Genomic DNA, 71041 nt, shown 5'->3' with positions numbered 1-71041 from the left:
ACCTTTCTAAATATAGTGCACACTTAAACTGATATTGATTTTTTTTTAGGTGGCTAAAATACGTTTTGCCGCTGGCCTTGCTCCCGTCATACTCTGACTATGGATAAGTACCTCATACAACCTCACATGAAAACAGCCGAACTATCCCTTTAATTAAAAAAAACAACAACAACTAGCCAACAAATTTGTGAACACCCAGTTTTATGATCACACACATGCATTTCTTAGATATATAATAAAAAACAAGTTTTAGGCCTGCATTGCTTTAGATTGCAAGAGGAAAAACAACATAGCTGAGTATCAACAATTTATTTCTCTACCTGGATATGAAGGGTAAGGGGGTCAGAGGTCAGGAAAGATAAAAAGAAATGGATAGCAGTGTGTTTGTGTGTGTGCATGAGAGAGAGACATGTCCATACCTGCCGCTGACCTGCAGGCCAGCCAGGAGGAACTCACTTTGCCAGATGTTCAAACGGCACACTGACCTGAGAGCGGAGGGAAAGATGAGAAGCTTGAAGCAGATCAAAAGAAGAAACCTGAAGAATACACTGAATTTATAATGTGAGCTCTCCCATTCCCAAATCCTCGAAGCTTTCCTAGTTCTTGATTTACCTCCTAAGGATAGCTCTTTGGTAATATTTGTGATCTGTTAGCAGTTTCACAGCTCTAACAAAGGTAGCTACTAGTATAGAAAAATATCCAGATGACAGGTAGACCTACATAGAAACACAACCACAGAAGCACACAAACTGACTAAAGGTTTGGACCAGGAAGAGCAGGCTTTGTGTCACAACAGTGATATAGGATAATATGCAATTGCGCAAATTCTGTCTACTTTATAATTAATTGAGGCAAATTCAGACTGTACAGTGTAAATTGAGATTGTATCGATTTGAATTTGGAAAATCTTCTCCACAAATGTGAGATTATTTAGTGATGTAAAGACAGTCTGGATATTTAGAATGGCTGCTGACATTCCTGGAGGATGCAGACGTGATCCGTAATAAATGAAGAAGCATTGGAGAGAGTCCAATTACAAATTATAAAGAGGCTTTGGGACACGAGGAGCCTGCCTCGGTGGATTAGTCTCCTCTGTGTTTGTATCATGTCACACTTAAACTGCGCAGTAACAAAAACTCTTCACATCCATATACTGGTGGTGGTAATTATGAGTAGATTATGTTTGAATATTTTACCCAGCTCCAATATTTGCAATTTGGCATCATGAATTATGAATTTGTATCAACAAGCTTAACGGAGAATAATGCATTGATGTCTGCTTTCCAAGGTAATGAGAATCCTTTGGATCCAGTTTATTCACAAAAAAGCAATTAATACTACACAAGAAAAGAGAGCAATATCTGCTGTTTATTTATGGTTGAGTTTTGTAAAGTCTAAAATTAAGTCTACAGAAATGCTATTAGCTCTGTGAGGCACGGTGAAGTTTTCAGTTAAATGCTAATACAGTTTACCAAAATGCTCACAATGAAGATGCTAACGTAATGATGCTGAGCAAGTATAATGTTTACAATGCTCACCGCCTTAGTTTAGCGTGTTAGCATACCATTACAGCTGACGATGATGGGAATGTCATTGGTTTTTGCAGATATTTGGTTATAAACCAAAATATTGGAACATTTTTTGAAAAACATGAAAAGTCAGATGATCACTAAAGTCAGTAGGATATAGCGCCATGGGGACCATGAATGTCTGTTCACAACTTTGTGCCAATCCATCCAGTAGTAAGTGAAAACTTTGACATGCTGATGGTGCAACACGAAAAGTAAGATGGTCACCAAATTCAGTAGGATTCATCCTCAGGGGACCATGAATGTCTGTAGAAAATGTCATGGCAATCGGCCCAACAGTTATTGAGATATTTGGACTAAAGTGGTAGGCCGACCGATAGACTGACTGACTAGCATGGCTGCTAGCATGGCTAAAAATGATTCAGGAAACACACAAACTCTTTGACCAGATGGTTTGTTACACAGAACCAACTGAGAAGCGGTCATTGGAAACCATTGGGAAAAGGGCAGGCACGATCAATAATTACTTGGCAGGTGATTGGATGAACCATCTGTCAATCAAACTCTTGCCGAAGCCAGTCGGGAGAAGAGCGAAAACATCTTTTCCATCGAGAAAAGTCTTCAGTGCCGTTCTTTTGCTCTTCTTTCAATGAAGAAACACTCTCCAGTTCTGATACAACTGATGCTATTGCAGCATCTACGCTAACCTCTTCAGGAGCTGCCATTGTCGTGTAAAACAAACAGTCGTCACTATGTGTCGTAACACACACCTAAGCCACGCCCATAGCTGCCAGTAGCTCCTCACAGGACGCCGATTGGTCCGTGGTCTGGCTTGCCGAACACAAACACAAACTTGAAGCCTGACGAAATGGATTTTTGTGTGATATGTGATCCAGCGATTCACATGTGATCTCTAATGTGACATTATGAGAATCCAGCTGCCGTGCAAGTTAACTATGAATCGCCATCATAATATGAATGCATTTCCCAACGAATAAGACGAGGATACTCTCAGCTGAAGCGACTGATGCACATGAAACGTGCAGCAGCTCCCTTCACAACAAAGCCTCGCTGAACCTGTGAAGCCGTAATCTTCCTACCTGCGATGCAGCGATGCGTGATTGGTCGAGGCGTGCGGTGAGGTCGGAAGAGGAGACGTTGGCGGGGGCCCCGCGGTGAAGCCTCATGGCCACCTTCCTCTCTCGCTCGGCTCGCTCTGCTCTTCCCGCCTGAGGAGAGCGGTTACCTGCACACACACACAGACACACACACACACACACGCTTGAATTGAAAGTCTTCATTGTGTTACATATGTATCTCCAAAAAAAACACAAACAACATCCTGACCTGACGGCTGGACCCCACGCGTGGCCGGGTTTGAAGGAGCGGCGTCCGCCTCGTTCCTGACTCTGTTGGCTGCTGAAGGGTTCGGAGCAGGCGGCAGAGCTCGACCTCCAGCTCCTCTTTGGCCTCCTCCTCCTCCTCCTCCTCCTGCTCGCTCCTCTCCCTCTTTTCCCTCCCTCCTCTCCCTCTCTCCGTCCTCTGCGGTCCTCCCGGCCCCCTGAAACACAGAGGAACAGTACAGATGTGAACGTACGCTGGAGAGGGAGAGAAAAGGGACAAAAAATATAACCAAAAATGCTTTTGAACATCCAAGCTGGAACTAGTTTGCAGAAGCACGATGCTCACAGTGTTCTACTAACTATAAAGAAGTCTGAATTCTGGACTCACAAACTTCAGCATGTTCCAGTCAAAGACGTAATCGTATGAGAAGCCCTGTCTGTGGAAAAGGTTCCTGAAGAGCTGCCTCAGGTACGAGTAGTCCGGCTTGTCGTCGAACCGCAGGGAGCGACACAAGTTCAGGTAAGTGGAGAACTCAGCTGGGAAACACAAGAGAGAAATCACAATCAGCTTTATTGGCCAAGTATGTGTGCACATTAGGGGTGTAAGAAAATATCGGTACACATGAGTATCGCGATATTATGTTCTGCGACACTGTATTGATTCTCCAAAACAGTGTATCGATTTTTAATTCACCTCTTAAAAAGCCGCTTTTCGATCTTTCGGAGGTTGTAGCGGGCACAGTTAAAACTAGAGTGAAGTTACTGGCATCATATGAAACTAGAAAAACCTAAAGAATCCATTGGTATCAAGCATGTCATACTAGCTTGTTGAGAAGGAGGCTAAATAACGCTCCAAATTTAGGCTCAATTTTGGCAAGGAAAAACTGGCATGGCGATTTTCACAGGGGTCCCCTTGACCTCTGACCTCCAGATATGTGAATGAAAATGGGTTCTATGCATACCCACAAGTCTCCCCTTTACAGACATGCCCACTTTATGATAATCACATGCAGTTTGGGGCAAAAACCATGCAGTATAATGTGTAATTTTTGCCTATTCTAAAATGGTTTATTTCTGGTGTGTTCTTTATTCTATGATAGTTTTCCTAACATTCAATTAAAAAAAATCACAATATATCGCCTTGCTTACAGTATCGCAATATATCGCAATATATCGAATCATTACCCCTGTATCATGATACGTATCGTATCGCCAGATTCTTGCCAATACACAGCCCTAGTGCACATACAGTAAAAGAACACCTTTTGGCTCAAAGGTGTCAAGTTGTAAAGAATAACGCCCTCTTTAAATTGTCCGTTCTACTGTTTCTGTTTCTCTTCACTCACAGGGGTATCCCTTGCAGAGCACCTCGATGGGGGTGGACATTTTCTTCTCACTGATGCGTTCGTATTTCTGCCTCTTGGTGGCAGCCTTCAGCCCCTGCCAGGGCAGAGAGCCCAGGTTGAAGTACATGAGAACGTAGCCCAGAGACTCCAGGTCGTCTCTCCTCGACTGCTCTGTGGAGAAAAAGACAGAGCGGAGAGACAGAGAGAGAGAAGACAGGAGAAAAGAGCGTGAAATGGCAAAAACATAGTTTGAGGGGAAGAGGAAGAGATGAAGAGAGAGGTAGAAGATAAAAGGAGAAGGAAAGGAAACAAAAGGAGGCCGCAGTTCTGAGAATCTGATCAATGAACGTGCATATTGCAACATATTCTGCTGTGAACACACACACAGAAACCACAGTGGAGTTAGCAGAACACACACATTCACACCTGCACAGACATCAAGGCCAACCTCCGCTACGTGCATGCTGTCTTACCGATGCCCAGATGGGTGTTGATGGAGGCGTAGCGGGCGGTGCCGGTGAGGTTCTTATTCTCACGGTAAGGGATGTGCTGGTGCGTTCGGGCGTCGCGGTACTTCTTGGCCAGGCCGAAGTCGATGATGTAGACCAGGTTGCCCTTCTTGCCGAGCCCCATCAGGAAGTTGTCGGGCTTCACGTCTCTGTGGATGAAGTTCTTGGAGTGGATGTATTCAATCCTGCTGATCTGGATTGGAGAGATGGGAACAGGATTTAGTTGGGATTAAAGGAGGGTATTAGTGGTGTTGCATGTTGTAGCCCCATGAATAAAAATGCATGACTATACTGAGTTTTTAGGTTTACACCTTCCAGGAATCATGTCAGTATTCTATGACCTACAAAGACTTGAACCTGGTTTAAACCACAAAATGAATCACTGTCAACATTTCTTTGCCTTAAAGGGACTGTTTGTAACTTCTTACACGTATAATTCACCCGGGTCGGTGTGCCAAGGCGCGCTCGCATGTGGCTACGCTGTTCAGACAAGACTCCAACACAAACTACACAGAAGCACCAAAACCGCAAAGTTATATCTAGTGAAGCCCGTCTTGCAAAACAGTGTTGGCCGCGGTCGTAGTACGCGGGGGAGACTGTAGCTTTGGTCTCCAGGGCCGGAGTCTCTGCTGTACTCTGCTCCTCTGCTCCTCTGCCTGCTTGCCTTCACTCAGCTTGCTCCACCTCACATGCATATGCGCACACTACACACTGCAGAAGAGTTAGTTTAGCTCTGAGAATATCTAGTGAATGTACAGTGGACGTTTGTGCAGAAATAAATGCTGCAGCTCCTCCAGACCAACAGAAGTTTCCCGTGTCTTGTGAAGTGACGGAGCTCCGCAGTGAGTTACGTTATCATCTCTGACCAAAACTCCGGTGTCTCCCTCCGGCCATGGTCGGGAGGCTGAGGCAGGAAAAGCCAACACTAGGATCAGCATTGATTCATGGAGAGACCTTCGTCTGGTCAGCTAACATTACTGCCAAGCAGGTGAAATATAGAGTGATATTGTGGTTTTAGCTGACGTGTGTCGCCTCACTGTTTTGAGCGATGCTCGTTCATGTCTATTTAGAGCCAGCGCAAGCACGCGCCCGATGCTGACTTTCGTTGACTTAACGGCCACAGTTGTTGCTGTTAACAAGCAATTCTGATTCTTACCAACAGTCCCTTTAAAGGGGTACACCAGCAATTTCGCACTGCACTTTCATAAAGTTGGAAGAGTCACAACAGACAGATTTAAAAAAGAAATGGTCAAAATCGAAGCAGCAGAGTTTGACTTTTAGTTCTGAGTGTGGGTTGGGCTCTAAAAACACTGGATCCTACAATTCCCATAATACAACTCAATAGGGTCTTTTGTTTGTGTGTTTGTTGATTTTCATAGTATATTAAACAAAGTGGAGGCCGGTAGGATATTAATGATTAGTATATGTAATAGTGGGGTAATGTCCTTTAAGTTATGTATTTGGTGAGAGATCTATCCTTTCTGCATCGCTCCAAAACATGCAGGTGCTGGTCAAATCCATTTTTTTTTTTAAACCTACTGTGGAATAACTGACTGATCGGATGTTTGAAAATATATAAATTAGAATCTATCTTTCTTCACATTTTCAGATTAGTGAGTACTTTGGTCTGAGCATCTGGCAAACAGTTACTCCTTTTCAGACAATCCATTCCTTTTACTGGTCATGATTGGTAGAGTTGCGATGGCTCTTTATATTGCCATAGTTATATATAGAGTGTTGGGTCTAAAACTGAAAGTGAGTTTTAAAGGCCACAAGTCTCATTGCCCAGTGAAATAATAGTTGAGTCATTGGTATTGATCAATAACCCTGTCAGCCCTGTCTGCAGATATATAGAGGTCATTTCATGTTATAGGACAGTTAAAATCGTAGTTATTGCCCCTTTAGGGGAGAGGAGAGGAGAGGAGAGGAGAGGAGAGGAGAGGAGAGATGTTACAACGGCAGCAGAGAGAGCGATTCGGAAAAGTGGCCAAAGAGAAAACGGGACGAAAAGAACAAATGTGCTAGTTGTGGACTAAAGAATGACATATGAGGGATTAAAGAGGCTCATAAAAGACACCACGGGCTGACCCCTGCGACGAGGATTAGGCCGTCTCGCTGAGCTTCCGTGTCCTCGATTGCAATTGACTTTTATGGCGGAGCTGAACGGTCGAAGATAGTGAGGGGATAAGCTTTGTCTCGAGCCAGGAAACGAGCTTCGGAGGTTTAGATGTGAATTATTCTCCGATTTCAAATGATCCATTTAGTTCCAGGCTAAAAATAGCCACATCCTTTTATTGAAATCGGTGTAACTTCCCAGCCAGAGGTTGACTTCAGTGCATTATGTGCAAGCAAAGGTGCAAGTTCAGACAACTAGTCTTTTTAAATAGACATTGGCATTGCGTAATTTAATGTGTACCTTTCCGTTATCTATAGCTCTTACTGTTTATGTATTGTTTTTCCTCGAGTGCTTTGAGGGAGCTCTACGTAAAGATTCAATGAACCCTGATGGAGCCTCCGTGAAACATAACAGCGAGCTCTTAAAGTAATTAGTTACTTCCGGTGGACTGTGTGGCAATTACTGGCTCTGGATCTCAGGACAAACCCTGATGAACTATTAGGTTTTACAGCGTGGACTGCAGTCAGGCAGTCTGTCTCACCATCTGGTCGGCCAGCAGCAGGACGGTTTTCAGACTGAACTTGCGGGAGCAGAAGTTAAACAGGTCCTCCAGACTGGGGCCCAGCAGCTCCATGACCATAACGTTGTAGTCGCCTTCCGCTCCGCACCACTTAATAGACGGGATTCCCACTGTGGCAGGAAGGGAGGGGGAATCAGAGGGTTAGCAAACAGAATAGTACTATTATGTGTGCTATGTATTAATTGTTTGTTGTTTTGCTTCACTTTTGATTTGTAATAATGTCATTTTTAATTTATTTTTTATAGGGGTGGACTCTGAATAAGCCTTTCAGGCTTCCTACCTCTCCTGCTGTGAAATTACTGTTTTTCCTATTGCATGTATTTTGTATCCAAAGATTTGTGCAAATAAAAAATGTTTTCACTTATTTGACTGCACTTGTAGTTTGCATTTATATTACTACCTCTACTTTAGCCAAACATGGACGTTTACATTTCTTTTAGGTTTTTCAACAATCTATTTATTCATTTTTACCAACTATTTCAACCATCTATCCATTACTTTAAAAAGGTACAGTGTGTGGGATTTGGTGGCATCTAGTGGTGTGGTTGCAGATTGCAACCAACTGAGTGCCCCTCCGCTCACTCCTCCCTTTCCAAGACTGCGGAAAAGTGAGCCGCAGAGTGCAAAACCGTGCTAACGTCGTTCGCCTCAGAGGCCATCCTTACCATAATAACACTACTTTAGGAGCAATGGAAGTCAGACGGCGGCTGGCGGTACCCCGGTTTTGCACTCTGCGGCTCAAGTTACCGCAGTTTCACAAGCGTGTCGGAGAACTACGGTGGCCTTTAAGTAACGTAAAAACTCTCCCCAGAGCCAGTGTTTGGTTTGTCCGTTCTGGGCTACTGTAGAAACACGGCGGAGCAACATGGTGGACTCCGGGAAGAGGACCCGCTCTCTATATAGGTATGAAGGGCTCCTTCTAAGCTAACGAAAACACAACCATTCTTAGTTTCAGGTGATTATACACGAATGAAAACATAGTTATGAATATTATATTCCATTTCTGCAAATAGATCCCCCCACACTGTTCCTTTAAGCTGACTATTTCAACCACTTATTCATCATTTTAAAATAACTACTTCAACTGTTTATCCATTACTTTTAGCATAGATCTATTTTGACCATTTATCCATTTTCTACTACTTTTCACGCACTCTTAGTCACAACTTAAAGTGCTCTGGTGTTATAAATGACTCAATATGCAGACTTTTTTTCAAGTCAAATAGAAGTTTCTATTTCATTAAATGACTTGAGCTCCTCAACAATCTTTCTACGTTTCTCCAGGTAGCTATAGAAGTACCCCGTGTACCCAAGTACCTCTGGTTGCTGGTTTAAAAATGGCAAACCAAATTTCGCCTTATATTATCTTGACTAGGTAAACCAGACAATACTTAATAAATGAGTCCAAATAAATGCATTTAGGTGGAGCTAACAGGCTCTCGTTTTTTTTCCTCTCATCAGTAAAACAAACAGAATGTACGCTAGCCTTTCATATTACATCAAATGTTATAAGTAGGCTACAATTATTAGAACAATACGAACATTCAGGCTCCCTCTTGTGGCTCAAGGGGTTACTGCAGATATACATTTTTAATAAAAGACTATGGAAATACTGCAAATTTATTTGCCGACCCTCATAAAAGCTCCTGCGACCCACCTGTGGAAATCACTGCTCTAGAGCACCAACACACCTGCACCATGTCTTTATTATATATGACTATTTTTATTATCACTGTGGAGGCAGTAGGAACATAGCTAACACAATATATATATATATATATTACATTGCTTTATTACTTATATCACTATATAATAATGCTATATTACTACTATATTTTTATATATATTTCATAGATGTAACATATACTATACATATATTATATATACCTCTATATACTTAAATATGTAATTAATATTGTATTTATCATTCATACTTATATACTGTACCTACTACTACTGCGTGGATTTCTTTGGAACAAATATTTGTAAAATTTTCTTATATAATTATATTATATATTATATAATGTATATATAGTATATAGCTTTTTAACTTAATATATGTAATTACCCTGATTTATTTTACTTATTTATTTGTTTAATTAAAATATGCTACTGTGACATGAATTCCCCCCCTCCAGGATCAATATAGTCTTATCTTATCTCATATTTGTAAATCAAATACATTAATATTGCATTAAAATGCAAGGGTTCAACACCTCTCAACAGCCATGGCTACACCTCAATGCTAGTGAATGACCATTCATATCTCTCAACAACCCTAAACTGACATAAACGCTCCTTAATTCCAGTCAAAGATGCCTCTCAGTGTCCCCGAATGACCCTGAATGACCCTGAATGCACCTCAAATGCCCTTAAATGTCCTGAAATGCCCTTTAAAGTCTCTAAATGCACTGCAGTGCCTCCTAAATAACTGTAATCACTGTTCATCCCCCTCACCAGCTCTAAATACCCCCTTAGTGCCCCTTAAACTCTTCACGGCCTCTCAGTGCCCCCTAGTAAAGCTTCCAAAAAAAACCTGAAACACTTCCTTGTGCATCTTACCTCCGCCCTGCATCATCTTGTAAAATTTGCTCTCGATGTGGAGCTGTGGGTGTTTGGTTTTCACACATTCCAGTTTTATGGCTACTTCCTCTCCTGTAGCGATGTTAGAACCTGATGGGAGAAATGCCAGAGATGTAGTTACAACATCGACACATAAAGGGTCTTTCGGACCTGTGAAGAATGAGGTCTTATTTAACACAGTTCACAAGAAATGGAGTATGTGTAATATCTGCTTTTTGCATTTAAGAAGGAACAATATGGGGTTAACACAAACAGTCTCACCGAGGTAAATATCTCCAAAGGATCCGCTCCCTATCTTCCTCCCGAGGCGGTACTTGTTCCCCACCCTCAACTCCATGGCTCCTGAGCTTTTCAACTCACTGAAGGGGGACACAGACACAAACACACACACACACACACAAAGCTGTCATCAATCAGTGGTGATCAATAGAGTAAAAGGACAGTGGTGCAAAGCTGCAGACTCTAAACTGGAAGCTATGAGCCCTGGGGCGGATGTATCATGAAAGAAAATGAAACTGGAAGCCTGGGAAAAAAGAATGAAAAGTGCAAATGACTGAGGCGAAGCAGTGTGGCGTATAGTTGAAGCACTGGAACTAGGAGGGAAAATGTTGCTCACTTCCAGCTGTAAAGTGACTTTATGTGGCTAACAAACCGCTGTGGAAGCAAAGCATTTTTCAATACACAGGCTCTGAATGCTGGGCTGTCCAAAGCGGGGCCCGCGGGCCAAAGTTGGCCCGCCATCAGGTTTGATTTGGCCCGCCAGATGTTAGCAAATTATTTTTTTTTATTAAAAGACCCAACCGACTTTACTGTCTTTTGGAGGCCGTACCAGGCTTGGCTTTATGGTTAGAATATACTGGCATCATATGAAACTAGAAAACCTAAGGACTCATTTATACCAATCATGTCATGTTAGCTTGTCAGGAAGGAGGCCAACACTCTAAAGTTAGGCAAAACTTTGGTGAGGAAAAACTGGCAGTTTGTGTCAAGGGGTCCGTTGACCTCTGACCTCAAGATATGTGAATGAAAATGGGTTCTATGGGTACCCACAAGTCTCCCCTTTACAGACATTCCCACTTTATGATAATCACATGCAGTCTTGGGGAAAACATGCAGTTCTTTGAATGCAGTATACATGTGTTATTTTTGCCTATTCTAAAAATGGTGTATTTTAATATTTCTACATACTGGGGTTCCTAAACTGTCTTGGAATTACATAAATTGCACAAATGACCCCAATTGTATTCAGCAGGTGGGTTATAAGGGGCTAACTATCTAAAACATATTAAATTAAGGGAACTTGGGATCCTAGTACCATTTTGCATCTTAATAATACAATACAATAGGTGTTTAATTTTGGCCCGTGGCTCTCCATTGAGTTCCAATTTTGCCCCCCCAAGGGAAAAGTTTGGGCAGCCCTGATCTAATGTAACCAACCCCTGCTGCCCCTGTGCTCTTGTTAGCCATGTTTTGTTGACACCTTCAGAGGACGAGATAATAAATTCTGGTATCTCAGAGGACAACAATGAAGTGTCTATAAAGTGCAATGGGGGAAAAGATGCGAGCAAAGAGCGTGTAGTTGTGTAACATGATTTATTCAGAGCTGCAGGAGGGGTGGTGGTGGTGGTGGTGGTGGGGGGGGGGTGTTGGTGGAGCTGGATCAGCATCTCACACACTCTTCCCAAAGCACTCCAAGGGAGTCTGGTCCTGTGTATAGAAACGATTTGCAAAAAACTCCCAATTTCTGACTGGAGTCCCCTGATGAAATTCGTATGAGTCATGTTTTCCTCACCTAAGCCCAATCTGTCTGAAACAGGGACTTAAAAGTGGGGGCTTTTTCTTCGACAGAGCCAGTTTGACATTGCACTAAACGCTGACTAAGTTATTTTTATTTGGGGAGGGGGGGCGGGGGAGGGGGCTGCATTGTAAACCTACATATATATATACATAAACATATATATGAATAAGGCAGAGCCACTGCTGCACATTACCAAACCCTTTACCTCAGGTCTCCCCATGCAGCTCATCTCTCTCTCTCTCTCTCTCTCTCTCTCTCTCTCTCAGCCTCCTATAAGAGCTGCTATATACTGTCAGTGTTGCAAAACCTGAGAGCACACTATTGCTGCAAAAGGACCGCAAAAACAGGCAAGACGTTGTGTTTTCAGAGAGGATACTTCATGCAGTTGCTCCAGATACCACAGGAGGGTAGATGGAGGAAGGTGCTGAATGTAAAAACACACAGATCATCATCCACTGACCATCACATCTGATCATAATACCCATAACCGCACCCTCTATATATACAGGTAGGACCCCCCACCACCCACCACCACCACCACCCACCACAACACGACTCTATTTGTCTAACCTCACACACACCATCACAAGCCTCAAGACACCTTGACAAGCCAACATACACCCAGCCTCCACCTCCTCCTCACCGGGTGATGTCAGGCTCCGTGGTGGCACTGCTGGCTCCCCGTCTCACTCAGGACTCAGGACCCCGGACAGCGACGCACCGACGCGGCTTCGGACGGCTCATAACCTCGGGAGATCTGTGACCCCCCACACTCCTGAAAAAAAGACCCCAAAAAATATACAGCTGATCCGACTGGAGCCACCGAGACTCTGACAGATTCTCAGTCACGATTTTATTTATTTTATTTTTTTTTGGGAGGAAAAGACGCCGAAACCAGACAGTGAGGTCCTTCTCTGGCTGCTCTCTCTCTCCTCTCTCTCTCTCACACACCCCCACCCACCCAGCCCTCTCTCTCTCAGTTTACACCATTGACAATATCAATGATGTCATCCGCAGACTGGAAGAGATGCCCGGATTGTCTTAAAGCCGCCGCGGAGCTGCTGCTGCTCTCTGCGGGCATTGAATGAAGCGCAGCCAGCAGCACTCACACCCCGCACTTAAAGCTGCTATTTACACCAACACACCCCTCTCTAATTCATTATTAAACATGTAGAACAATAAGATCATCATAGCAGGGCTGCACTAATTGTGTTGTGTCTAGGAGAAGTGTCAACCCCCTCTAGTGGTGCCACCTAGACATGTCTCACTTAATACCCAACATACAGAGGCCTGTTTCAAGTGGTTATTTATTCAGTATACAGAATCCCATTACAAACACTATTAATAAAGGTTACGAGGAATAAATAAGAAAAGTATGCCAAAAATATGAAGCTACGAAAACTCATATAAAACTCAGCTCAAAGTGGAGCCTCCATTAGCTAAACTAGCCTCCATTAACTAAACTAGCCTCCATTAACTAAACTAGCCTCCATTAGCTAAACTAGCCTCCATTAGCTAAACTAGCCTCCATTAGCTAAACTAGCCTCCATTAACTAAACTAGCCTCCATTAGCTAAACTAGCCTCCATTAGCTAAACTAGCCTCCATTAACTAAACTAGCCTCCATTAGCTAAACTAGCCTCCATTAGCTAAACTAGCCTCCATTAGCTAGCTAAACTAGCCTCCATTAGCTAAACTAGCCTCCATTAGCTAAACTAGCCTCCAATAGCTAAACTAGCCTCCATTACCTAGCTAAACTAGCCTTCATTAGCTAAACTAGCCTCCATTAGCTAGCTAAACTAGTCTCCATTACCTAACCTTTCTCCATTAGCTAGCTAAGCTAGCCTCCAATAGCTAAACTAGCCTCCATTACCTAGCTAAACTAGCCTCGATTAGCTAGCTGAACTAACCTCCATTAGCTGAACTAGCCTCCAATAGCTAAACTAGCCTCCATTACCTAGCTAAACTAGCCTCCATTAGCTAGCTGAACTAACCTCCAATAGCTAAACTAGCCTCCATTAGTTAAACTAGCCTCCATTAACTAAACTAGCCTCCATTAGCTAAACTAGCCTCCATTAGCTAGCTAAACTAGCCTCCATTAGCTAAACTAGCCTCCATTAGCTAGCTAAACTAGCCTCCATTAGCTAAACTAGCCTCCAATAGCTAAACTAGCCTCCAATAGCTAAACTAGCCTCCATTAGCGAGCTAAACTAGCCTCCATTAGCTAAACTAGCCTACATTAGCTAGCTAAACTAGTCTCCATTACCTAACCTTTCTCCATTAGCTAGCTAAGCTAGCCTCCAATAGCTAAACTAGCCTCCATTACCTAGCTAAACTAGCCTCCATTAGCTAGCTGAACTAACCTCCATTAGCTGAACTAGCCTCCAATAGCTAAACTAGCCTCCATTACCTAGCTAAACTAGCCTCCATTAGCTAGCTAAACTAGCCTCCAATAGCTAAACTAGCCTCCATTAGCTAGCTGAACTAACCTCCAATAGCTAAACTAGCCTCCATTACCTAGCTAAACTAGCCTCCATTAGCTAGCTGAACTAGCCTCCATTAGCTAGCTAAACTAACCTCCATTAGCTGAACTAGCCTCTATTAGCTAAGCTAGCCTCCATTAGCTAAACTAGCACAAACGTCCGTTAGTCTAATTCATTTTGCCTTTGTTGGACTAGAAAGTAGCTGCTATCACTAACTGTATCACTCAAAGACAGTTTTTTGTCATCATACATTAGTGTTTTGCAAAGCGGTGTCCAAAATAACACATTAACAGAGCGGCACTACGAGGTGAGAGCAAGCCAACGACTTTCAATAACACGAACTAAGGAAACAGCTTTGCTAGCATAGCAGCTAACAGCTACAGCCAACATGTGTATGTGGGACCCATGTGGGTAATATGGGATTGTCCGTGGGTTCCATAATGACCCAATGTCAATTGCCCTTGTGGGGTTCATGCAGCATTACAATGGGTGTTATATGGGCCAAATCTGGGCAACATAAACCAAACCCCATCTCAGCCCCAGATTTAAATTCTATGTGGGAACTACATGGGGACTACATGGGATGAAATATGGGTTGTAAGTGGGTTTGTCCACAGATTCCATGTTAGCCCCATGCACTAATTTACCAGTAGTGACCCAACTAGGACCCACATGGGTAGCCCACATGGGGAGCCCATGAGGGACCAACTTAGTTGATCCAAGTGGGCGCCAGATAAGATGCCCATTTTGGGCCCGTACCCACTTGGTACCCAGGTACCCCCAGCATAACCCATGTGGGGCCCACATAACCATGTTGGCTGGGTAGGTAGCATAGCAGCTAACAGCTAGCTAGCTTAATTTGTCATGAAACATTCACCAGGAAAACAATATTTTCATTGTAATCTTTTAAACCCAAAAGTTTCATTTTCTTCTGCAGGTACATCACCAGTTGAGTAGTTACGTTGGTTCTCTTGTTGCCAGCTGGGAGAGAAAATGTAGCCAAATAGTATATATAGAAGCAAATAGGCGGAACATTGCTGCTTTTTTTGAAAGTGCTTATTACATTTATAATATTTTACTGTTCAACACAGGCCATTTCGCTATTAGTTTAGCTTTTCTACGACACTTTGTTAGGCGGACGTTTTACTGGCGTACTGTCGTCACTTTCAGTCCAAAATGGCGGAAGCGTAGGTCTGCTGCAGGGCGCTTGACTTTCACTTCTTGGCAATAACACTATAACAATATACAATCTTTGATGTTGCTACAGAAAAGATGCTGCGCATGCACCACAGGAATTCCTAGAAATTAACAATAAATCATAAAATATAATAAATGACAGTATATGATTTATTTATAGTTAGCGTCACTTGGACTTTATTTTTATATGGACATTTTTATTCATTCAGAATAATGAACGATTCCCAGAGAAACCGCAAAATGAGCCTTTCAACAGAAATGTGTGTTCCACCAGCCTGACTGTGGTTGGCTAAGGTTATGGGCTTGTATCACAGTTGATGGGGCTGAAAATCCTCTCTAAACCCAGGTCAATTACTCTTTTCTTAAGATGTAAATCAGAGGGGATACCTTAACTTGAGATCTTCTGTGATGCATTATAATTACTTCATTAAAACTTTAAAAATGCAAAAGTTAAAAACAGAATAAAACATGACAGTGGGATGGAGATGGGATCAAAAGAATCCGGGACTGCTCCAGAATTTATGCAGCGTTCACCCCAACATGAACTTTTCCAGCACTGCTAAAGAGATTAACTGTTTCAAGGCAAGAGATTTTTAATCTCTTTATTTGGGTGCAAATAATTCACTTTAGTCAACCAAGTCACTGCTCCATTCACTATGTATTGAACAATGATGCATTGGCAGACAGTCCTATTGACTTCACAGTCCCATGGCACAGGAATAACACGTGAATTAATAAGATGGTTGGCATTTAACGTGAAACAGCAAGGGGGAAAATGTGCCCGACAACGACTCGCCGCACAGATCAAACAACAAACCACTACAGACTTCAATTCAACCTTTATTATCTTGTTCTTTTCTGCTTTAAATTAATTTCCTCTCCTTTTTTTTGTAACATCTGAAATAAATGAAAACATCCCGAACAGGAGTGATAATAAAGACTGACTTAATTTAAATTGATACATAATAACAAAAACAAAACAAACAGTAAAACATAACAGGTAATGTCTTTAACGTGTCTGTAAAACACTGTTCCAGCTCAGCTTGGTATGGTAGGATTTTGGCATCTTAATAGAAAATGCCTTCAGTTGGTTGCTTCGTCTTAAAAACTAAATATTCTCTTATTGCATTTGGCAGAAAAAAAAAACACAAACAGGAACAAAATGCTGCTAAAAAAAAACAAAAAACACAACTTAAGAGACGTAATGCAATAGTGCCAATGTTTTTGAACTTTTTAGCTATTACAATATCCAGACAGTCGAGCACGCAAACATGTACACGCATCCACAAACGCACCCTTTCTCTCAAAATGTAAGCTGTCAGATTAACATCTATTCACTTCCCTGACTGGAGCAGATAAGTGTTCAAAAGCAAGCACACACACACGCACACACACACACACACACATCTCATGAATCTCATGGACAAGAAAGAAAAAAAAAAAACATTCAACATTGTAGCAATAACACAGACACTCCCGATATCATTATTATCTTCATCACATCCTCCTCCATTCGGTCATACTGTCATCACTCCTTTCATGCACACACAGGCAGGCAGGAGGGCACCTTGTACAGCGAGTAAATAAGTGATCATCATTAACATCATGACAATATATAATAACCAACTTGATTTCTCGAGTAAGAAAAAATACAATAGCGAGGTCAGTGTTTTGAAGGGCAAAAAAAAAAAAAAAAAAGGACATCTCTGAATTTCCACAAAGTTTCACACATTTCTTTTTTTCTTTTAAAACAGAAAAAAAAATGATAAACAACTGACGTACATCAACAAGGAGATACAATTTTGCTTGTCAAATATAAGAGCAGTGTGTAACTGATGGTGTGAAGGCTGCTGACATGGCGGGCGGGCGGCCGCTGGTTGTTAGCCAAGGCCACTGCTGTTGTAACATTTAGTCGTCCTGTGTAGTTGTTGTGTTGTAGCTCTGTTTCAAAAAAATGGAGGGATTTGTGGAGGATGTTTCAACAACAAACCCAGAGGCATATAGTGCAAGTTTGGCTAATGTTGTTTCTGTTTAGATTTTTTTTTTTTTTTTTTTACCCTGGGTCCCATGTTGATGGCATATTTCCACCAAGGTAGAGGTGTTGGTAGGTACCTACTAAAAACGCTCTCCTTTTCCAGATCTCAAAAAGGTTGCTGATCGTCCATTTGACTCAGTAGTGTGGCGCCATCCACAATTTTCTACAAACTCCAGATATCCTTCCCCCACTCTCAAGCTTTCCGAACATGAGAACTTAGAAGTACGCCAGCCAGGTCTACGAGGGCTCAGTCTGCAAGTCAGAATTTTTGAGATTCGACCATTAAATAGTTATACAAAAAAAGAAAAAGAAATCGTGGCACACTAAAAACAGCAATAGCTAAACTTGTTGACGTGTACGACTCTGGCTGAGCCTGTCTACAGTGCATGCCTGAGCGATCGGGTCTCTGAATGCAGATGGTGGGATTTTGGAGTAAAAAGACAAAGAGCTATCCAGTTGAGTCCTAAAGAGTTTAATGGATTTCACCTTTTTTCCCCCGGTTCAAGTTTTACTGTTGTCTTCATTTAAAGTTAAGCGGTTTTTGATGTGTGGATATAATGTGTGCATGTACTGCATGTAGCCTGTGTGTAGTATGAGTGTTGGGTAATTCATGTCATCTCTATGTGTAAATAAATACAGAGCGTGACATGTGTATTACAACTTGGGTGTAAAATGTGTGTGTTTGTCAGTCGGCCCCTTAGATGGAGTCAGCCCCCCCGCCCAGCAGGTCCCCTGGCAGCAGTGAGGCGGGGCTGCCCATCTGGTGACGGTCGTCGAGTGCCGGGGAACCCCATAGGCTACTGCTGGAGTACCCCGCCCCGCCCATCCCTCCCCACAGACCCTGCCTTCCGGCCTCCACGCCCCCGGCCCCTCCGCCCACCCCGGTCCCGTTGCTGCTCCACTGGGCGAAGATGCCCAGCCCGGGCCCCTGGGTGGCGGACTGGTCCGATGAGCTGCCTGTGCTGTCCAGACTCTGCCACCCGGAGCTGGGGGGCCCGGCTCCTCCGTTTCCTGCTCCTCCAGCCACGGAGCCTCCTTCTACTCCTCCTCCTCCTCCTCCGCCGCTGCTGCCTCCGGCTCCGGATCTATCGCAGCTTCCTCCGTTACCGTTGGCCCCCGCTGCGGAGGAGGCGGTAGGCCCGGAGCCTGCAGAGCCGGGTGTGGTTCCTCCGCTCCCTGCTCCTCCGGCCTGGGAATGTGCAATGTAGCGAGCCACATCCTCCTCGCTCACAAACTCCGCCAAGATGGTGGTGTTACCCAGAACACACCTGACACAAACAGAAAGTCCGTCAGTCACTCTTTAATAGTGAATGGGTTTTAAAAATGTTTATAAAGTAAAAAAACAAAAAAAGAACTACAATGAGCGATTTACACTGGGTTTTACAAGAAATGATACTGTAAAATTGTTATGTGATACAAATGATTGCATTTATTTGATTCTATTTTTAATAGAACAAATAGATTTAAATTGTGTTCCCATCTGCGTTCTGTTAAATTGTTTTCAAATGGAAACGCCCACTCAGACGTAGCAAAAAAAGCAGTGACGTAGATTACCAAAGTCAGCTAATCAATAAGGTTATGAATAATGCAAACGCTAGCTGAGTCAAAATTAGCTGTGCTAAGTTTGGAGTTATATGTATACTAAAATTAAAATGACTGCTTTTGTGAATTGAGTCTGGTGGCTTTGAAGACAGCGCTATAACGGCTTCAGTTGTCCGTAGGAAAGGGCTGTCTGATTGTGAGATAAAGCGTCTGTGGATGGGTGCAGCAGAAAAACACATTTTAGCCACCTAAATAAATTTCTTTTTATATCAGTTTAAGTGTTCCGACGGGGAAGCCGTTATATTGCTGTCGTCAAAGCCAACAGACCAGACTCCATTGACAAAAACAGTAATTTGACCTCACAGAACACAGGAGTCGCTGGTCTACCGCTGCATCGATCGGTTAGGTTGTTTGCGTTATTATGTGACTTTCAGATCTGAACTAACGTTGCGTCCACAGCAGTACATTGCTTAGCCTCCATGCTGGTACTCCTGTCTGCTTCTCCAAACTGGGAGCATGCCGACCGCCATCTAACTGTTACTGTATGTAACTTTAATACACTGACTATAAGGATGTATATAAACTGTACATGTAGCAGCGTCATCATGCAGAAACCTACGTCAGGTCATGTGGGAAATTGTTTTTAGAAGAGCTTGCTGGGAAAATAGCATAACGTACATACTACTTTGACCAAAATTTGAATGTTTGAATATGAATACATGAGGGACAACATTGGGAAGCTACACAATGATATAAAAACCTAAAAATAATAATAATAATAAAGGACCCGCCCTTCAATAGTTACGTATTAGTAGTAATGGTGAATTGATTGAGGTTTAACGGTAACAAGAAGCTTCATACCATACCCACAAACTGTTGTAGCAGTTAACAACTTGAAATTTACTTCAACTTTAATTACAGTGCCTCCCACAAGTCAGTGTACTTTAAAAGTTAGATGAGAAGATCAATACCATTCTTATATCTTTATATAATTATTGAAACTACATCAGCAGATGGTTAGCTTAGCATAAAGACTGGAAATAGGAGGAAACAGCTAGCCTGGCTCTGTCCAAAAGGTAACTAAATCCACCAGTACCTCTATAGCTCAATAATGAACATCTTGTTTCTTTGCTACAGATTAAACAAATGAGATATGTTTGAATTCTTCTGGTTTTAGTTACATATTTATCATACAGATATGAGAGTGATATTATTAAGATGTTATCAAAACAACAAACTTACATGTGGAGTGCGCTCTGGGCCTTGGCTGCCTCCTGTTTGGAGCCGTAGCGAATCAGAGCGGTGCCCTGGGTCAGGCCAAGGTGAAAGGTCAGCAGAGGGCCGTGCTGCATGCAGATGGTCCTCAGAGTAGAGCCATCAATCTGCAGGAACATACCAGATAGACGACGGTGAACTTAAATAGTGTGATGCGTTGAGGTATGAAATTCAGAGTTTCCATGTGGAATTACTTTTTTTGTGCATGCATGATCTTTACAAAAAACATTAAAACAAAACAAGTACTCTGTTTTCCCCCCACAGTAGTTGTTTTTGTACAATGTGTCTGTGTTTACCTGTGGCGTGAGGTTGCTGAGCACCAACCAGCAGCTTTCCCGAGAGCTGCCGTCACTCCAGCTCGAGGCTGCAGAGAGAGAGCAAACAGAAGAAGAAAAAAAAATGTGAGAGAGTTTTCCACATTCCCTATAAACACAATCACACTCTGTTCTTCCCCTCGGCTTCACAGATGTAATAAATGATGAATGACTTTCCCTGCTGCTTCCACCGAGGCTCGGCTTCTCTTCCAAATCAAATATAAATGACTCTTAAGTTCAAAAGAGCACCGTGTTCTAGCTCGGCAATCAGAGCAGTCATTTTATCTCCTGTGTACATTTAAATCTGATGAATATTTCATCAAGCGCTGTGCCCTAGATGAGGAAAAAGGGACAACATTGTAACCAAAACAGCGTGAAAAATGCGTCGGGGCATTACCAGTGGTGCTGGAGCCACCGCCCCAGCCCCGGCCAGCCAATCGAGGGGCTCCTCCAGACCAAGGGGAAGGCGATGGCTGCTTTTGACTAGCTAGTCCTGGAGGAGGGCGGGACAGCTGGGACATCTGGCTCTGGCTGCTGCCGCGGTTAGCTTTCCAGGACTTGTGTCCGATGGGCTCTGGGGGCCAGCTGGTCTTGTAGTCTGTGTACTTTGCTGTAGGGTTACAGAAAAAATGAATGAGGGTCTGGAGGGGTTGTATACTGGTGGATATAATATCAATATGTAACAATAACACCACTGTAATCAAGAAGAACTTTCAACAGTTAGGACAAAGACAAGATGACGTCGCAATAAGACGAGTGTAATGCTGCGTTCACGAGGACTCGCGTGAGTTTAATCGCTGGGATCACTTGTGTTCATTCGCATCACTCGTGCTAGATGTGCCGGAGAAGAACGGGGAGGCTTACCTCATGTAGATACTAACAATGTTTCATCAACCATGGCTGAAATAACCACTATTGTGGCTTTGTACATGTTGTGGAAGTCCCAGATACGTAGGAAAACCAAACGCCGTCATGTCACCGAGCTGTATGAACCCAAAATGGGCTTTGATTTAATTGCAAAAAACGGATCAAAAGGATGCCGAAATAACTGCATGATGATGCAGATATGTAAGAAGTTTGAATTCATGCTTTGTCAGGTCTGTCCGCAAGATGACGAGCAAACAACTTTTGAAATGCTTGTTTTTTCGGATTGATAAGTGCCAGGCTATGTTAACATTGTAGCCGCTCCATCAACACCCAACATAACGTCATTCTAGGCATAAATACGGCAGCGACGCTGTTGTGACATCCCTAGTTTATACACATGAATTGTGCGTAATTTGCACAGTGTCCGTCACACTATTCACGGCGCCTGGCACGAACTCACACCTATTTGCTTCTTTGCATCAGCTTTGTATGTAATTGCGAAAAGTTTGCTTTGCGTTTGATGTGAAGATTGCTCACAATTTACAGTTGTTAAGATGTAATGTCGTTATGTCCATCTCTTGAAGGCTTCTCCTACATGTACTGTGGCTTTCTCTTGTTTGACATCATCAAAAACAACTTGAATCACTTATAATACTGCATCAAGCATACACTTTTCCAGCATTACAATTATCCAGCCTGTTGAAGCACATTTTGTAGATGGTGCATGTGGTCCACTTTTAACTGCAAACTAGCCAAGCCACTGTGTTCAAGTTATTGTGTCTCAAGTGAGTGACTTCAGATCAGGACACAGCTGAGCTAACAAGTACAAGTCACATGTAAGTTGTGACTTGTATATCATTCAGTTATATACAAAAATATTTGTAATACATCAAGACAGATTATATGTGAGGGACAATCAGAAACGGGGCAGCGACTAACGATTATTTTCATTAGCAATTAACCTGCTGATTATTTTCTCAATCGTTTCATTATTTTATCTCTGAAATGTCAGAGGATAGTGAAAAATCACAATCATGTTTGACATTTGAAAAATGACTTGAAACGAATAATCAATGGCCAAGTTACAGATTATTTCTCTCAGAGGTTGAGTTATGAATTAATCGACATTTCTAATTGAAAGATAAAGCAACACCAGCCCAGAAATGAGATGGTGAGTGTTTGTGTGTGGTTACCTGAGTTGTGTGCGTTGTTGAGGGGACTGTCTGAGGCACTGTAGGGCCAGGCACCAGGTGAAGGCAGCAAGGTGTTGAGGGGAGGGGTGGAATCTGCAAACACGTCAGTCAGTCATGAAAATATGTCTTACAACTATTCCAACAGATAACAAAAATATCTATTTTGTTTAATCTGTATGCAAAGTGAACACAAAGCAAACTTATACAGAACTAAACAAAATGAAAAAATATATAAACACAATGAAACTTAGAAAAATATGTTCCCTTCTGCCACATGACAAGAAAAACAACTATAAAATATAAAAGGTAAACTAACTAACTGCACACCGTATGGTAGTGATAATGAGGCAGTGGAGCTGTTAAATGCTTACCAGTATTGTCTTGTAACAACTGGTGCTCAGTATCATTAAGGTTGGGGGACACTGCGTTTCCCATCATGCTCCCTGGGGTCATGTAAGGGTCAGAGTCAGGGTCGACACGGTCGATTCCCTTCCAGGGCACGCCAGGCTGGAACTCTAGAGAAGAAACACACATGTGGCATGTTAAACGTACAATGTGCACATCTGGCCTCCAAAAAATGAACTGACATTATCAACAGAATGTGAAGAGGTTACAGTTTTGACGTTACGTCAAAGACGTACTGTAAGTGTTGCAGAGGTATCTACTGAGATTAGCATGCTAACTAACTACCCCCGTCCCGTTCTTTGTTGTAATACCACTTGTTCCACGAGAGGCAATAGTGAGTCACTGTCGCGTCTTTCCATGTGCGTTTTGTAGTAGTATGTTTATAGTGTAGTTTAGATATATTAAATTCAAAGTGAAAACGGCTTGCAACCTCGCCCCCACCGCTGCTGGGAGGCGGCTTTGCCGGGAGTACATCGTCTGGCGGCACCGGAAGGCGGACTGAGCTTCCGTTAACAGTTAGCTCGGATTCAGCTAGAGCAAACCCCAGCAACTTGGTGCTGATCCCGGGGGACCGCCCTGCCTCCCCGCCTAATCAGCAAACTTTCTGTTGCTGCCGTTTCACAGCTTAGACCCAGCACTCCACCGGCCCGCTGAGACTTTTGGCGCTGAGGTTTTCGCCTGCCGAACACAAGCCGCCACAGCAGCTAGCTGAAGCTCGTTCCCTGGAGCCGCCGCACGCTCCAATCCTGGCGAAGCAGTCCCCCGTCGGCGGTGAGGTCGAAACAAAAACACAAGTCGTTCCACTGTCTCTGCTACCCCGGACCCAAGCCAATAAACAAACTATGGAAACGTTACACGGACCGCACAGCCCCTGGTTAGTGGCACAGTAAACACAAAGATGGCTTACGTAAACTATAGGCCAATGCCATACGTGAAGATTATAAGATAGCAGAGTTATTTTGACCGGCTCTCGGAGTTTCAGTAGTTTGGTTGAATTTTACATATTCTTGCTCGCTGTTATTTAGTAGTTGGCTTTTTTTATGTAACGGATGACTGTAAATTTAGATTGTATGGACCCAGTAGTAGAGGTGAAATGCTGCCCCCTATTTCTTTGGAGCAGGTACACGTTGCACCTTTAAAGTTAGAGAAAACACATTCCCAAACTGTTCTTCTCCTTGATACTAAAACATAGAAATTATTTCTTCTCCTTTTTGTCTTATATTAAACCTTGTGGGATCCTTTAGCTCAGGTTATCACTTTAACTATAACTATTCACTAACCAGGGGGCCAGCTGGGCGTGGCGGTAGGCTTGGCACCCATCTTGTTGCCAGGGGTGCGATGCCAGTTGTCTCCCAGCCCGTCTCCAACCATCATGTCATACTGAGAGTAGGGCGAGCCCCCCGGCATCTTCATGGGGGTGACGGGACCTGGAAGGTGATGAGAATGTACGTTACATCACTGAACACCAGATGGGTTCACTAATCACCGTAATATGTGACTTCACGCCTCAACACCCTCTCATTGCACGTCTTATCAAACATTAGTAGAAAATAAATAAATAACATCTCACCGTTTTTTGTGGAATGCGTTCTCAGGTGAGGAGGTGTCTGGAGAAGAGTGTCCTTCCATCATCCATTTGAAGCGGGACTGCTGAATCCCCAGGTCCTTCATGCCCCCAGGCACCCCCACTACAGAGCCGCCCATGTCCAGACCGGGGAGGTTCACTCCAGATCCAAACCCTGATCACAGGACGAGACAAAGGGAAACATTTTTAACATTTATCTAGCTCTATCTAGAAACCTAAAAATAACATGGCAACCTACTCTAAATTCATCAACAGAAAAGTAAAAGTACAACATAAATCACAGTGCTAAACAAGTATAACTAAACCTGCGATCTCTGGGAAATGTAGTGCATACACACTACATTGGAGGGAGCTTTTTATTTTTATAAAACCAGCGTAGGAACAAGCGCTCACCGGAATATGGTCCGAGATTTTTCTGGTGCATGTCGGCCACAGAGCCCACCAGGCCTTGGTGGGGCAGGGAATCAGCCCCGGGCAGTTTGGGACCCCCTCCGACACCTCCACCGTGGTGGGATGGGGAGAGTTTGGAGCTGCCGCCTAAACCTCCGACCTGCTGCTGCTGTCTCTGCTGCTGGAGCACCGCCATGATCCTGGCCAGCTGAGGACACACAACAAAAAACAAGCAGTCAGCAGCTGGAAGGAGTAAGAAGGTAAGAAGTGACAAAAAAGAGTGAGTGATGTTTGTGTGTACCTGTTGAGGGTCAGCCTGCTGCCGCATGTTCGGTGGGAACTTCCTCTGGTTTTGCAGCAGCTGCTGTTGCTGCTGCTGTTGCGGCTGCTGCTGCTGCTGCTGGAGGAGGAGCTGACAAGCCTGAACAAACACAGGCAGAACGAGACAGAAAAAGACACAAAAGGAGAAGTGAGACGGGACCACAGAGACAAAAATGCACTCAATTTTCAAGCTTTGCACTGGACAAACCCACGTGTCAACCGATTTTTTTAGCTCCACTGGGAGGTAATCCTCATATCTAAATATTTGGGCAGTGAGTCAGAACTGAAGTAAAAGTTTGTTTCACAAAAATACATTTGTATTTAGGGCTACAACTAACGATTATTTAAATGTCAATTAATCTGTTGATTATTTTCTCGATTAATCGATTAGTTGTTTGGTCTATAAAATGTCAGAAAATGGTGAAAATTGACGATCAGTGTTTCCTAAAACCCAAGATGACGTCCTCAAATGTCTTGTTTTGTCCACAACTCAAAGATATTCAGTTTACGGTCATAGAGGAGTAAAGAAACCAGAAAATATTCACATTTAAGAAGCTGGAATCAGAATTTATAAAATTACTCAAACCGATTATCAAAAAAGTTGGCGATTAATTTAATAGTTGACAACTAATTTATTAATATTTGTATCACAGAATTTAGTAAAATTTGTGGTTTGAAATAAGTGTGATCCTACCATAACAATATCTAAAGATATTTGATGATGACAGTGTTCTGACACTGTTTCGATTTGGGTTTTGAGTATACTTTTAGGGAGTAATTCTTAAGCATCAGTAAATGTGAGATGCAGGGGGAGTCATTTGTTGACATTTACCGTATGTGTATATACACACAATGTACAATCATCTGTGAAAACTATTTAAACATGTCTCTCTCTTTTCCTACATTTTTATGAAATGTCCAAAATGTGCAGGACTAAGAGATGATCTCAGAATTTCTCCATATATTTCCAGACTCAGCAGACCTGTGATGGAACTCTGCAGTGACTTTCAGAGATAAATAGTGCTGCTTCTCACCAGCTGAAACTGGATGTGAGGTGGGTAGATGCTGCTGAGCATGGCAATATGCTGGGGGGACAGCTGTGGAGGGAACACACCTCCCCCGACTCCTGCCACTCCTCCCACGCCGCCAACACCCCCCACGCTCCCGCTGGGAGGGGGCATCTGCTTCAGCACGGAGCCTGGCACCTGGAGTCAGACACACAATGGCAGGCAGGCACACCTGTTACCACAGAAACGCGTTGCTGCTGTAGCCACTAGCAACCCCATTAGCTTACTGCCTCCCCGATTAACATTGATTCGCTTTCATGTTCTCATTAACTGTTGTTAACAAGTGCCTCGACCCGAGTGACTGAATGGAATCGATTCAATTCCTGGAGAAGACATGCGTTTCACTTTGTATTCTTTAGAAGTAACATGATCAATGTTGTCCTGACGAGAGATTATGCGCTCTAGGGACCGCACCGACTAATAGACACAGCCAGCAGCAGACCACGCTGTGTATGCTCATAGACATAAGAATCAGACTATTACACACAATATCAGGAAGTTCACTAAAAAAAGACAAGTCTGTGAATTACGCAGTCGACCCTTTGCATGACCTGGACATACTGTGTTGATCCCACATTGAAGCCAGCTTACAAATAACGGTCTCTCCACCATCACCTCACTGCAAGTTTTCACCTTAAAAATCAATATATGTGAAGTGCATGGAGATACAAGTGTCATCAAATATATGACAAAAGCATTTTCCCATAAAATAGGAGTTACCAGATGATCACAACAAGAAGAGCCACAGACATTGCCCTCACAAGCACGACTGTAGAGTAGAGCTGACCGATAAATCGTATTTTCATCGTCATCGCGAAATGAACACACACGATAAACACATCCCAAAAGGCTGTCTGAAACGCGATGAATAAGAAATTATTATATTTAGGATTACCGAAACCCGTTATTAAACGGGCCGCGGGGCTAAAGACTGTAGTATTTATTATCACGCTGCAGCATCTCCCTGCTCTGCCGGAGCTCTCTACACACAAAACACACAACAAAGTCAGTGAACAGCTGATCAGAGAGGCCGCGGTGGAGACGAGTTGACGAGAACTACGCTCGTTACTGTAAGTAAGTGCAACAAAACGTTGCAAGTGTAAAGCCAAGATACGTTATCGTTACACCTGTTCGACAAGCATAAACATGATGAAACAGTAGGAAAGCGATATTTCAATCTGCTCGGTGATGCGCTGTTGTTGACAAGGGGTGCGGACTACGGAGCCTCCGTGTTATTAATTTATTATCTTCATAAAGTATAGGAGCAATGTAACCCTCGGATACACAAGCTAAAACAAAAGCTGGCAGTAGGCTATGTAGTCTAACTGTTTAGGTTAGTTTGCCATGAATCTTGTAAACTTATCTGTTGGCTGAGACAAAGCAGCCCCTCTTCCCTCTACCAGCGGTAACAGTACCTGCAGTGGTTCACATCAGCAGAGGGAGGAGGACAGAGGACAGAGGACAGGAGGAAGGACTGATACTGACTGATGTCAGTGTTCTTCAGTCTTTATAAACTTCACTCAGTATTTTCATGTCAGGAATATGCTTTATTTTATTAACATTTTAGATTTGTTTCCAGTGAGATATTAATGAGTTTATAGTGACTTTGCTGTTATAAACATTACTGTTGCTGCTCTAGAAACAACATTTAGCCTAGTTAGAATTAAAACATATCTTTATGTATAGCTAATATGCACACTTCAATATTTGTTTATTTATCGCAAGTCATATTGTCATCACAATATTGAACAATGTTATTGCACATCGCAGATTTTCCTCATATGGTGCAGGCCTACTGTAGAGGTGGGCATTGCAGCAAGTTAAACTAATTCACCCGTCGCTAAGCCCCTTGGTTACTCCTGCTAGGCCTGTCAAAGTTTCGCACCCGCCATGTCAATATGGTGTTTTCAACGATATCAGTGAGGATATAATGGCAGATTTTTGGAATAATCGTTCTGAAATATCGGAGAGAAGTAGACAGAAACCATATGCATTTGAGAGCTATATTCACAGTAGCCTATAGGCTAATTTGTCGGAGGAGTATTGTGAATTGAAATCGAGGGAAAAGCTCACCGGTCCTGATGCAAGGGTCAGACACTCCGGCTCTTGACAACTCACATGAAGGACAAAACATATACGGGAACAACATTTTTCTTGCACAGCAGGGTAAGTCAATATATTGTTTGTTTTAAGCTAAGTTAATGCTTAGTTTTAACTCCCAAAGCTTTCATTATCTTATATAAAACAATATTTTTTTCCATTTGTTTAAAGCGTGCCTGGATATGGGCCTCACAAATTAATAATAAATATAATATAAATAAATATAATATATAATAATATGAAAGCTTGACCGACCTCCTGTGCCTAGTTACGGTTGCCAACGTAGGATTGGACAGTAGCCGTTCTAGGGAGGGGCTTCGTGAAGGGTCAATTTCCAAGATTAAGTTATTCTGCCTTTAATTGCTTACTTAAATACGACTCACGCCACAACTAACAATGTTTAACACCAACAATCAACCCACTTACTTCACGAAGACAGCTGGGAAGAATACTGACCGCAGAATAAAAGCAAAAGCATTAGTACCTGAGGCGACAGGAACTGATGAGGCACTTGCGCTCGTATCCCTGGGGACTGGTTTATGGGTGGGACACTTGGCTGGTGTCTTGACTGAGCCATCCCTCCGCTACTGCCAAAGATACTGTGACCGCCCTGTGATCGAAGATGGAGAATTAAACCTTGAATGACCCATAACAGTGGAGAAATGTTGTATACATGAAAAACAAACAGACAACATGACAGACTGGAGGAGGACAATTTGGGGGTATAATTGTATGATTATCTTTCAAAAAACGAAAAAACTACAAGAAGCTAATGTAAAAAATGGCAGGACAGAAACAAGAGGCGCGGTTATCTTACTTGTCTAAAGGGAATAGTGTGGTTGAAGAGGGAATGGGGCTTGTAGACAGTGGGTGGTGAGTACAGAGAGCCATGACCCTCCTCCCCAAGGCACCAATCCTGATTGGTCAAAGGCAAGGTCTGTCACAGTGACAGCCAATGGGAGACCAATTTGAGTGGTGGTGAGGGGGGGGGGAGATGGGGGAAGATTGAGACAGGGAGGAATGGGGCAGACCAGGAAGAAGAGGTAGAATCACAAGAGGAAATAAAGAATAGTAAGAAAGGACAACATGTTATCTAGACATGAGAAAGACATAGAAGACACAGACTGCTGAGGTGGCAGTGAGGCATTACCTTGTCATAGTAGGACCCAGCATCCCCAGGTGCTGCCTCTTTGGATCCAGGTTGACGATAAGCCATCCCCCCTCCTGGTCTTCCTCCCTTCCTCATGTCTCCATTGTAATCGTTCATACCCATGCCCATTCCCATCCCCATCCCCATGCTTCTTTTCTCTGCATCCATCTTCTTCTCCTGGTGGGAACCCGGAGCCAGGTCAATGTTTGGGCCACTGGGGTCATCATTCTGACAAGCAGGAAAGGCCACCATCATCATCATGACCATCATCATTATGAACATCATCATGTAGGAAATAACCAATCTGTTAAACGGCTGTACATTTTTGCTAACAACTGCGTGGATAGCGTACAAAACAAACAGGGATAGACAATATTTTTAAGCAATGGCACCACGGGCCACTAAGCCCCTACATTTTTTGGCCAAAGTACATTTTTGGTGGCCCAAATGTAAATGTGGGTAAAAAAGAAAAAAGAAAAAGCAATTTACCGCAACTTAGCACAGCCTTCCTTATCTGTGACGTTAACACAATGAAAATATGTAATCATCTATTCAAATTGAAAACTCAATTTTTTTGTTCTCTCAGTCTCTTAGTGCACGCACTACAAAAGATAGTCTATCTTTTTCACATAGAAACTCAGTTCAAATGATTAGGAAATAAATGATTGTATTTTTTATTTAAATATTTACTTTGATTTGCATAAGTAGTTTTAATTACGCTCTTTAATTATCCACATTTCAACTTCACAAATCGTCCATGTGGCACTTTCAAAGCGAGTGAAAACAGAGCGTCTGACAAAAGTTAAGTCGCGCTGTGCAGTGCTGCATTGCTCGCAGCAAGTTAGAACACTCAAACACGCAATCAAACTGATTTCATCGCTGACGCTCGCTCGCATCATATTCAATATACAGTTTATGGTTAGAACACGGACACCGTAATCTCATTGAGATACGCAGTCCCATTTTCAAGAGAGTCTCGATGAAACTTGGTAGCGGATATTTGGTAGCCACAGAGTAACCTTTTGTGGCCACAGGCCATGGTTAATGTCGAACTCTGACAAAGCATTTGAAAAGGAGGAAAGTTTTGACGTTTCCCTGCCACAATAACACTTTACAAATGCTAAGACGTTATTTATCTTACCAGCAGCCCCATGTTAGAGAACTGTCTGTTGATGGGGCTCATCCATGACTCTCCTACGCCAGCCTTCATTGGACCCTGAGAGACGAATACAAAGTGATTAGACAATGATTTCTCAAGTTCTACAAGGGTTTTAACTGAGAAATTATAATTTAGATTAATGCAATAACATTGCCATACAAAACCAGTAGAAACAATTTTTACAACTTTCCCAGAGTGGTACGAATTTATACAACTTATTACCTTAGTTCACCTGAGCTTATTTCTGAGACAACCATGAGATCAAATAGTGGCAAAGTAGCGGCATAAAATACATCCATGCCTTAATTTGACATAATTTGTCATAATTCAAAAAACAAAAAGTTACATTTTTGTGTTTTTCCTTTATCAACATTTATTTTCCCCACCCACCTTGCTGCTGGGCTTTTTCCCAGGGTGGGTCTGTCCCCAGCCCCCATTGCTTCCCTGTCCCCAAGACGAGCCGCTTCCCTGGGAGCCGGCGCTGTTCCACATGCCGCCGCCGCCTCCGCCTCCCTCCTCCTCATCCTCCCAGCTTGAGTGACGCGAGGCAGCCACAGGTCCCTCTTTCTCCCCCCAGGCATCTTGCATAGACTTTGAACCTGGAAGAGAAAGGGGTCATACTGAATATCACCATCAGACTGTGAAAAAGCAATTAACAGATCTGAAACTGATAGCAATTTCTCTGTTTTCTAAAGATGGCAAATGCAATGCATCTGCCATCTTTAAGTTAACCTGGCAGAAACAACACAATCCTCAAAATCAGATTGTATGGATATCCCACGGATAAAATAATTGTCAGCTGTTTTCACCACATATGCTTTAGTTTTTATTTGATTTTCTAACCAGATTTGATGGGGTTGGGAGAAGGGTTTCCCCAGCCCGATGTCTTCCCTCCAGCATCTTCAGGATCTCCCCAGCCAGTAGGGGCGTCAGTAGTCTTTCCCCAAGCTGTAGTGCCGGTGTCTACTGTAGGACTAGTTGGAGAAGTACCACCCCAACCTGATGAACCTGCAGACACACATGGACAACACAGGTTACGATGGAGGAAGCTGGTAGAGACATGCAGGCTGAGCTGGCACTAAGTTTTGTTTATGTAGTTTGATGTCACCTCAGCTGTTGTGTTTGTTTAAAGAGCAATGGCGAAAGGGCTTTAAAAATGATTAGCAAAGGGCTAGGGCAACTCTCTTCCTCACATGTACTTTTTTTTATGAGTTATTGGCTTGATGTGGTGGTTCTCTGCAGTCACAGTATTACCCAGAGAATAATCACTGACAGAAAATGTGTTTTTACTAGGGCTATCAATTGATTAAAATATTTAAACGCGATTAATCGCATGATAGTCCAGGATTAATCGCAAATTACCTTAAAGGGAGTTTTGTCAAGTATTTAATACTCTTATCAACATGGGAGTGGACAAGAGGGTAAATATGCTGCTTTATGCAAATATATGTATATATTTATTATTGAAACTCAATTAACACAAAATAACGACAAATATTGTCCAGAAACCCTCACAGGTACTGCATTTAGCATAAAAAATATGCTCAACTCATAACATGGCAAACTGCAGCCCAACAGGCAACAACAGCTGTCAGTGGGTCAGTGTGCTGACTTGACTATGACTTGCCCCAAACTGCATGTGATTATCATAAAGTGGGCATGTCTGTAAAGGGGAGACTCGTGGGTACCCATGGAACCCATTTTCATTCACATATCTTGAGGTCAAAAGACCCCTTTGAAAATGGCCATGACAGTTATTCCTCCCCAAAATGTAGCGCAACTTTGTAGTGTTATTTAGCCTCCTTCATTACAAGCTAGTATGACATGGTTGGTACCAATGGATTTTTTAGGTTCTAGTTTCATATGTTACCAGTACCATCACTCTAGCTTTAAAACTGAGCCCGCTACAACCTCTGAAAGATCGATTGTGTTCATGTGTTAAAGAAATTAGTGGCGTTAAAACCTTTTTGCATTTGCGTTGACAGCCCTAGTTTTTACCTCAGCTGTACTCAGCGACAGTACCATGGCAGAGTACTGTTAATGTGGTTTTGAGATGAACTGCAGAGATAGCAAGCAGGTGGCTGGCTGAACAACGACTACATCGCTCAGTTGTCGTTTCGATGCACTAAACCTCCACGCTAACCTATAAACAGAAGACAAACCGTTCCCGTAATGGCAGCAGTTGTACTGGAACATTTTTGAGTTGTTCACTTCTCTGTGATTTTCACACAGACAATCAATAAGGAGCATTTGTCAAAATGCTTCAACGTCTTTAGCCGTCAAATTGCCAAAGCTGTAGATTCATCTTGGAATTTCTTTATGACAACTTCAAAATCACTATATTATGGTCAAATTGAGAGTTTGTGGTGTCTTACCAATAGCTGTAGTTTTTGCAGGTCCATGGCCAGTGTTAAAGTCTCGGTTACCTCCAAGCCCTGCAGCCTGCCTGTTGGGCTGCTGCTGTATTGGAGGTGCCTGCTGCTGTTGCTGTTGCTGCTGCTGCTGCTGCTGCTGCTTAGCCTGAGCCTGAGCCTGAGCCTGAGCCTGAGCCTGAGCCTGAGCCTGAGCCTGGGCTTGTGCCTGAGCCTGAGCCTGGGCTTGAGCTTGAGCCTGAGCCTGAGCTTGAGCCTGAGCCTGAGCCTGAGCCTGCTGGCCATGAGCCTGCTGGCCATGAGGCTGCTGGTCATGCGGCTGCTGCCCAGCAGGGGCGCTGTTCTTATCCCACAGGTTGACCGGCTTGTAGCTGTAATGGGTTGGGTCTCCCCATGCTGATGTTCCATCATCGATCTCGTTCTTCCTGCTTATAGACTGCGGTGAGGGCTCCTCCCAGCCGCTCGGTTCAGATCCGCTTCCACCTCCTCCGGAGCCGCCAGGGATGGGCCCCGAGGTCCAGCCTGAGCTTTGGTTCTGATTCTGGGCTTGAGAGATGGGTTTCCTCCCCCCGCCCCCTTGCATAGCCCCTTGGTCCAACGCTTGCTGCCGCTGTGGATGCTGATTGCGGGGCTGTGATTGTTGCTGTTGCAGTTGTGCCTGCGGGCCTGTGATGGAGCCCGGCTGGCTGTTTGGCATCTGGTGCATTTTGTTTCCTCCACTCCAACCTTGATGGGGTTTGGACCCCATGCCCCCAACACCCATCCCCCCTCCTCCACTCCCTCCTCCTCCCCCTGTGCCCCCTGCTCCCCAGGTTCTCCGAGGAGCACCTTCCTCCCAGCTCCCCCAACTACCCACACCTGAATCCCCACCTGAGTTTCCTTCTCTGTTCTTCCTCTCATCCTCCCATCCCCCTCCTCCGCTATTTGATTTGGACTGCTGCTCTCCCCAGTCCCTACCTGCCCCGGCCTTCGGTCCTGATCCCCACCCGCTCCCTCCTCCATTCCCTCCCATTTCTTTCCACCCCCCTCCTGTCCCTTTCTCCTCCTTATTTCCTCCCCAGCCTCCACTCGCTGGGTCACCCTGTTGCCCATGATCACCCCATCCTCCACCATTTCCTCCTCTACTACTGTCTCTCCATTCCTCATTCCCCCAGCCCTTGGCCTGCTGGCTGTCCCCAGCCCCCATCCCTCCTCCACCCCAGCCTGTAGCTTTCCCCTGCTGGCTATGTCCTGGCATTACCCCTGGCCCCATACCAGGTCCTGTTGGGGTCACTGGCCCAGATTGTGAGACGCCAAGATTCCTCATGTTGGGGCCTGAAGGTGGCGGGGCTCTCCCAGACATAGAGGCCCCACTACTGCTACTGTTGCTGCTGCTCTCCCAGCCCTCTCCGGAGGACCCCGCTGATGGAGGCTGGGAGGGACTGACCCCTGGACCCAAAGAATCAGTGTTTTGAGTCCTGGGTCCACCAGAATATTGAGAAGAACCACCAAGAGACGATGCGTGTTTCGATGTAGCTGATGTCGATCCACCTTTACTCTTTCCTCCTTCAAAGTCCCAGGATGTGTTTTGTCGGATCTGCGTTTGGCCCCAGCCTGTGTTGGACAGGACCCGAGGGTCCAGATCAGACCGGCTGAGCAGGTTCTGTAAGGCAGCTTCAGCATTAGGTGCGGGGCGGGGAGGATGGCTGTGACTACTGTTAGGCCTGCTCCCGTTTCTGGAATTTCCACCACTGGATGAAGATCCTCCATGTGCTCCCTGTCCGTCTACTCCCCCACCCCATTCCCCTGTTTCACTCTCCCCCTTCTGATTGTCCCAAGCTCTGGTCATAGTGGTGGTTGTTGAGGAAGAGGAGGAGGTGGCCGGGGGGTTGCCAGCTGTGCTGCCCCCACTACTGCTGCTGTTACTGCTGCAGGCTCCACCAATTCCCTCACCTCCTGGATTAGCTCCACCAACACCAGTGGAGCTCCCACCCCAATCACCTCCAGAAACCCCTCTCTCCCCTCCGACTCCTGATGACCCCCACCCTCCCTGAGATACCCCGGAGGTTTGACTACTGTTTCCCCCAGTTCCAGCACTGCCCCAAGCATTAGCCCCACTAGTGGAACTCTGATACCCCCAACTGGAGGTCCCATTATCTCCTTCAGCAGCTCCGAATCCACCTGTGCCACCTCCTCCACCCTCCCATCCATCAGTCCTTGAGGCACCCGTTTTGGAGTTAGCTGCAGGGTAAGAAGACTGGCCTCTCCATGAGGAGGCAACGCTGTGGTCTCCCACACTCATCTCGCCTCCTCCCGCACCACGGTCCATTCCTCCCCCAATCCCTTCCCCCCCTGCGATTTTTGGTCCCGCTGATTCGCTGTCCCACTTTCCCCCTCCCATCTCTCTGTCTCTGGATTGCATTTGGTGAAGTTGCCGCTGATGGGTGCTTGATTGATTCACAGATAAAGGTGGGTGACCCCCCAGCACCCCGACTGCCCCGCCTCCCAGGCCCAGGGAAGCAGAGTTGTTGGCAGACAAAGACCCTCCAGGGCCCTGGTGATGGAAGGAAGACGGACCTCCTTCCGCTGCAGCAGCGGGCCCATCCTGCTGCACCAGGGCAGGCCAGGCCGAAGGGTTGGCATTTGGATTGAAGTTGGCACCTGGAATCCCACTGCTGCCGTCGACGGGGCCACTGGCGTCATGGCTCCCTGGCACAGCGGAGGCTTTGGAAAGTGAGGAGGGCTGTTGTAGCAGAGGCCCAGCTGCAGCTACTGCATTCCCTCCTCCAAGATGACCCTGGGAGGCAGCCATCCCCCACGCCACACCGTTGGACGACTGCATACATTCATTGGGCAAAGAGAACGAGGAAGTGGGTGAGGATTGGTTGCCAGAGGCACTGATGCTGTTCACAGGCATTCCGTTGTTGCTGCTGCCCCCTCCGGCCCCGGTGAAAGAAGCTCCTCCCCCATCACTGCCAGCGATGCTAGGCCACTCCTCCAGGTCGTTGCCATCGACGATCACCTTCTCCCTGCCCTGAGAGGAGGCCTGGCTGCCTGAGCTCGCCCCCCACATGGAATTTGCATAATTAGAAGTAGTAGTAGAAGCAGCAACTGATGATGAGGTGAGGGCCAATGAGGAGACAGCTGCACCAGAATCTGAAAAAGCAAATCCCAAAAGAGAGAAATTTTAGGGGTCAGAAGGAAGAAACGTTAAAGAAATTATCTTAAAATGGATCACTTCTAAACGTGACCTACAGCATTACTAACACTTACCTGAGACAGCAGCCATGTTTGCATTTGGGCCATCCCCTCCTCCCCCTCCTCCTCCTCCTCCTCCTCCCCCTCCCAGCAGCATGGAGGACAGTGGCGGCTGACCCCTCTTCAGTAGCACTTTATGGTCCTGCTGGCAGCGGAATCGCGGCGGCACTTCTCTCGGCATGTAGCGCGGCTGCTGCTGAGGCGCTTGGGCTCCGCCTCCGCTACTTGTGCTGCCGTTTCCAGCAGCACCGGGGCCGCCAGCGGTGGAGGAAGAAATGGTGGTGGAGGTGGGCTGTCCGTTGGCCACCGGCAGGCGCTTGGCATTGTTGCCGCCCTGTGACGGGGAGGCAGCACTGCCAGGGCCCAAGGTGGCTGGGGATGGGGAGGCAGAAGGGGTGGGTCCAGGGCTGGGGGAGGCAGAGCTGCTCTGAGTGGCAGGAGACTGGGCAGATGCCGGCTTGGTCAAGTCTGGCACTGCAGGAAGGGCAAAGCAGAGAGGGAAACGGAGGGGATGAAATAAAGCATAATTTAACCAAGTACATCTTAAGAAAACAGTGCACAATTCATTTTCTGTAAATGTAAGCACATGAATGTTGCCCTTTTCTTTTCTCAAAACTACAACATTTAAGTATTGCAAAAGCCAACTAGAAGTGCACTTGGAGAGAGCAGACCTCTGCCAAGGCAGGTTTCATGTACGTCGCTGTGGTGTTAATGCACAGGCTGAGCGGAGTTATTAAAAAGAATTCCCGAAGCCTCATGATCCGGATCGCCACCAAAATGGATTGGATCTAATGGATTGTTCATTTTGCCACACCCCACCCCTCCAAAAAACTTCATTCAAATCCATCCCAGACTTTTGGAGTAATCCTCCAAACGGACAAACCAACAAACAAACCAACGCCGGTGAAAACATAACCTCCTTCCTAGGCATTCGGCCTTGGCGGAGGTAATTAAGACAAGCCATGAAAAGTTATCTAGCATCAAGATGGTTACTGTGGCAGAGGAATGGTGATACCAGAAATATGAAATCACACAATATTATTTAGATATTTAATCTGTCTCTGCAGTCTCTCATCCACCACCGCCATGTTTTACACAAGCACATCATGTTAGCTTGGCTAATAGCGAATTGTTGCAAACAAGCTAAAACAAAAGCAGTCTTCTCTCTATGTAGTCTAACTGTTTAGCTTAGTTCTGCAAATTCTTGTGAACTTAGCTGCTGGCTGAGACAAAGCAGCCCTCCTCCCTCTACCAGCTGTACATGCAGGCAGTGAATCACATCAGCAGAGGGAGGGGGACAGAAAACAGGAGGATGAACTGTCACTCAGGAATATTATTTATTTTATTGACATTTTAGATTTGCTTTCAGTGAGATATTATTGAGTTTATAGTGACTTTGCTGTTGTAAACATTACTTTTGCCGCTCTAGAAACAACAGTTAACTTAAATAACATAACAATAACTTCTAATACTGTTCTGAATTTATTCTTGTTAAAAATAATATGTTTTTTAAAAGCAATTATTAAGTAATGAAAAAGATCCTAAGAGTATAAAAGTAACGATAAAGTCCCAAACCAATAAGGAGTATCGATAAGAGTAGTAGTCTCTATAAAATCCTAACGATACCCATCCCTAATCACAATCCATTTGGATAGAAAACAATACAACTGAAAATAAAAGATCAAATGTCAGAAAACAGATAGATTACATTGGTGAACATAGCAAAACACCTGAGATCTCTTATCTAAACATATAAACATACATCTCTGTGCTGCTTACCTTTGTTTTTTTGTTCTGTGACCTAAAATGATGAGAAAACATCTATTACTAAATCATTCTTTAAAAAACATTTCATTCATGCAAATGTCAAACCTCAGTACAACAACATGCGCTGAGCAAAGATGAAACAGAAAGTAAAAGACAAGAGACAACATGAGGTTCACAAAAATAAAACTCTTGATTGTGGTCAGATAAAGATTTTCTTCTGAGTCTAGGAGTGCCAAGACAATAAATACATCTCGCCCCCATTCACCCGCCCCCCCCAAGATCCTGTATTTGTTCAGACTTGTTATGTCTTCAACAGTATCCTCGTAACACTGCCAGATGTAATCCAAATATTAAGGTGACTCACAATTTGGTCTTCTTCCCATTAGTTACATTTCATATTTTCAAAACAGAGCAACCTAAAACTCCTCCTGGGTCAATGAAATCTTTCACAATTGTGCTAAATGCAAACTTCTGTTTTCTAATAAAAAAAATTGGTGATTTGAAGTCCTTTTTAGAATGACAAAGCTCTATTCTAAATTGCCATAACTAGGAATGTCATGAGAACCGACACTTTGGTACCAAGTCGATGCCAAAATTCTGAAAACGTGACAGTACTTGTTTTTCTACAGTTACTGCAGGTACTGTCGTCCCGCGGATGATAGTAAATGTGTTTGGGACGCACCCTATCTTTTCCTTGATAATGCTACATTGCAAACAACAAATCCTTGTTGAAATTGGCAGGATGAGAGCTAGTTAACCGACCGTCGGACAGTTTGGGGCAGCCAAGTTTTTGTAGTGTGTCCTGCACCGTCGGCTCTGGTCTGCCCATGTCGGAGGCTTTTCGAGCCGATTCAGCATGTGCATAGCATATCGGTGAAAGAAGTCACTCTTATTGGCTGTTCAGCTTAAGCGAATCAGTGTACGAGAAGAGAAATGGACGTGAGGAAAGCAAGGCAGCAAATAAAGTCCAGAGGAAAAACACAGAAGTCTCTTCTAATTTTTCATCTTCATGTCATCTGATCATTCCAATACACGGATATTTTCACAACGACATGGCCATCTGGAATGAAGCTAAGTGGTGACTGAGAGTGGTGTGAGAATGGTTGGCAAACACCGCTTTGTTTCATGTAAGTATCATAACAACGGCTTGTATTTTCGCAGTACTCTGTCTGCCGGTTTCCCTTTTTGAATGACGAATACAGACTACCGCCGCCTGCTGGTGTGGAGAGTTATTTCATCTCACGCAGGCGTAGAACCTACATGGTAGTTGACTGTCAGCTGTAGTCTTTGCAGTGTGTTCAAATGCACTTGTCGACAAAGGCGACGTGAGGCAACGCAACAGCCCGCCTTCTTTGCATTCTAGTTCTCTGATGTCGGCTTGGTGTGTTGGGGCACCTTATTGGCTGCTAACGGCTAATGTTAACGAGCTCTCGTCATGCCGATTTCAACACGGGAAGTGCCATTATGATGCGCTCAGATCTATTAAGTAAAAATTAGTATTGGGCAAAGGTAAATTCTAATGTTATCATGATGTGTTCAAATGTAATCTTGTAAAATGTAGTTTTTGGTGAGACACTTCAATAAATCCAGTTGTTTGAAGGAGATATAGCAAGGGATTTATTGTTTTACTTTAGTTTTTTTACCATGGTATCGAATGGATATTGAGAATCATGGAATTTCACTGGTATTGGTATCGACTACTAAATTTCTGGTATCATGACATCCCTAGCCATAACTCTGCCGTGAACTATAGCCAATACACAAATGTTTGACACCACATTAAATAGTAACACATGCAAGTGACGTCACATAACATGTGACAATGAAGAGTACATATAACGATATGTACACATATCATCATAAAGCAACATATGATAGGATACGGATGTGAATTAAATCTATACAACTTGTACAAGATAGAGTTCTTTCATGAGATGTAGATGTAAAGTAACTGCTCAGAAATATAGCCTTAAAGATGGAATATATGAATACAGTTTAATCCTAACTCATCCTAAAAATAACAACCCCAAATAAGCAAGAAATTATAAGATAATTTAAGGCCGTTTTCAAAGCTTATCATACTGCATTTGAACACAGCGCTGCCACATGTTTGTTCAATGGTGTCCAACCCAGATGGAGGAGCTTGCAAGTAATTTTGAACATGTTCACCTTCTGAGAGGCTTCCCTTTTCCTTTTTTCTTCTTTTTTCCTTTTCTTGTCTTCCATGAACTACTGCTCCTGTCCCGATACTCCTTTTTTTTCTAGAAGAAAAAGAAGGGTGTTCTAAAATGTGGTCACACAGTCGACAGTTCAAAATCACTGAGTGCTTTAACTGCAAAGTAACTCACACTGACCAATAGTTACTGATGACTGCAGCAAGAATCAAGGGAAAAAGACAAACATAACAGTCGCACTGTGGATGGAGGCCACGTGAGCCTCCATCCATGTGTGTGTAAGCGACAATGGGCTGCATGCTTGATTGGTTGAATCAGCCATCAGGTGCTAGAGCTAAGAATACTGCTGGACATGTGGGCAACAAACAGTAATTATCCCTATCATACGCATGCAGAATGCTGTAAGCTGATCACACTGGTAGGTTCAACCAATTTAGACGGTTTACAAGGGGCTTGATTTAGTCAGCCAACTCATCTTGTTAGCAGACTGACTGAGTCTGCATTGTGGCTATGGAAACCATAACAAGTGACCGACTGAAGGTCTGAAACCCATGCTGGTGCTTTAATTGTTTCTAAGATGGAGGGTGAGCAAAACTTCCGGATTAGGCTCTTTAACAGCTGTGAGACGAGAAACGCATGCAATACAAGAACACCAAATAATGCATTGTCATTAGGATCCTCAATTGAAGACCACAGAGCAGGCTGATGTGAACAAATCAAACTAACAAAACATTTTGGATTCGATACCTCAATATGGATAAATATTGATAAACTGTAGTGCTATTTTAGGGATAGATTTTGATGCTTTAAAGATATTTAATAGACTAAGATTTTTCCCTAAAGAAAACCATTAATACTAGGGCTGTGTATTGGCAAGAATCTGGCGATATGATATGTATCATGATACGGGGGTTATGATTCAATATACTGCGATGTATTACGATACTGTAAGTAAGGCAATATATTGAGATTTTTAATCTAATTTTTGGAAAACTCAAAGTATAAAGAACACACCACCATATGCATAAAATCTGAGTACAAAAAGTTAACGTTTTTATGCAATCAGAACAGTGACAGCTGCATTTACATGCATCACAGTCCCTGTAACATACAACATCATAGCACATACACAGAGGGTGCGTATTTTTTGCAAATGAAATAAAGTATTGACCGAGTTAATCATTGCATGTAAACTATTAATTTAAAATTGATAGTGTTTTTGAGAATCGATACTGTATCACAAAACATAATATCGCGATATTTTATATTTTCTTGTACCCCTAATTAATACTGTAGATATGATGGCCATCATATAGGTGTAAGTTCACCTGTATGATGAACAGGTAAATTAATTCACTGTTAATAAAACTTTCACATTTTAATATGCTTAGAAAATGTTGTTGCCACTCTACTGTAATGTAGCAGGAAACATACAAGTGTACACCTGCATGTATCGCAGTATTATGGTTTGTGATACTGTATCGACTCTCCAAAACATCGATTTTTAATTAACCTCTGAAAAATCTGACAGCCTGTCGAAAGACCAAACCACTATTCTGTCTTTTCGAGGTTGTAGCGTGCTCAGTTTTAAAACTAGAGTGAAGGTACTGGCATCATATGAAACTAGAAAAAACAATGTCATACATGCATGTTACAAAGGAGGGTAAATAACGCTCCAAAGTTATGCAGTATAATATAGTTAAAGCAGTATAAATGTGTTATTTTCACCAATGTATTAAATGTTGTATTTGATTTTTTTTTGCATCCTGGGGTCCCTAAAAAGGCTTAGAACTACTTAATGTGGGTATCACTGTAAAGCTGAGACTCTTGTGGATCCAATGAGTCCAATTTTGTTCATGTGTCATGATGTTAGTCCCCATAATAGCCATTTTACCTAGTGACTTTTTGTCCACCGATTTTATACATATGGTGTGTCTTAATTCTATGACAATTTTCCTAAAACTAGATTTGAAAAAAAATATTAAAGTAATAGATCACCTTGCTTACAGTATCATGATGCATGATGTATCCTATTGCCAGATTTTTGCCAATACACAGCCCTAATATGTAACTCATATTAGCATGTTGAAAATCCTCAGTATTATGAACTCTAGCTTTAAATTACATACACTTAATGAAGTGCTAGGCCGTGACGTGTCTGCTTTTAGTTGGTTTCGTTTTTGCTGTAACTCCTACAGCAGACAGGATTCCTCCATTCACACACACACACAACGAACCTGAAGCATTATTCCTGAAGCATTCCTGACCTCTCAGGCCTGGTGCATCACACAACCACCAGACCTGATTATAATATGATATAACAAGCTGTCAGATCCTAAATCAGCCACCCTTCAAACCACTGATGTACACAACACCAGCAAATGTCACCGTACCTGTGTTGTCCTGTTATCACCAGCTCATCCGCATTTACCTAGCTAATATAGCAGCAGAAGATCACAGCTTTCTTATGCTAAAAAATGGGAAAGCGTTCACGAAAACCTAACATACAGGTGATTAAAGTCGCCGTGCATAAAATGCATAAACAGCGTTCATCCCTGTGCTTAGAAGTGTAAACAGGCGACTAGTTTACCAGCAGCTGCTGGTAGTATATCTGGTCGACGGCTACATTAAGGAGTGGTTTCTGCTCATACTAGTAAAATACGCAGAGACACAACAGCGCCGCACATTAACAAGTTACCGACATCAACCAGGTGTCAAACCAACACGAGTTACATTAACTACTCCTTTATGTTTACACAACGGTGCTGAAGAGCAAATAAAGCCTTGAGCCACATATACCTTCTGCTAACGCACAACCACCACACATACTGCTACACCAGAGCTAATGCTAGCGAACGTTAGCTAAGTTGCTGCTAACTGACAGAAGCTACAAGTAGCCATGCTAACGGTAGCTAGGCTAACGGCGTTAGCTCGCATAAGCGAGCTAACGCCGTTAGCATGGCTAAGCGAGCGCAGTGGCGTTTCATTAACGAATACGTTGCAGTCATTTTGCGTGCATAGCGATTATGACATCTTAAAAACAGTGATACATATCAGGAACATGTCCAAGCTGAGCAGTTACTCACCTCTGGAATCACATAAGAAGAGGAGCTAGCGGTGCTAGCTAGCGGAGCTAAAGTGCTTCAGTGCTTCTTTTTCTTCGCTTTTGGAGGCATTCGTCTACAAGCTACAAGAAACAGCGACGCCTGAGCGGACAGGAGAGTTACGTCTGCTAGGTGATGTGAATACACGCGTAAAGTAAAGCTACCGCTTCGTAGATAAGTACTAATGTTGTGTAAGAGTGTAAACCCGCTAATGTGCAGAAGAATGTAGATTTCAAAGCGCTGTGGAGTCGGTCCGTTGACGGGCGGCCATTTTGCTGCTGAGCATGAAGCGTCTCCAATGGCTCAGCCTGTTGGCAGCTGCGTGGACGCGCTCTGACTGGCTGGCTGCTGCTACCGGGAGGGATGCATAAAACACCGCATTTTGACCTTCATAAACTTTTGACACAGCCAAACTTAGCGCCACTCTTCCTTCTTTGTGCGTAACAGTCCTCCCAAATGCATGTACTTTAAATTATAGTCCCACTATAGTCATAAAGAGAGCAGCCTTTAGCAGAGATTTGCATATTCATTAGTTAACTCATAACTTTCTCTTTGATAGCATGGGTCCGAAAAAGAGAGGAGCAAGGAAAAGGAAAGCCGAGGAGGCTTTTAGAGGAGAAAAGGAGGAAGAGAAGGACACTGAGGAGAAGAAGGATGCTGAGGAGAGAGGAGGCAGGAGGAGGAAGGATTGTGGGAATAATAAATACATTGGAGCTCATGTTGGCATTCAAGGTGAGTAAGCCATCTTGTTGGAGTTTAAGTAATTAACTGACCCTCACATTTCCTTGTGCTGCCTCTTTACCCAGCCAACATGGTTATGTGGGCCCCACATGGTTTATGCTGGGGGTACCTGGGTACCAAGTGGGTATGGGCCCAAAATGGGCATCTTATCTGGGGCCCACTTGGATCAACTAATCAACTAGCCCCCCAAGTAGGGTTCTAGGTGGGTCACTAATGGGAAATTAGTGCACGGGGCCAACATAGAAACTGTGGACAAACCCACTTACAACCCATATTTCAGACCATGAGTCTCCATGTAGTTCCCACATAGAACTTAAACCTGGGACCAAGTTGGGTCTTGGGTATGTTGCCCAGTTTGGGCCCTCATAACACCCATTGTACTCCTGCATGGAATCCATGTGGGCAATTGACATTGGGTCATTATAGAACCCGCGGACAATCCCATATAGGGCTAATTTTTCAGCCCATTCACTACCCACATGGGCCCCACATACAAATGTTGGCTGGGTAATGCCATCTTGTTGGAGGTTAAAGGTCCCATATCATCCTCATTTTCAGGTTCATACTTGTATTTTGTGTTTCTACTAGAACATGTTTACATGCTGTGATGTCCAAAAAAAACTTTATTTTCCTCATACTGTCAACCTGAATATGCCTGTATTTACCCTCTGTCTAAAACGCTCTGTTTTAGCGCATTTTGACTGAATTGCAACAGCATAGCGCTAGGCAACAGCTTGGGTCCATGTGTATTGCCTGTCAGCTGAACACATTCACATACACTGCAACCAGGAATAAACTGTGACACATTTCGATTTTTTACGTTTAAAACCGTGTAAAGAGTCTAAATATTGTATATTTGTGACATCACGAATGGACAGAAATCCTGACGGCTTGTTTCAAATGCAGAGTTTTTGAATACGGGCTGTGTGTATTTCCCTGTGGATTGAGTGTTTCGATATTTTCACAGTATTTATATAGGAGTTAAGCCTGCCTTATAATAAAAAAACATGAAAATCTCACTTTTCTATAATATGGGACCTTTTAAGTAATTAAAACACCCTCACCTTCCTTGTGCTGCCTCTTTATTTGTCCCCAGGTGGGATATGGAAAGCAGTGGGGTCCAGCTCAGAGATGGGTGGCAACAGTTTCGCCCTGTTCCTGGGCTCCCAGCGGTCATGGAAGAGGCCTGCATTGGACCACTCTGCTGCAGCCAAGTTTCGTGAGCAATGCTCCCTACAGGGGTATGACCCAGCTCACATCCTGCCTCATGGATCCTACCTGATGAACTGCGGATCTCCCAAAGAGGGTTTGTCAGACACTGATGTGTGTCTCTTGCAAATTCTGTCCTTGACTTGTCTCCCTTGCTCTCTCCCCCAGCCCTCGTCTTGCATCATTTATTTTATCTTTTCAACCGTGTCTCCTCTTCTTCTCTTCTTCTGTTACCACGTTGCACCCAGATGTGTTTGAGAAGAGCCAGGCCCTGCTGGTGGATGAGCTCAGCCGCTGCAGCCTCCTGGGCCTCAACCTCTACAACTTCCACCCTGGCTCCTCCCTGGGCTCCATCACCACCGAGCAATGTGTGGAGAAGATAGCAGGGGCCATTAACCACGCTCACCAGCAAACACCCGCAGTGATTACAGGTACATGGAGTGGACAAAATAAGAAAAGTGCTATCTAGAAATTGTTGAGACTATCAGAGGTATTGATGCAACTCAAGGGCTATACAGCCTCAACAATTACAGTGATTTTAAAGAGGACATATTAGGCTTTTGTGCTTGTATCCCTTTCCTTTAGGGTGTTATATCGTTTTTTGTAAAAAGTCTGCAAAGTTACAAAGCCCAAAGTCCACGCCAAAGGGAGTTACTCTCCCCCACAGAAACACTGCTCCTGAACTGCCTGAAACGTCTCGCTTGAAGTCTCGCCTTTTCTTACGTAACGTGATGATGTCACCAAGTAACACATTTGCATAACACCTGCCTAAAGCGGCTAGTTTGGCACACCCTCAAACAAAGCTATTATTATATATACAACCTCAACAGTTACAGTGATTTTAAAGAGGACTTATTATGCTTTTGGGGTTTTTCCCTTTACTTTAGGGTGTTATATAGTTTTTTGTGCAAGTAAAAGGTCAGCAAAGTTACAAAGCCCAAAGTCCACGCCAAAGGGCGTTAAGCCTGGTTTATGGTTGCCGTAGTGAAGCCGGCGCAAGGTGTTTAGTGTCTACTACTGTTGCCAGGCAGCCTACTTTCCTTTCCAGTACCACTCTTTGATTTTTTGCTTATCCACAGAATATTTTGTTTGTAAACCGTTACCGTTTGTACCGCCGTTTTGGAACATATTGCAACGAACAACGCGCTGAGAATAAACGCCTCTGTGCATGCTTGTAGTGCGCGCGCCATCTACGGAACCCTTCACCATGCAAAGCTTTACTCTCCCTCACAGAAACACTGCTCCTGAACTGCCTGAGACGCCATACTTGAAGTCCCCCCTTTTCTTCTGTAGCGTGGTGATGTCACCAAGTAAGACATTTGCACAGTACCTGTCTAGCGGCTAGTTTGGCACGCCCTCAAACAAAAGCTAATTAGAGCGGAGCTGGAGTGGAGTCCGAAGAGTTTGGTTCGGTTGACCAATCACAAGTATGCACCTGAAGATGAACATAATAAGTCCTCTTTAATCCATACCTCTTGATGGCTTTGTCAAGCAGAGAACATTATGAGCTTCACTGTAACAGGAACTTACTTATACAGGAACTTAGCGAGAGAACTTAGCAGTCAAACCCAATGCACACAAATTAAATGTCACTAAAATCACAATTGGTGGGTTAATCCCTTTGCATGTAATTAATTTTAATATATTCTTGACCCTATTTAGGAGGATTAATATTTTACTACCACAAGTCAATTATCAAAAAAAATTAGACATGTCATAATGTCATACAAAACCACTTGACCTCGGACTGACTTCTGTGTTAATGCATAACTTGCATTTTGCGAAACTGACTGCAGGCTCAACACCGGTGTTGCATTACTTGTGATCCATGGCAGTGATAGTCCTTTTGACTCGCATACCCCAAATGCCGCTGCAATACACTGCAAAAACTGCCCTCAGGCTGTATTTCAGGAATGAACAACGGCAGCCAAACCCAATTTTTGATGTGTATCAGGTGTTGTAGCAGGTTGGGGTAAATATTGGAGCTGAATAGATGTGTCAAACTGATCGTGCCTTCTTTTCTTTTGCCGCCTATGCGGTCAGTGTTGGAGAACATGAGCGGTCAGGGCAACACGTTGGGCGGTAAATTCTCTGAGCTGAAGAGCATCATAGACAAAGTGAGAGACCAGACCAGGGTAGGAGTGTGTCTGGATACCTGCCATGCCTTCGCAGCAGGTGAGTGAAACACAATGTTATCTTTTTTGTCCCACAAAACCAACAGAAATCCAAAAGGGAAAACGGTTTACCTTTAGTTCATAATTTGCTAAAACTCCATGGTATAAACCATGTACTGTATATAAAGATGGACGACATGACAGCTTCCAAAAATGAAGCCAAAACATCTCGATCGCCCCCCGTGGCTGGCTGCAGTATAGCTCATAAACCCCGCCCCCTCCATGTTAGAGGATGGTACATGGGCCAAACTAAAAAGTCGAAGTACACGTCAAATACATTTTTCCTAAAGATGGTTTCTGTCATTTTAGGTAGTTCTCATCATGCTGATGTATGTTCTGATAAGTTTGGTTTTCATTAGTTATTTGATGCTATAATAAGGGGCTGAGACGTCATGATTGACAGCTGCTCTGAGAGAAGTAGTCGCGGAGCCGGAGGCTCGAGAGAAGATGTAACTTTAACTTTCCATAACCGCCGCGAGTCTGTGTAATAGAACATGTGTCACTTTGATCATAAATATAGTTATTAAGATATTATTGTTAATTGTTGTGTCTTTCTAGCCAAACCGCTACCGTGGTGCTAACGTAGCAGCTAGGTGGCTCACGCTAACAAGCTGCGGCCGCGCTCGGCTCGCGATTGGCTCGGGCGGGTGTTTGGGCAGGACCTTGTTACCACGGTTCCACCGCCCAATCACTACTGTGCAGACTCTGGCTCCAAATTACATCAAAATCTCAAGATGGCAAGCTCCTCTATCTGGGATATTTTGGCTTCACTTATGTGCAATGGGAGGAAGTGGAGACGCGTCATCCATCTATACATACAGTCTATGGTATAAACCTAAAACCTGCTGGATATCCAAGCCTTAAAATGTTAACACTGCCATTAGGGCTGCGAGTGTTGTTTGTTTTTGTGTTGGAATCTTTGTTTCTTGTGTTGGATTGTGTAGGATATGACGTGGCTGCAGAGGGAGGAGTGAAGGCCATGCTGGATGAGTTTGATAAGGAAGTGGGGCTCTGCTATCTTAAAGCCATACATCTCAATGACTCTAAAGGTACCGCTTTTGGACGGATTAGATAGACGAATTCATTGAGTCCGTATGAACTTTGTGACTTTTATGAATTGAACTCTGCTTCGCTAGCTCTCACTGTCCTTTCTGTCTTCTCTTTTTTTGCAGGTAAACTAGGCTGCAACCTGGATCGCCATGAGGACATTGGTAAAGGTCACATCGGAATCTCTGCTTTCCGAGACATCGTCAACGAGCGCAGACTGGACAACATCCCTCTGATACTGGAGACACCTGGACGGTGAGACAACTGCAGAGACGAGGGCTCTATTCGTGAACAGTGAACATATCTTTATTAACCTAGAAAATGTGAATATTCATTCATGGAGAAGAGTGCACAGTCTGTTCTGACCGAGTTAAATCAATCATGTTAAATCATTTATGGATGCCATTATGAGGCACCGGCTCAGGTGCAGTTTTAACACGACTGTTGTGTCCTCTCCCCACAGGCCAGGGTTCGAGTATGCCGAGCAGATTGAACTTCTCTATTCCCTCTGTGAGAAAAAATAGTAAGCGCCCTTACTGATGAAGTGGCCCTGCTAAACTGAAGCCTGTGAAACCACAGCTCACACGTCTGTTAGGAGAATTGAAGTGTTTGTCAAGGACCAAAGAGGCTGGGTGCTGGAGCCCGTTTCACTTTGTTCGGTTGTTAATCACTGTGTGAACAGTTCCGAACATGAGCTGAATAAATGTGTTGTTGAAAGTTTTCATTCAACTTGTGAGGAGTCGTCTTGTTCACAATGAGCCACTAGATGTCAGCAAGAACTCACAGCACAAACCTAATGTCAAGAGTCCTCAATGTGATGCCAAATATAAGCAGGCAGAGATGAAAAAAAATTATACAAATTCAACTTATATGCACATTTGTATCGCATTTTTAATGGTGCAGCTTCAATTTACAGGACCTAATGTAGTTATTGGTAATTTTACTTTGCTTTTCGGCTCCATTCCCATGCCATTATTTCCAGATGGCCCTTTCTTTTATTGCTGATGTACATCTTTGATGTGGATTTACAGAACACATCACAGGAAGTGCTATCATGGTAATGGGATCTATTTGAAGTCGAGGACTTTAACAGTAAACGCATAAATTATATATTTTTTTTTTCAGAATGAAATCACATCAGTTTGCCGAGGAAGTTTAACAGTTCAAGGACTTGGGTGATTAATTGTTCCCACAAGAAACATTTACAAGGTTAGAAAGAAATCAGACATAAGGGAACAAGGACATGATATATCACTAGTGTATTAAATCAGAAACATCTCACATGGGTGGAATGTAACTAAGTACATTTACTTAAGTACTCTACTTAAGTACAGTAATGAGGTACTTGTACTTTGATTACCATTTTATGCTACTTTATACTTCTACTCCAGGCAAATGTTGTACTTTTTACTGCGCTACATTTATTTGATAGCGTAAGTTACTACTTACTTTGTAGATTCCGTTTATCACTACAAAGTTTAATCAACAAATAAATTATGTTTTTTTTGCTTATTTTGTTAAACAAAATGTTTATTCAATATTGTACATTTGGAATATACAGTACATAGCTGCTTTCAGGAAATTAAAAATAGTAATTAAAAAAATAAACTATTCACACTTGGGCAAACAAACATCATGGCATCATGTGCATCCCCCCTTAAAATACCTTAAAATAGACAAATGTTAGTAAATAAAGTCATTAAAATGAGCTACACCTTTACCAGCTGTAACATTAAAGTGATGCTTACACATTAATGTATTAATAAGTAATCCAGTCATATAATATATATGATTCTGAAATAGGCCATTCTGCACAATACATTTTACTTTTGGTACTTAAAGTATATTTTGATGCTGATACTTTTGTACTTTTTACTTTACACTGTTGTCTTGCTACTTTTACTTAAGTAAAAGATCTGAACACTTCCACCACTGACGTTACGTATGTACAGTATATAGATTCACGAGGACCCCCTACAACACACACACACACCACTCTCATCTATAACAAACCCCCACATTCCTTCTCTAAGGAAAATAAAATGGCCCAGCTGTCGAATACCAACACTTTGGTGCAGCTGTCGACCCCCGGGGGAACACCAATTGATTGTCACACCTATTCCAACACCCCACAAAGTGCACATAAACACACACACACAAGAAAAGATTCAAAACATTCCCTAACATTTGAGGCTTGGAAACATGCATTCATGCTTTCTACCTGTGAATGCAGGTGAGAAAAAGACACGAGAGAGCAAATACAGAGAGAAACGTCATTGTGACTCCTGATACTCAAAACAGTGCAAACACAACCACATGCAAGTTTGTGTTTTCTGGAGTCATCTTGAACTTTTCCCACACTTTTAAACACAAGATCGACACAATATTTCCCTAGCATGTCTTTGTCTCATATCATAGCGTAAGTTTCACTGGATTGTTTTGTTCCCTCTATTATCTGGGCACCTAGACTTTGACCTTGCACTGTTTAACTCTTGTTTACATGTGACATTAGTAATCTTGGAGTTTAAACTTAATCTGCTGCTGCTGCATGCACGGTGGGTAAGAGTAAAGTGTGAAAGTACGAGCAGGTCCAGACAGTACGTCTTTCAGTGTGGCGTTAACAGAGACAGGAAGTGGAGGTGCCTGGCCCAAGAATGTCTCTGGTCTCAGGTCCCACCCACAGGAAATGCCTGTCCGGCCTGTTTGAGTCTGTGCTGACGAAAAAAGAAAAAGTAGTCTCCTGTTAGCGGAGTTTGGCTTTTGACGGAGGAAAAGATGGATGAATAATGTGGAGGCTGGTCCTGGTGCTTGTGTTGCTCTATAGTTTAGATAAGCAGATGTCTGATGGTTTTCAGAGGTGTTCTGGTGAACTGGTCGGGTCAGGGGTTACAACCCAGGGAAGCCGAAGACTAAACATTAAACACACACATTCCTCAACTCTAAATTAATCATTTGCTGGAGGAGGCATGCGGAGGAAAAAACACCGATGGGAATATAAAAATGCCTTTCCATTCTCTAATTATCTTAAGATGTGTGGTATTAGCTGGTTCTGGTGTGCCCATGTTTTGCGAGCGCTCCTCCAGCCCTTTCTCCTCTTCCTCTGTCATTACATTATGCTGTGAATATGTTTCCACTGCAGCCTAAAGCCACTGATCTAATTATACAACTTTGTAAATACTTCCAGATATCTTTGGTTAGATTTTCAGTGTTTCATAAGGGCTTGTGAGTAGCCAACTGATGATCTCTCGCTGGACTCGGTTTCCATCAGACTGATAGCTGCTGTGGGAAATAAGACAGGAGGTTCTAACGGGCTGCCAAAAAGAAGCTGGAAGGAAATCTCAAACGGGTTAGGATGACCACGTTGTTTCTGTGTTCGTCCTCAGTGGCTCAGAGCTTAAAGCATCAGAACTTCTCAGTAGAACCACACTCTTCCACTGAACAGCTCCACTGGGACAGTTGCAGGGTTTTGGTCACGAGTGCGACCAAGCAAAGGGAGGGTGAAGTGTTCACTCTCAGACGCTCACAATCCATACAGGGATTTTAATTGACAATATTCAGGTCATAAGCCCATCTCAGTGACCTTATCATTTATAAAGTTTTTTAGAGAAATATAACAAATGTCATAGCCACGATTTAAAGGTGCAGCGTGTAAGATCTGATAGCTTCGTGGTGAGGTTGCAGATTGCAACCATATGAAACCGTGTGCCAAGCCTGTAGGAGAACTACGGTGGCCGACGCAAAAACGCGAATGGCCCTATCTAGAGCCAGTGTTTGGTTTGTCCGTTCTGGGCAACTGTAGAAACATGGCGGCCGGCTCTGTGAAGAGGAACCGCTCCGTATGTAGATATAAACTGCTCAATCTAAGGTAACGAAAACACAACGATTCTTATTTTCATGTGTGGTAATTATACATTAAAGGAAACATACTTAAAGGTGCTATTGATAACATTCAGCCACTAAATGTTGCATTCTCCCTCCCTCGTTTCATTGTATTCACTTCACAACAAGTCGTTGCCAGGCGCTTACTGTCAATCTCAGCCATTTGTCCGTTTTTTCCACACTAACTGACGACCCAGAGATACCACGTGATACCAAAGTCGTTTTACTATTGGCTCACAAGTCTTGTTAGAAGTGGGAACCAAACGTCAGATATCTTCCACAGAGATAAACAAAACATTCATTTTGGACCCGCCAAAATCTTTAAAATGATTAATTCACAATCATAATACATTTTTTTCAGGAAAAGCCATACGTTTATTTGGCATCTTTCTAAAAGCTCTGTGAATGGCTTAGCTAAGCTAAGCTAACCAGCTACTGACTGTAGCTTCACATTTAGCAAGAGTGGTATCTTCTCATCCAACACCAAGCACAAAAGCAAATAAGCGTATTTTAAAAAATGTCAAACTATTCCTTTGAGGATATACAAGCGGATGTTGTTACAACATTTCCTTCATACAATAGAAGTGTTGGGGCTCAGTCTCTTTAACTGTTTAGTCAGTAGATTCAGTTAAGTTTGAATTCTCCTCTTGGAGTGGCATAAGCTAGATGTTTTGATCATTTATTAATTTTCTTAGCTTTTTCTGCTCGCTTGGTGGCAAGTTTCCACGCACTTTCAATCGCTACACTTGGTAATATATGTGCTAATGTGAGATTGGCAGCATTTCTGTTGCCTCCGCATGGCTCTCAACATGGTGACGGCTGAGCCGGCGGCTCCCAGCTAACGGTGCTAACAGTGAAAACAACGGCAACACAGCTGACAGAGCTAACCGTGTTAACCTGGGGGGAACGGCGCTGTCGGTTGGGAACGGCGTTATCAGCTGTAACCGACAGTTACTGGTGATTGGGACAATGAATGTATTAAAGATCAACCTCACACCAACTTGAAATCCTCTTTGTGTGTTCACTTTTCTCCTTAACAAGTATGTGGATATATTTTTCATCAAATCAAATTTTTGATTTATTTATTTTTTCCAAATTAGCAAACCTAATCCACAATCTTCCTACGTAGCCTAACCCCCTGGTAATGGCAAAAGTATGGGTACCCCTGGCTTGGGAATCACTGCATTAACTCATTATGAGTTTTAATCTGTAAATGACCTTTCAAAAAGAGATTTAATTAACAAAATCAGTATTTGTGTTATTAGAGCATCTGATTGGAGTGTGTTGACCCGATGGAGGCTCAGAAGATAGATGGAGATTCATGTTTAGTTGAACCGCTAAAAAGACAACTGCGGAGAGAAAGAGAAAGAGATAATACAAAGAAAAACAGAGGAAAGAGAGAGAATGAAAGAGAAAGGACTGTATGCGTGGCTCTTCTGTTCTAGTGCGGCTTGAGTTGCAGCGTGAGCCAAACTTTATCCGTCCCTCTGTACCCGCAGTCTGACTGCTACATCTGCCAGCACTTCCCAGAGGAGATGCCACACAAACACACACTCAAAATCCTCTGTATTGCCTGCAGTGCACACATGCCCTAAAAACTCACACACATGAAGTGAAGTGCTCAGAAGAAATAAGAGCTGAAGGGCAGGGTGGAGTCCATTTTGCTTTCTCAGCAAATCTTTTATTTTTGCACCTCAGCAGCAGCGCAGGCATCATAACTTACCTTCAAGATATGGCATTTCATTTCCCACTGTGAAAAAAAAGAAAGCGAGCGCAGTGTGTATTTTAGTAGACCCCTGCGCGGTCAAGCTGTGTGGGTATCTTGTGGCCTGAGTGTTGTAACGAGTGAGCGGCTGTTTAAAAGTGAGTGGATGTGACTATAAACAGAAGAGGAAGGTTTATGACCCAGCGGGCACCGTGAAAAAGCTGGAAAAGCGACAAACAATTTGGAGAAGAAATTGCTCCTCGCCTCTTCAGCGAGGTCACCGATATATAACATCACACTCTATATAAGGAGACCCCGCTGTGGTTCCTTCTCTCATTCCTTCCATTTCTCCTTCCCCCTTCAATCCCTCTCTTCCCGTTGGCTCGGGGTGAGGAATGCTACCCAGTGGTGGCTGGGCACCGGGCCACGAGGAGACAGGCAATCACAGCAGCAGAGCAGGAAAAAGATGAGGAGAAAATGGATGCGGAGAAAGAGGCTGGAGAAGAAGAAGAATGACGGAGCGGAGAGTTAAGATGGATGAGCGTTGCGAGACAGAATATCATATAGACCATTACTGCTGAAGTCATCTCACTTGTATCTACCTCTCTCAGTAGTAGTTTTACTTCTTCTTACCCACTATAGACTCTGCAAGTTGTGGCATTTTTTTTACCGTGCTCTCCAAACATGTCACGGAAAACCTTGTCCGTGAAAAAAACTCTGAAAAAGACTAAGTGAATGACAAATCCACCTTAAAACATCCAGTGTGTAGGATCTGGTGGTATGTAGCGGTGAGGTGAGGAGATTGCAATCAACTGAATCCTCTCCCGTGTGCCAGGCGTGCTGGAGAGCTACGGTGGCCACCGCGAAAAACGCGAATGGCTCTCTCCAGAGACATTTGTAGCAGAGCCAGTGCGTAGAGTGTGTGTGTACGTGGGAAGTGAGTGGTGAAGCAAGAGAGAGATAGCAGCGGCAGCGACGGCAGCGAGTAACGTTATCGACTCCAGCCCAAGCAGGAAAAGTTAACAGAGTTTGGTTTGTCCGTTCTGGGCTACTGCTGAAACATGGCGGTGCGACATGGCGCACTCTGTGGAGAGGACCTGCTCCCTATGTAGATATAAACGGCTCATTCTGAGGTAACGAAAACACAACGATTCTTATTTTCAGGTGATTATACACTAAAGAAAACATACTTATTAATATTATATTCCATTAATAGATCCCCCTAAATGTTACACACTGGTCCTTTAAATAGCAGTTGTGAAACACAGACATACTGTAGGCCTATTCCCTCATACTGTACATTCATTGTTTCCTCAATAGTCCACAATGCAATACAACCACGGTTTACATCATCTTTGAATATGTCGCTGGTGGAGAGGAAACTCAGTGGTTTCTTCAGTGGCCTCTTTGTAATTTGCTCAAAGCAGCAGCACCTCCATGACTTTGTTCTCTGTCCTCTGTTACTTTTGTTCACTATGGCATTATCAACACTCTCTCCACCTCTACAGTTCATGTATACAGCTCTGAGATTAAACAACCTCCTTTTCTGGGTGTTGTCAAAAGCAGCCTGGGAAATGTAATTGATCACTAAATGAAGTAAACATTTTCCAGGGTAGTATGATGGAAACTACAGTAAAATAAACTTTGTGAGTTTTTACTTTTCTTTTTTCTTTACCTCTGTGGAATCAAATCCTGTACTTTAAGGTGTTAATTGCGAGAGTGGGAGCATTGCTATTGCCTCCGCATATATATTTATATATATATATGTATATATAAAAAACGAAAAATGAAGTATTCAAATTCTGATTTGGAGGTTGGTTTCCATGGAAATGGACAAAACTTTGAAGCATTCGGTACAGCCATACTTTACATAGCAATTAGTTGTTTGCTGCTAGATTAATGCTCTGGATATCGTCTAGAGCACCTTTAAAGCTGCTATAATAATTTTTTTTATATTAACAATCAATAAAATGACTGTGTAATGTTAACTCAGTCACTGGTAGGGACAAACTCACAGAGAATTAGCACCTAGCTCTGCAGTTCCCCTCACTTTTAGTGTCTTTAAGCTCGATGTTTTAGTTTCCTGGTCCACAACTTTTTTGGTTCACTCTCACTGCTCTCATCAACCTTGTTTCCAGCAGAGGCAGGCAACTATTCTAAAGTCTAAAAGCCCAGTGTACACTACCTGCTTAGCACCAAACAACAGACACACAAAGTATGCAACTAGCTGGTGAACATAGTGGAGCATTTAGCAGCTAAAGAGCCAGATATTTCCTTCAGGAGATGGTGGAGACCAAAACAGAGCTAAAATAAAGTTAATATTTGACTGACATTCATCAGGTGCACAGAAACATGACTCAAAATGAATGTTGCTTTGTGTCTGCTGGGTGTGTAACTAAGCAACTGTTCGCTAACACGTTGACCATAATAATAATAATATGTCAATGTTGTGTTTACACCGTTTTACACTGCCCCAAGTGGCAAAAAAGAGATTACCAGTACTTTTCCGCAACAGAAATACCACCACAAGCAATAACAAACACCCGGAATGTGACAAAATATAGCTGTCATTCTCATTCACAGAAAAACACTACTCTTAAACCTGTTTGTCCCGAAATAGAAACTTCAATCAGCAGACGCTCTACACACACACACACACACACTGCTATTTTCACACTTACAAACTTACCGCTTACACTCACACTGTTATTTAGATGCCACTGAGCCAAACATATTGAGAACTAATTACAGTGAGGTGAGTGAAATCACACTGCCTCTCGACACAGACTGACTTAGCTCAGCATCCACTTGTTGACAAATGTGTCTGAAACACTCACAGAGCATGTATGGCATGTGTTTTGGCTAGCGTGATTGGGGTTTTTGTTCTCGCTTTAGAAAAAGAGGCATGTCTGGTGTGTGTGTGTGTGTGTGTGTGTGTGTGTGAGTGAAGCCAGCACACACAGGTCTGTCTTCCAGGTCAATCATCCATACGCAAAGAGCACAAAGGTCAGACATCGACATTCCTCACATACACACACACTGTCCTGACCTCCCTTCTATCGGGGCCTTGGTCATCGCCATCCAATGGATGAACTAAGTAAACACATAGTACAGTTTATATAAGAGTCTCTGTTATCACACCTTCGGATTCACAGGCTTTGACGAGAGAATCCACACACACATACAGATCGGAAAACAGCGCTGCTCCACCACATACCTCCAGTCTGTAAATAGCCTCCCTTCCTCTACATCTTTCCCTTCCTTTGACTCTTTTGACAGCCTGTGTGAATCCATACATCATTCGGCCTCAGAGCTCGGCTCTCCCTGCTGACCTGAAAGGTGACAAGTCCGAGGTCACAGGCTAAGACATGGACATGCTAGAGTGTGTGTGTTTGTATGTTTGTGTGTGTGTGTGTGTGTGTGTGTGTGTGCACATTGAGGTGGAGTCGGACATTTAGAGAAAGGCAGTAGTGTGTGGAAGGTCTAGACTAATGTCTTGCCAAACTGATGTGCCTTTTATTAATAGAAGCAAACAGATATACTTCACCCAGGAAGCCCCCAGGAAGAGCGCCAGGCTTTGATACAAATTCTTGTAGTGGCCAAATGGCAGTATTACAACTTCCGTGTCCGTCACGTGATGCCATTGGGCCCAAAAATACTTTTTCCCATAGACTTACATTGGGAAAGAGATGTCTGTAACTCGGTGGATAATTCATTTTGAGTTAAATCAACTTCCCAGCACGAACACTTGAATCACCCTTATTTAAATCATTAGGTCCTAAAAGTTGTAAAATGCACTAATAGCCAAATCCAGAGTTATTTCCCTTCCTCCGCTCATGTGAATGAGCCCCAGTCAAAGGCTGGAGCGAGGGCTGGGAGTCGAGGTTAAAGGAAACACTACTGCGCCTGCTCTATGGGCCCAATGGATGCGGAAGATCGCCGGATGATTCGGGTACTTTATCACTTTGCAGTCGAGCCCTTTTGGCTTCATGCGCCACTGAGCAACTATCATAGGAATGAACGGGAGCCCGCCTCCAATGCTGTATCCAGTTCTCTTTATGCATCCATGATTGAAACTGATGGAGAATGGCTCCTCAAGCGAATATTTTTACCTGCTGTATGACTTTGAATAGTTCTGTGCAACTTTTATATATATGGAATATGTAGATGGGAGCCTCTTAAATGTGTGTACTGAAAATAATAAAAATCCCTACATTTTTACTGCTTCTTCTAGGACATTTAAAAAACAAATACATAGCAGTCCCATGTGCCCAAAGACTAGATATAGTATGATAAGAAAACGGCTGTATCTCAGAAAATACAAGGAGCACAATCAAGTATTTGGTATCTATGAACTCATAACTAGTTGAATATCAAAGATATGTACACATATGCAGTGCAAAAAAAAATCATATGAAAGACATTTAGTAAACTCAATTTTAGCGTTTTCCTCATTTTTCAAAAATCCGTATTTTGACCATTGATAAAAGTGTAATTTTTCATGTAATCTAAAATATTCTAAGTTGCACTGTTAGATACTTGCCCAAAGTATGTCTGTACCTAATTTCAAGACTTTTGACCCATCAGAACAAATGTTGTGGCATTCTTCCTTATCATACTAAATGGGTACAAAGGGGTTAAAGGAACAGTTCACCCAAAATACAATAAAGCTTATTTTTAACTCTTTCACGAGGAGTTATCTGTCCAAGTAGTTCAAATGCGGTTTGGAAGGCTAGCAGATACTAGCTGTCGCTCGTCTCAGTATAATAGCTCAATTAAATATCTGCTGCTCAAAAAGGTCAGATCAGGAGAGGCTTAAACTGTGCCGTCAATGAAATCTCCTCATAAGAGACGGTGTTTGTGCGTGATTAAGAAACAGGAAAGGGAACGTTGACGGCCTTTGCCGGCTTCTCTTTGACTCTGCGTGTTCGTGCAGGTTGGAGTGTGTGTATGCTTGTGCCCGTCTGCGCGTTTTCCTGTTTTAGCCTCACATGGACATAAAGTGCAGCCTTACAATAGCCCATTGTCCCATCTCCTCTCCACGCTTCCTGTCAGGTCAGAATTCACGGAAATTAGGACATAGGGCAAACAAACAGCGGCGGCTACGGCGCTCCACCCATCGTCGGGCCCTCCAGAAGGAACCCGGCTTCGACTCCGGGGTTGGGTGGTAGCATTCAGGAAGCTAATCAGCGTCGCATCCCAGTTTGACAAATGCAAGAGATCCACAAACACAGTATACATGTGAATGTGGAGTGATGGGGATTGGAGCAGGAGGTGGTGAGGGTTGGAGGGTGGAGGGTGGGGGAGCGCAGAAGGGTTGGGGTTTGAAAAGCAAAACCAGGAATGGGGGGGATTTCCAACAGAGGCCTTTATGGTTTATAGAGTATCAAATAGAGTGTGATTACACCTACTGTGAGTTGGTTTTCTTTGGTGGGAAAGTGGGCTTTTCACATTTTTAGGTTTGGCTGCATACAGTCGAAACATGACCAATCTGTTTCTCAGCAGCCTGGCTTTAAAAACTAAACGTCTCTTTCACTCTCTTCATAGATATTTCAGAAAATCACTACATAGAGAGTTTTAAGTCCTGAACCAAACCAAGTAGCAATGACATAAATCTGACTTTATAATAACTTAACTCACACTGAATTTACTGGGAAGATCAGATGTCTGATCATGTAGTTGTTTGTTTCAGCTGAGACTGAATGACATCACTCTCTCCTTGACAAACTACGTGATCTAGAGGGGATAACATGCCAGATTTGGAATAAATTGCTCCGAACGTGCTACAAAGCATTTATCTGACCTTCTCTTCTTGACTAATGCTTTCGGACTCCAGGCCATCAAGTTCAGCGCAAACATGGCACTGAATTGGCACCAGCTGGTGAAACGCTGTTTGTGAAGTCATTGTGGTATGGATTAAGCAAATGAGATATAATGTGTTAAAAGTGCTCTATACAATATCCAAAGCATTAATATAGCGGCAAACAACTATTTGCTATGTAAAGATACAGTGGATAAATGTCTACCTGAGCAGAGACTGAAGTTGCTCTCCCTCTCTGTGCAACCCGATATCACGCCAAAGCGTGTAATAGACCCGCCTGTTCACCAGAGGATAGCATGTCAGTGTCACGTTTTGCCTCGCAGAGACGTGAATATTACACGCCTGTATTAGTGTGCAGTACCAGCAGGGGACAACAAAGCCACGGATTTAGGATTAGGCAAGAAAACCACTTAGTTAGGTTAAGGGAATATGTCACGGTCACTGACTTACGGTTTGACAAGAAAAACAGAAACTTTTTATCCTACGTCATTGGCTTGGAGCTTTGTATGGAGTACAGAAAACACATGACAAATGTCAGGTGACAACCATTACTTCATAACACTGCACCGTCATGCAGGCGTGTAAGATTCACGGCTTGGCGAGGCAAAATGTGACACTGACGCGCTTTCTTCCGGTGGACAGGCGGGTCTATTACACTCTTTGCCGTGAGACTGAGCTGCTCCGTGTGCTGTAATCCGAGCTTCTCTTTGCTTTGTTGACATAGCCGGACCAGCCGTGCGTGCTTTTAGTGCATGTTCGAAATGTAAGCGTGCCGCACTGGCTAGCTCACAGCTGCTGCTCTGCACTGCTCTCATACGGCGGTTACAGCTCATAACACCGTCGCAGAAACGTAGCACTCACCCTTTTATGCAAATAAAAGGTTTTGCATAAAAGGTTTTAAGCACCTGAGAGATATTTTAAAACAAGTATATTAACAGCTTAACATTGTGAATTAAACAAAAACACTTGCTTAGGTTTAGGCAACAAAACAACTCAGATTTAGGAAAAAGCTGTCGCTGTATTGAGAGCCGTGCGGAGGCAATAGAAATGCCCCCAATCTTGCACTTAGCACCTTTCTTTAGTGAGCTATAGATGTGTGGGTATGTGGATTTTACCATATGTTTAGTTTTGGACAGAGCCATGCTAGCTCTTTCCCCCTGCTTCCAGTCTTTATGCTAAGCTAAGCTAACCAGCTGCAACCTGTAGCTTCATATTTAGCGCACAGACATGAGAGGGGCATCAATCTTCTCATCTAACTCTCAACAAAAAAAGTGTTTTAAACGCATCCATCGTTTCTATCTGTTGTCAAACTCTTGCTACATAAATGAATAAACCTCCCAGTTGTTTTGAAGTGGGCCAGGTCATACCCTATATCTGTGAGTGTGTCAATATGTTGTGTCAATAATGCCTGTATGGTTGGAGCCGAGCCTTTTTGAAGACTATTATTATCACTGGACTTTCCTTTGATCAGCTTTGTTCATCTACTGTGTGTTCAGTGGACGTATGGACTGTGTGTGTGTGTGTGTGTGTGTGTGTGTGCAACAGGCCAAGGGTCTCTGGGTCTGTGTTATGGCTGCTTTTGTACATGCAGTATTTTCCTACAGATGATTGCACTGTATATATATGAATATGTTCTGGCACAGTTATGTATGTTAATGTTTAGCTTTTCAATTTCCTGTCTGTAGATTGAAAGGAACTGAAAATTATTTTTCAAAATCTATTTCAGAGACAAAAGTAACAGAAACGGCTGGTTACAGTTAGGAGACGGTAATCTGTAATCTGAGGGATTAACTGGCAGACATGCATACATATACATAATACTCACACGCGCATGAGCATGCATGGACAAACACACACACATACATGCAGCCCAATCCAGACAGACTGGAGAGTAAAGATCCGATCAGGAAACACACTTGATGAAAACAAGACATTTGGGATTTTTTTTTTGCGGTAAAATAGTAAAACAGTCCCTCCTGAACACATAATTCAACCGAAATCCTGGAGGAGAGCGAGCGAACACCTGTGTCCACTGCAGACTCCCTAGACGGACGTTTGGTTCCAGACTCCTGAAAAACACAGTAGCCGCTGTTATTCTAGGAGTCAAATTAGCCGCCGGTTGAAGAGGCCTAATTTAAACCAGCGTGGCCACTGGGGAGCAGATCATGCTGCTAGAAACAGGATTTACTAACTGGTACTCGGTCCCTGTTTTAATGTGCACCGCTGCGATAAAAAAAGAGGATATTACTTCTACTGAGAATTTGAATTTAATTAAGTTTGGTTTTGTTTGAAAGTGAGAATTTGTGCTTTATAAAACAGTCTGTTGGCAGGCAGAATGTCTGCTTCAGTGTCCAACACTCACACAAAGGACACTGGGCCACTTAAAAGCACAGTTGGATTTTGGGGGATTTTTTTTTTACTCCCGTCTTACTTTACCAGAGAAGAAGAAGAAGTCATGGCTGCATTTCAGCATGCTTTTTTCCTGTTATGCTGAATGGTGAGATCAGCCTGTTTTAGCATAATGTTTATAGGATCAAGTAGCGGCAACACAATAAAACACAACTATTCCTGTAAGTGCACACTTTATAACAGCACATAACTCTCTAATGTTGCTGCACAATTTGGGAGGGGAGACTTTATTTTCCCTAAACCATTACTTACAATTTCAGAGGGCTGTTGTTCATTACCTGTAAATGTCTCTGGTCTCAAATGAAAATACATCACAGTTCACGGCTGGCCCAGCGGTGAATTACTTCGGTAATTGCTTGGATTTCTCGGGCTTGTTGCTGCTGGAAATGGTTTCAGTGTATCTGGCAGGCGTTTGCACTGTGAGAAAGTCATTTCCTGGAAAGACATCCCCGAGTTCTATCTGTGAGATATTCACCCTGTTTCAGCACACCACCTCACTCCCTTCACACTTTCCTCGTCTTCTCCTCGGGCCTCCCTCATCCTCTCTTCTGCATGCTTTTCTGCAAACCTGACTTCCTCTCAGTCTCCTTCCTCCCTTTTCCTCCTCCATCCCTTTGTCGGCCTTTTGGATGATGCTTTGACATAATATGCTTTAAAATGACTGATTGCTACGACCCACACTCTTTAGTAAAGAGAAGAACATAGTATCCAGGACCGGCTTCCATTCAGTGTGGAAATAGTTGCACCATGCATGTGCTACTTGTGAACAGGCCTATTTTTAAAGTGCGCCTGTAACCCCACAAAATAACATGGTACCAAATGGTTCTTGGCATTTGGAACTAACACTGGTTTAGATTACTAATGTAGCTAGTAAGCTAATTAGCCGGAAATGCCAACCTTTCCATCTTACATTAGGGAATATAGAGAGGAGAAGTCCCGCCCTTTCCGGTGGACCATCATTGGGCCGTAAAATATGAACGGTAGTTAACGGCGAGAGACAAATATTTTTTTTGATCCCGTTTGAATTGTTTGACAATTTAAAACATAACTTTGCAAGTCCACCTGGGATGTAACCGGAGCACCAAAAGCACGTGTGACCGGTCCGGATATGTCAACAAAGCACAGAGAGGCTCGGATTACAACACACACAGAGGGAGAGCGACTTCATTTTCTGCTCAGTAGTCATTACTCCTCTATATCTTTGCATGGCAAATAGTTGAAGAACCTTTAAACCACTCCTTACACTTATACTCTTGTATTTTTGGTTTTGAACAACCAACTGCTCCGCCTGGTTACATTTGCTAAGCTAGGATTGGATAATCATTATTTAGGGGAGAGGTTTAGCAAACAGTCAATTCCCAATGGAGTGGTGAGGGGATGACGTATTTTTGTAGTCCAATCCGGATGTTACACTCGCGCGGGCTCCCTCAACAAAAAGCCAATGGCATCTTTCCATTGGGTTTTGGATTCTCACTCACTCATCTCACTTACACGTTTTGTTCCATAAAATAATCTCCACAAATGCCACTTTTATAATTTTTGAAGCGTAAATTCAATCGCCAGAAGTAAAAAGCTAACGTTAGACTATAAATGAACTACACCAAGGTCAAATGAGCGTGAGTATAAACGTACCAAGGCTGTACGTGTCGCCATGATGACGTTTAGTAGTCTCATTTAGCCACTTGTTAGCAACCGCCTTTTTAAAGACACATAAAAGGCTTCAAAATTCACAAGTGGGGTATTTGTTGATGTATTTTATATCATAGAACAAAACCTTAAAATCTCTAAAGCTCGTGTTAACCACAGACCTCGTTTCAGGCTTCTAACTAAAAACCCATTCCAAAAAAAACATTGACTTCGAGACAAGGGAACTAGAAGTGCTAAAATGCTCACTCCTATCTGGGTTTTAGGACTCATTCCTTTAGCACTCTATTACATAAATATCCGTGACAGACTGCTGATTCTGCTTTCATTGCTCAAGGTTTAAAAGGAAAAAAAAAAATTCTCCTTGTTCCTGAACAAAATGCTGTGATTCACGCTAGCAGATTCATCACAAAACATTATTTGCACACTCCGACTGACAAAGATCATCTATCTTCTCCCCTCCAGACATCTCTTGGAAGGAGACTCACCGAGGCAACAAGCCACAGACAAATTGGTTGAGGCCAGAAAAGCAGCTTTGACACTCTCAGACACAAAGTAAATCACAGCGAGGGGTTAACAAGCACGTCAGGCGCTTGTCGTCACACACCTACTCATGAGGAGGAGGCGGGTTTAGGGGTTGATATTTTTTTCAGTCAGACACAAACACACAAATGTATTTTTCACCATCATCGCTACCACTGGTGGCCATGGGGGAAAGGATATGACACTAAAAACAGCCTGCGGGTTCGTGCTCCAACACCCCCCTCTTCTTCCCTCATCTCTCTCTGGTTAGATATAATTACCCCGTCATCATGCTCGGGAAAGCAAAACAGTGATCTGCATCTCCATATAGGAATGGTGGCCTAGTCTAAACACAGCCGCTGTATTGTTGTGTAAAGGCATGTGTGTGTGAATGTGTATGTGCGTTGGGATATGAAAAGAAGCAAATCTCAGCGTGCGTCACCAGCAGGATGCACATAGAAATGGGTCTTCTTTGTCTGTGTGTTTTCAAAGAATAAAATGTCTCTTAGTTTGTGTGCCAGTACCAGTGGGCAACCGCCGGGTCTGAAAAGTGAAGCCAATGTGGAAGTGCCTTAAACTTGCATACTTTCTAATAGCCAGCAGGGGGCGACTCCTCTCGTTGCAAAAAGAAGTCCTTAAAATGTCTTATTCAGCGTTCGGTTGTACTTAGCTCTGCCCTCTTGTGTCACTTCTGGTTTCAGAAAACCTGCCTCCGTTGAATGAACAGCCAATAGGAACGCTCTCTCTCTGAAATGACCTGTGATTGGTCAAAGTCTCCCGTCACGGGCTAGATGTTTTAAAGCCTGAAAACAGAGCCATAAGGAGGTGCAGAAGTCTAGTTTTTCTCTCAGAACACTTGAATCACAATATGATGAAAGGTTACTATGGAAGTTTGACCCAATGATGCCAAAAACATTCTACCTATTGAAGCTTTAACCTAACCAACCTAACCCTAACCATTTCGCGAGAGTTTCGCAATTTGCATGTTACCTTCTGGACACGTCCCCCAAAATGCCAAACTCGAGGCGGTCCACAAACCAATGAGTGACGTCACGGTGACTATAGCCTACGTCCACATTTTATATACAGTCTATGGTCAGTACACATCATCGGCTGTGGGTGTATGTTTGTCACAAGATATAAAAGTGAATTTAGAATAATTTTCCTGGCAGAAAAAAACATGCAGCACAACTGAAAGTCTGCAGACCACACAAGGAAAAGTGTGTGAACCAAATAACAGAAGAGTACTTTGGATGTTCTACATTTTATCTCAGCACAGAACATTCTGGACTCCAACTATACACAAGCATCCTTGTCATCAGAAAAATGACATCAGGTCATCATCACACACAAAAAAAGCTTTTCCAAACAACTCTGCGATAAGCAAATGCCAAATTGGGAGTGTTTTGCCACAGAGTCACTGAAGTGTGTGTTACACTCTCAAAGGGACCTGACACGGGCTGCTCAGAGCCATGAGAACTGGTGTTCAGTTCCCCCCCTGGTGTGTTAATCAGAGAACAGTGATGAAAGCTCCTGACAGAAAATAAATCAGTGGGAATTTGAAGACTCTATATGGTCAAACTGGTTGGAACGAGAGGAAGCTCATACACAAAGGTGATAGGGCGTCGAAACTCACAAATCTGGGTATCGCCAAGTTTCAAGTGAGACATGTACAAGTCGTGAGAGAGCTGGAAGGAAAAAAAAAAAGAGCAGCACAGACCAAGAAAAATGAAAAACAGAGGGGGGAGATTATGAAAAATCACTAAATTTGTAATCTTGCCTCCCTTTGGAGACCAAGCTCTGAACGGCGTCCAAAAACTTGTGAGCTTTTTTGAACAAATAGCTGACATGCTTCAGAACAGAGGTTGTTTATCTTGGGATGGAGTGAAAGGGGGAGAAGAAGAGGGATGTAAGGAAAGCCTGGGAGAGAGAGAGAGAGAGAGAGAGGAGGGGGAACAACAGGAACAGAGAGATGGACAGGAGGATTTGAGATTGTGCAAAAAGAAATAAAAGGGAGGCGGATGAGAGATGAGATGCTTGGGAAAGTGGGCTATTAAAAAAAAACAGATCTACAGAAATAATATTTTTGCTTCTCAAACTCACAGTAACAAAGACATGAGCAGCCTAAAAATCAAGACAACCAACAGGTCCAAACAGAGATTTACTTTAAGAATAAATCTACTGGAGTGTGAAATCAAGACATGTCAAACAGTGCTTCAAACACACGAGTCACAAAGTGGTTTAGAAAGGTAGGAGAGGACTGGACAACACCAAGGAGTCTGCAGGAGAATTAGCGGCAGATATAAAAAAAGGTTTGCAGGCTAAAGTGTTGACATTAATGCAGATACCATATCAACTACGATAACAGCATTCAAAAAGCCTGACTAGCAACAGACATATTTCAACAAAAGAGTCATGACGTAATGGAAGTATACACCGCTGTAACAACAGGACTGTGCACCACTTACTCCATAAACACTTCTATTACCAAGGCAACCTTAAAAGCACCACTTACAGGTCACTGTAATGAATCAGGCATCCAAACATTTTCAGAGTACAAGGTTTTAGCCACTTTGGAGACAGCACAAAAAAGTTTCACCTTGTAAAGTTGTAATGGCTAGCTAGCAAGTGAGCAAACAGTTACGTAGCAACATTAGCATTCAATTTGAGTTGTGTTTTTGGCCACCTGATGAATGTAAGTCCAATATTAACTCGGCTTTTAGCTCTGTTTTGGTCTCCACCGACTCATGAAGGAAATATCTGGTTCTTTAGCTGCTAAATGCTACACTTTGCTAGTCGCTAATGATGTCTGCGTGTGCTTTGGTGCTGGACAGGTAGTGCAAGTGGGTTCATTAGAGCTTTTTCACTGAAATCACTAAAGTTGCAGGTCATAAAACCAAAACAATGAGCTCAAAGGCGCCCTGTACAGCTGAGGGGAAGTGCAGATTCATGTGCTAACTGCGGGTTCATCACTACGAGACACCTTTCACATTACACAAAGTCATTTTATCCATTGTTAAAGGTGCTAAATGTGAGATTGGGTGCATTTGCCTCCGCATGACTCAACATGGCGACAGCTTAGTCGGTAGCTCGTAGCTAACAGCGCTAACAGTGAAAACAAAGGTTTCAACGTTTTTTGACAACAATGGAGGTTGTCGATTGGTATGGAGGAATAAGCTATATCAGGCTTTGGCTATACACAAACCATTCTTATTAATATGTTTCGGCCTTTTCATGGGATTTGTTGTCAACATAGATTGTATATAAAGATGGATGGCATGACAGCTCCCCAAAAGTGAAGCCAAAACATCTCGATCACCCCCTGGTGGCTGGCTGCAGTATAGGTCATGAATCCCGCCCCCTCCATGTTAGCCGATGGGACATGGGCCAAACTAAAAAGTCAAAGAAAACATTAAATACATTTTCCCCAAAGATGGTTTCTGTAATTTTAGGTAGTTCTTATCACACTGATGTTTGTTCAAGTGTTAATTTTTCTGATTAGTTTGGTTTTAATTAGTTATTTGATGGTATAAAAGGGGGTGTGATGTCATGATTGACGGCTGTGATTGACAGCTGCTCTGAGTGAAGTAGTTGGCAGCTACCGTGGTGCTAACGTAGCAGCTAGGTGGCTCACGCTAGCAAGCTGTGGCTGTGCTCGGCTCGTGATTGGCTCCTGTGGGTGTGTGGGCGGGACCTTGATACTGCGGCTCCACTAATGATCGCTAATCCGGAGACTCTGACTCCAAATGATGTCAAAACCTCAAGATAGCAGCTCCCGTATCCAGGATATTTTGGCTTCACTTTTGTACAGTGGGAGGAAGTCTATATATAGAGTCTAAGATTGACAGTAAGAAGAATATAGAATATCACCAGCGTTATCCTTTAAACTACACATTTATTTTTGTTTTGTATGTGGAATGTTTTAGCGAGAAATTATGTACAAAAATGTGATTTTCTGTAAGAAAAAGAGCTTCTTTATTCTGACTGGAAACTACAGAGGGCAACTTTTATTGCCAATGGAGCAAAAAAGCTGGAAAATTTGGTGAACAAACATCCAAAGTGAATGTGACCTAGTGAATCTGCTGAAAAGCACGGTGAAGCCTGGCTGCTGGCGGTGTTAAATGAATGTCTGTTGGAGCTGCAGTGAAAGCGTGGCGGCCGCTGTGCCAGCACTTCATGCCCGGGAAGTGTGGGCATAGGTGGCAGCAAGACAGACCAAATACAGACATGCTGTTTGACACACACGGGTACGGAATGCACACACACACACACAGTAATCCTCAGATGCCCTCCAGTACTGTATATACAGATTAGAGGTGTGTATTAAACAGTGTCTGTGCTTTAAGGACATTCAGCCTAACAAACTATGAATCAGCTGATGCTCCAATGATCAGTGTGAGATATTGTTCAAGTTGTGGAATGAACAATGTGGAGACCGTGACGTAAACCTATTGATTGAACAGGATTTGGTTTGAATGCAGCAAAGTGTCCTGATTGGATGGGTTTTAGTAATACATTAATGCTCTGAGACAATCTCGAAGAAGTATACTGAATTTATTCTGAAACTTCCTTTAAAAAAATGTGGATATCTAAAAATGCCATATAACTGCAAATTTAACTTCTCAAGCAAAGTATTTATTCATAAAACTTTGACAACGTGAGTAAACAGAGACCAACTTAAGTGTTGTGAGATGAGGAAGGGTGTTGTCTGTGAACGATGGCGGCTTTCCAGATTGTGTTTACTTCCGCCTCTCTACGTGTGAGCTCGTAAGTGTGTGTGTGTGTGTGTGTGTGAAAGCAGTAGCAGTAAGAGGTGGCATGTGGCTGCGGTGTCATGGGTCGCGGTGAACACTGGCAGACTTACAGGCCACCTCAGAGTTTTAATGACAGACAGACCTGTTGGAGGACGGCACGAGGATGCTTCTGTTCCTGTTGATAAGGCACCGTTTCCTGTTGGACAGGTCAGCGAGGGACCAATGACATGTGCACTTTATGGGGCTACACCTCTGACGGCTGTTCGCCAATTTTTGAGTTTTAAGTAAAACTCAACTTACCTCATCAGCATAAGCCTCAAAGGGGAACTGCAATAGAGGAACATTAACATGGATGTGCTATACTGTAGATTTACTGTGTTTTCTCAAATGAAATTAAGATATCATGTATGGACACTTAAATACTAAATAAATAATTATTATAAACTGTATTATAGACAGCAGTTAGTGAGCTATTTGTCCAATGACTCACTAGACTAAACTCTGGTTTCCTTTAGATGAATCATCACAGACATGAGCCAACTGACGTCATTTTTTCAGGATTCTGTTTTCAAACAGTGACATGAAAACACGGCCAATATGCAAAACTGCCAGTAGTGCAGTTTTCAGCCTCCATTGTGAGAAAAACTTGGATTTCTTTTATAGGTTTTAAAAAACAAAAGCTACGTACACAACAACATTATATCAACTGTATCAACAGACAATCACTGAGAACACTTATAGCTATTATATGTATTATTGTTATAGTTATAATGCAATAGCTGTAAGATTAAAGCAATATTTAAACATTTTGGGAAATATTTTTGGGGGTTTATTGGAGAGAGACAAACAAGAAGATCAAAAGCCTACCACTTTTCATATCTGTCCATTAAATATGAAGCTAGAACCAGGGGGCGATTAGCTTAGCTTAGCATAAAGACGACTGGAAACAGGGGGGAAACAGGTAGCTTGTTTACCAGCACCACTAAAGACTACAGCAGATGTTCCGCGTGAAAACCGCAACTTGTCATTTTAATACTTCAGTTATTGTGCAGTTAATGGTGCCTTCAAATGGGGTCGTGTTTACCGTGTTTATGAGAAGAATCCATATGAACGCCCCCCTTTTGTGGCACCAATAGGCTAAAGTGTTCATTAGTGAGCTTTAGATGTGCTGGTAGGCAGATGTTGTTACCTTTGGACGGCGCCAAAGCTAGCTGTTTCCCTGTTTCCTGTCTTTATGCTAAGCTAAATTAAGCTAAGCTAAGCGTCTCTTAGCTGTAGCTTCATAACTGTACAAACATGAGAATGTTATCAATCTTTTCAAGTAGCCTAACTCTCAGCAAGAGTTAAAAAGTAGCCTACAACTGCTCTAAAACATCCATTTTTCAATCAAATCGTGCAAATAGTGATTCAAGCACCAAATTTGGCATGATGATTGCCGAGGGGTCACAAAGCAAATATAAACGATTGGCCACTTGAAAATCCAAGATAGCGGCCATTTTTCAAGATGGCCGCCAAATTGATCTGCTGATAATGATTTATCTCATAGAAATTCATCTATTGATCGATTTGAGTGATCTTGGTGTCAAATTATATGTT

General features: G+C 43.2%; 3 protein-coding genes and 1 long non-coding RNA gene across 9 annotated transcripts in view; 2 read left to right on the top strand and 2 right to left on the bottom strand.

The window, feature by feature from the left end:
• csnk1e (casein kinase 1, epsilon) overlaps window positions 1-12963 on the bottom strand; it is a 15694-nt gene extending 2731 nt beyond the window's left edge. The window contains exons 1-10 of one of the 2 annotated variants that reach the window (XM_037756054.1): window positions 12448-12963; window positions 10268-10365; window positions 9986-10096; window positions 7385-7533; window positions 4692-4920; window positions 4219-4389; window positions 3261-3409; window positions 2877-3090; window positions 2630-2775; window positions 420-485 (exon numbers count right to left, since the gene is read on the bottom strand). In XM_037756054.1, coding sequence (XP_037611982.1) covers window positions 453-485; window positions 2630-2775; window positions 2877-3090; window positions 3261-3409; window positions 4219-4389; window positions 4692-4920; window positions 7385-7533; window positions 9986-10096; window positions 10268-10343 — 1278 coding nt within the window. In that variant the 5' untranslated portion in view covers window positions 10344-10365; window positions 12448-12963 and the 3' untranslated portion in view covers window positions 420-452. The remainder of the gene's footprint in view (window positions 1-419; window positions 486-2629; window positions 2776-2876; window positions 3091-3260; window positions 3410-4218; window positions 4390-4691; window positions 4921-7384; window positions 7534-9985; window positions 10097-10267; window positions 10366-12447) is intronic. The other variant, XM_037756053.1, reaches the window with a different exon arrangement.
• A 3347-nt stretch (window positions 12964-16310) lies between these two features.
• Window positions 16311-43659, bottom strand: tnrc6b (trinucleotide repeat containing adaptor 6B). Of its 3 annotated transcripts, XM_037754337.1 has the most exons (22): window positions 43523-43659; window positions 40432-40523; window positions 38275-38296; window positions 36511-36969; window positions 33262-36393; window positions 31730-31894; window positions 31277-31485; window positions 30869-30943; window positions 29728-29955; window positions 29395-29514; window positions 29062-29187; window positions 26445-26615; window positions 25391-25510; window positions 25093-25297; window positions 24689-24853; window positions 24395-24544; window positions 23081-23224; window positions 22710-22802; window positions 21047-21259; window positions 20632-20699; window positions 20303-20442; window positions 16311-18786 (listed from the first exon to the last, which is right to left on the bottom strand). In XM_037754337.1, exons 2-22 carry the CDS (start codon window positions 40486-40488, stop codon window positions 18216-18218), a joined length of 6633 nt encoding a protein of 2210 aa, XP_037610265.1. In that variant the 5' UTR covers window positions 40489-40523; window positions 43523-43659; the 3' UTR covers window positions 16311-18215. The 3 variants fall into 3 exon arrangements, 1 of the variants encoding a protein (XP_037610265.1); XR_005204609.1 differs by lacking the exons at window positions 16311-18786; window positions 20303-20442; window positions 20632-20699; window positions 21047-21259; window positions 22710-22802 and having other exon boundaries at window positions 23086-23224; window positions 24395-24541; window positions 24685-24853; XR_005204610.1 differs by lacking the exons at window positions 16311-18786; window positions 20303-20442; window positions 20632-20699; ... (1 more) ...; window positions 22710-22802; window positions 43523-43659 and adding an exon at window positions 42830-43272 and having other exon boundaries at window positions 23086-23224; window positions 24395-24541; window positions 24685-24853.
• Window positions 23106-23881, top strand: LOC119479106. The gene is made up of 3 exons (XR_005204611.1): window positions 23106-23243; window positions 23823-23831; window positions 23870-23881. It is a non-coding gene; the product is annotated as an uncharacterized LOC119479106 (long non-coding RNA).
• On the top strand, window positions 43585-49435 carry si:ch211-141o9.10 (probable endonuclease 4). Of its 3 annotated transcripts, XM_037754339.1 has the most exons (8): window positions 43585-43715; window positions 44101-44272; window positions 45378-45587; window positions 45739-45921; window positions 47534-47665; window positions 48609-48713; window positions 48837-48966; window positions 49175-49435. In XM_037754339.1, the coding sequence occupies exons 2-8, from the start codon at window positions 44101-44103 to the stop codon at window positions 49233-49235; spliced, it is 993 nt and encodes a 330-aa protein (XP_037610267.1). In that variant the 5' UTR covers window positions 43585-43715; the 3' UTR covers window positions 49236-49435. The 3 variants fall into 3 exon arrangements, with proteins under 3 accessions (XP_037610267.1, XP_037610268.1, XP_037610266.1); XM_037754340.1 differs by lacking the exon at window positions 43585-43715 and having other exon boundaries at window positions 43865-44212; XM_037754338.1 differs by lacking the exon at window positions 43585-43715 and having other exon boundaries at window positions 43875-44272.
• Window positions 49436-71041: the final 21606 nt, after the last annotated feature.

This window comes from Sebastes umbrosus, chromosome 20 (assembly GCF_015220745.1).
Source record: "Sebastes umbrosus isolate fSebUmb1 chromosome 20, fSebUmb1.pri, whole genome shotgun sequence".
Taxonomy (NCBI): domain Eukaryota; kingdom Metazoa; phylum Chordata; class Actinopteri; order Perciformes; family Sebastidae; genus Sebastes; species Sebastes umbrosus.
This window is presented reverse-complemented; position numbering and strand designations above follow the sequence as displayed.

Coding starts and splice junctions, on each gene's coding strand:
- tnrc6b (XM_037754337.1), bottom strand. CDS start 40,488: ATGGAAGACAAGAAAAGGAAAAAAGAAGAAAAAAGGAAAAGGGAAGCC. Junction 29,515..29,727: donor CTGGGTCCTACTATGACAAG/GTAATGCCTCAC, acceptor TCACTGTGACAG/ACCTTGCCTTTGACCAATCA. Junction 24,545..24,688: donor TGAGAACGCATTCCACAAAA/AACGGTGAGATG, acceptor CTCATCACCTTC/CAGGTCCCGTCACCCCCATG.
- si:ch211-141o9.10 (XM_037754339.1), top strand. CDS start 44,101: ATGGGTCCGAAAAAGAGAGGAGCAAGGAAAAGGAAAGCCGAGGAGGCT. Junction 44,273..45,377: donor AGCTCATGTTGGCATTCAAG/GTGAGTAAGCCA, acceptor ATTTGTCCCCAG/GTGGGATATGGAAAGCAGTG. Junction 45,922..47,533: donor AACACCCGCAGTGATTACAG/GTACATGGAGTG, acceptor CTATGCGGTCAG/TGTTGGAGAACATGAGCGGT.